Source organism: Podarcis raffonei, chromosome 2 (genome assembly GCF_027172205.1).
Source record: "Podarcis raffonei isolate rPodRaf1 chromosome 2, rPodRaf1.pri, whole genome shotgun sequence".
Classification (NCBI taxonomy): Eukaryota; Metazoa; Chordata; class Lepidosauria; order Squamata; family Lacertidae; genus Podarcis; species Podarcis raffonei.
Window position 1 is genome coordinate 62,704,773 of NC_070603.1, and position 61,134 is coordinate 62,765,906.

At 43.1% G+C, this 61,134-nt stretch overlaps 3 protein-coding genes across 6 annotated transcripts; 1 reads left to right on the plus strand and 2 right to left on the minus strand.

Moving 5' to 3' along the window:
- Positions 1 to 7,225: 7,225 nt before the first annotated feature.
- Positions 7,226 to 16,363, plus strand: SQSTM1 (sequestosome 1). Of its 2 annotated transcripts, XM_053376991.1 has the most exons (8): positions 7,226 to 7,552; positions 10,342 to 10,437; positions 12,205 to 12,440; positions 12,565 to 12,721; positions 12,985 to 13,068; positions 13,916 to 14,139; positions 15,168 to 15,375; positions 16,044 to 16,363. In XM_053376991.1, exons 1-8 carry the CDS (start codon positions 7,369 to 7,371, stop codon positions 16,202 to 16,204), a joined length of 1,350 nt encoding a protein of 449 aa, XP_053232966.1. In that variant the 5' UTR covers positions 7,226 to 7,368; the 3' UTR covers positions 16,205 to 16,363. The 2 variants fall into 2 exon arrangements, with proteins under 2 accessions (XP_053232966.1, XP_053232967.1); XM_053376992.1 differs by lacking the exon at positions 12,985 to 13,068.
- MRNIP (MRN complex interacting protein) lies at positions 7,550 to 24,268 on the minus strand. 2 transcript variants are annotated; one of them, XM_053376997.1, is made up of 8 exons: positions 24,062 to 24,267; positions 22,208 to 22,267; positions 21,399 to 21,496; positions 20,288 to 20,360; positions 19,469 to 19,602; positions 19,211 to 19,298; positions 17,866 to 18,025; positions 7,550 to 8,175 (listed from the first exon to the last, which is right to left on the minus strand). In XM_053376997.1, the coding sequence occupies exons 1-8, from the start codon at positions 24,119 to 24,121 to the stop codon at positions 8,168 to 8,170; spliced, it is 681 nt and encodes a 226-aa protein (XP_053232972.1). In that variant the 5' UTR covers positions 24,122 to 24,267; the 3' UTR covers positions 7,550 to 8,167. The 2 variants fall into 2 exon arrangements, with proteins under 2 accessions (XP_053232972.1, XP_053232971.1); XM_053376996.1 differs by lacking the exon at positions 7,550 to 8,175 and having other exon boundaries at positions 17,355 to 18,025; positions 24,062 to 24,268.
- Positions 24,269 to 25,788: 1,520 nt separating this feature from the next.
- Positions 25,789 to 60,125, minus strand: TBC1D9B (TBC1 domain family member 9B). 2 transcript variants are annotated; one of them, XM_053376964.1, is made up of 22 exons: positions 59,898 to 60,125; positions 54,328 to 54,438; positions 53,025 to 53,143; positions 51,719 to 51,947; positions 51,004 to 51,262; positions 49,695 to 49,902; positions 48,830 to 49,042; positions 44,455 to 44,616; positions 43,269 to 43,419; positions 42,581 to 42,795; positions 40,946 to 41,063; positions 39,070 to 39,355; positions 37,531 to 37,660; positions 36,675 to 36,773; positions 35,658 to 35,726; positions 34,522 to 34,759; positions 33,837 to 33,902; positions 32,781 to 32,852; positions 32,368 to 32,418; positions 29,529 to 29,582; positions 29,053 to 29,159; positions 25,789 to 28,258 (listed from the first exon to the last, which is right to left on the minus strand). In XM_053376964.1, the coding sequence occupies exons 1-22, from the start codon at positions 60,013 to 60,015 to the stop codon at positions 27,566 to 27,568; spliced, it is 3,768 nt and encodes a 1,255-aa protein (XP_053232939.1). In that variant the 5' UTR covers positions 60,016 to 60,125; the 3' UTR covers positions 25,789 to 27,565. The 2 variants fall into 2 exon arrangements, with proteins under 2 accessions (XP_053232939.1, XP_053232940.1); XM_053376965.1 differs by lacking the exon at positions 32,368 to 32,418 and having other exon boundaries at positions 59,898 to 60,124.
- Between the last annotated feature and the right edge of the window lie 1,009 nt (positions 60,126 to 61,134).

Genomic DNA, 61,134 nt, shown 5'->3' on the forward strand with positions numbered 1-61,134 from the left:
GCAGCTGAGACTTGCGCTGAGAGCCGGAGCCAGCGGCGCCCCCTTCTGCCGGGAGACCCTCGCCCGCCTGCCGGCTTCCTCTCAGAGGGTTTTGGGGAGCGCAGGGCGCGGCGAGGCCCCTCGGAGCTCTCCTCCCTCCCAGTCGGCAGAAGCAGCCGCCTGTGGCTGGGCCGAGGGGATGGCGGCGTCGGGGTGCGGAGGCTGCCCGTGCCCGGCCAGGCGTTGGTGGTGGCGTCGGCGCTGCTGCAGCAGCTGCTCCTCCTGCGAGCAGTGAGTGGAGCGCAGCCGCAGCAGCGGCGGCAGGGGGCGCGCGCGCGCTAGGGCGCAAGGCTGGCGGTGGCGGCGGGGAGCCCGGCGGAGGAAGGAACTTGTCCCTTCCCTCTGGACTCGCGCCCCCCCCCCGATGTTGCGCCCGGTGCGGCCGGCACCCCTGGCACCCCCCACGCTACGCCACTGAGTACACCACAGGATGTGATGGCATTTAGACTGCCTAGTCAAAAAGATTCCTGTTTAACTCGCTTATACCATATCCCTCATAAGAAAAAGGAACCTGGTGTACAGTCACTACAAGCCCACCTTCAGCACATTCAACTGGAACGTAGTTGCCATTTTTTCCTACTGGGCATGATCCTATGCCTTTGACAATGGTATAACATATATAAATTAACCATAACTTTCCCCCACTTAATTTATGAGGGTCAAACTACATGCAATAGGGAAGGCAAATTTGTTTATTCCTATCTCCATTCACATAAAAAGCTAGGACATGGGTAGGCAAACTAAGGCCTGGGGGCCAGATCTGGCCCAATCGCCTTCTAAATCCGGTCCGTGGACGGTCCAGGAATCAGCATGTTTTTACATGAGTAGAATGTGTCCTTTTATTTAAAATGCATCTCTGGGTTATTTGTGGAGCATAGGAATTTGTTCATTCCCCTTTCCCCAAAATATAGCCTGGCCCCCCCACAAGGTCTGAGGGACAGTGGGCTGGCTCCCTGCTGAAAAAGTTTACTTAGCCCTGAGCTAGGATTTGGGGAATGGATGAGGGCTGATTGCGTGGCGAGTTCCCGCCCCCCACCAGGATAAATAAAGACATGAGACACCATAGTTTAAGGTTAAATGGGCGAATTAGGCCACAACTTTATTGAATTGAGGAATGAGAGGCATTGGCTTAGGCATTGGTCCTAGCGACTATCCGGCTCCAGCCCATTTGCTGGAGACACGGGGAAGGGTTAACACTATATCGGGGGAGTCTCCTGCCGAGGCACGTTGACTAGGAGCCCCCCCGGGTCACCGCTCTGGGGCGTGCCTTTGGCCCACACCTCCATAGGCTTCGGACAGGGCCACGCCCCCCGGAGTCCTTTAACGGACCACCCTTCGCTCACTGGGGGGAGGTGATGGCATTCCTCCCCCCCCACATCCTCTTAACCTCTTCTTACCAATGCCTACCGCCAATGCCGAAAAGTTGTGACGAGTTGCTACGAGGTAGGCGAAAAACCAAATGGCTGAAATTGCCAATTGGGAAAAATTCCTACCATGCCCCTTGCGGCGACAGACCGAAGTCCATAGCAAAGTCAGAGACCTAACTAAAGCCTACCTAAAGGGAGGGAGGGTGGGAAAACGTGGGGGCTAGCCGGCGAAAAGAGGGTGAGCCCCCTCTGCGTCGGCCCTAAATAGGGCAGGTCACCCCCCCCAGCCAGCCGATTGGCTGGCTGGGGGGGCAGACATGGCCGGGATTCCCCTGCTCTCGCGGGGGCTGAAACCAGCTCCCGCTCACATGGGGGGGTGGGTGTGAAGCCCGCAACCCCACCTCCTGGGCAGGCCGGAAGTGGCTTTGTTACAACAAGTGGGCTAAGGGAAGAGAACCCCGCACTGCCGGTTGCTGTTGACACTTTTCATTCAGTTCAGCCCCAATAACAGAAGGACTGGGAGAAAATGTCTCAAGTAACACAGCACAGGAAGGCAAGGCAAGGCCCTACCATTACAGAGTGAGATGGTTGCCCCAGGCAGCTGATTTGGGCCAGCAAATAACTAGTTATTTATTATTATGGTATTTTTACTGCCAGTGAGAGGGAAAGGCACTTGTTGGATCTTCTGCCAAAATAATTTTACATGTGCCTTGGAGGGGGCATTATTTGCTGCTCTCTTTCAGGCAACAAAATGTCTTGGATCAGTCCTATTGCCATATTTTTTTTACTGACGCTGCTCCTATGGCCTGAACAGCAGTCCAATAAGCAGATACTGAGAGATGACACTTCTCCCAACACTGAAATAAGTGATGGAAAAATCCCAGCAGCTAAATTCCTGTGGCAGGGCACAGTTGAGGAGACGTAACAACTGTATCCACAATAACAAACAGTGCTAGAAGGAAAGGCCATATAGATTGAATGAAAGCTAAATTTTTTTTAAAGAAGAATTCATTCTGTCCCCCAGGAAGAACGCTATGTAAGATACCTAAGTAAATAGTAGACTGTACTTGAGACATTTATGCATTTTTCTGCTCTGTGATTTCCCACTGCTGCAGAGGCACAGAGAGGCAAAATGACTATGCACAACAGGTACAGGTTTCATTTTCTTACTAGGCCAGAAAGAGAGAAGTAGATGAATTAGAAAGAGAATGGTCATGGGACTCAGGTGAGTCATTAGCAGCTGAGCTAGTTTCCTTTTAGATAATAAGGGCCGCAACAGAGCTGCTGGAGTGGAATGGCAAGTGCTGATGTAATTGTTGTCTTCACTTTAGAAACCTCTAGAAAAAGCATGATGTAATGAGAAAACCAAACATGAATTCACTGATAAAAGAAGGAACTTTCACCCCCAAATCCTGCCCCTAACATAGGATTAAAAATGTTTGTGAGTGTTACCTAAGTGAGCAGTTGCTCATTTAAATGTGGATAGTAAAATTCAATACATCAGAGGGGCAGTTGCGATATCTTGAAAATCCAAAGTCCCCATCGCAACCTCGAACTAAGGCCTTACACTGTATGAAACATAGAAAGTCTTAAAAAATTCACAAGAAATCAATGGTCTGTCTGATTCTCTCCATCCCAATGGTGTATTACTCCTAAAGGGAAGGCAGATCCAGGCTACTGTCTTCCTTCCTTCATAATCTCCTGAACATACCACTCCTCTACACAGGAGGTGTTCAAGAGCAACAATGTGCCAAACAGAAATCCATCAGTACAGTGGATTGTGACCAATCTTTTCAAAGTACATAAACAGGAAACCCTGGAGGCCAGTGAAATGTGTAATACAGAGAAACCTATATCTAATACGTTACTAACTCCATTAACCGGAACTACTACTACTACTACTCCTCCTTCTCCTTCTCCTTCTTGATTATTATTATTTCTATCCTTCCTAAAGGAGCCCAGGGTGGCAAACAACCAAGCAGTAAAACAATACAATTAAAAGTATATGCATAGTTAGGTAAACATAAATTTGGTCATTTCAATTGGCTTAGAAATGGGCTGCATGTCACTCAAGGTATCACTTTACTACTCTGTAATGCTAAGAAATTTGAGTGGTGGACCCTTAAGGAGAAAGGTTATTAACACGGAAAAGGAGTCCTGTTCACAATTATCTACCATCAGCTACTTAGAAGATTCAGATGGCATTTTCTGTAAACTGCACATTATCTAACCAACTTGAAAAGCATGCCAGCCATTATCTGAACAACATATTGTGCAGCCAAAAACCTTGGGAAGTCTAAAATGTGACCTCTGATGTGAGTAATATTTGCACTGCTATCTCATTCAGGCTCCAGAACTGCACATCCAGAAGAATGCATTAGCTTTAGCTAAGAAATTGTTCCAAAAGTGTGAGGGGGGAAAAGAGGGTCAGTTACCTAAAGGGAAGGACCAGAATGCATAAATATTTTTTTCTTAGCTGTTAACTTATGTTGCTATTGTTATCATGTTGTTTTATTTCAGTAAATGGGTTTAACAGTTCTGACAAGCCCCAATATCAAAACCAACCATCAGTTATTGGATAGTACAGAAGACTGAGTAAATCACTCTCAGGTGAACAAAATTATATTTCAATACTACCACCAACTTCAACATTAAAACATCTGCATTAATCTGTTAATTTGACAGTACTGCTGTATGTGGGGTTTTTTTGTTTCCCCTCCAACATTCAGTTTAACTGTTGCATGTTCAGTCAGGCTTTAGGCCTGGTTTTGGAACGGCAACTGCTTTGGTTTCCTAGAAGCACAACCTTGGCCCAGAGAAGGCAGGTTCATGCAACCTTATTAGTTTTCTCGGACCTCCCAGGGACCTCTGAAGCTGTCTGTGTTGTGTGCTGAAGACACTGTGTTGCAATGGTTCCACTCCTACTTGGACGGTAGATTCCAAGAAATGGTGCTGGGGCATTACTGCTGTACCTCTTGGCTGTATAAAATTCCACAGGGTTCCATTTTATCCCACTTACTGTTTAATATCTGTATGAAACCACTGGGACAAGTTATCTAGAGATGTGGTCTGCTCACTAGCATAGCTGAGGGTTGAGACCAGTGGCACAGTGGGTGGATGTGAGTCCCATGCTGCCTTTTCAGGTAGCACAGTACCTGAAACTGAGGGGAAGGAGGCGGCACCCTACCCTAGCTTGCCCCACGCCAAGAGATACTGTTAGTAAATGGTTCTGACCCAACATAGTTTGGAGAGTTGCAGCCCCTTTAAAGCAGGGCCAGGGAAGCTTTTACAGGCCAACAGTTTACATTCTTAACAGGGCAGCCTTCTGGGGGTGGCTAGAAACAAAAGTGGGAAGAATAGTTTATACATTGCTTTGTATAATAGGCAATATTATAGTAAGGTTTCTACAGACAACTCTCTGTCCTCCATCCATGCAAGCAAAAAACCACTATCAAAGATAAAGGACACGGTCCAGACCAGCTAGGGAAAAGTGCTCACAGAGGCGAGAGGTGTGACCAGGAGAAAGTCACAAAGGCCAAAAACAAAAGAGTGAATAACAACATTTGGCCCCAGGGTCTAATATTCCCTGCCGCTGCCCTAAAATACCAGGTTACTGTCTGTGGAGACACAGGTGTTATACTAAATGTGACCCTATTGGGATTAAGACAGCCTTGCTAGTTATCCATGCTCCTTTTTTCAATTGCTGCAGTATTATACAGTGGCATTTGAAAATGGCCCAGAAATGTCAGCAGTTCTGAAATACAACAGTAAGATACTTAACTGGAACTGGTCAATATATTATGTCAGTATTTTGCCACTTGCTGCCAGCCTGTTTCCAACCCCAATTAAAAGTGTTGGTATTTAAACTTTAAAGCCCTCATGAGCTTTTGGGCCAGGTTACCTGAAGGGTACCCCCCGAGCAATGGGACGCGGGTGGCACTGTGGCCAAAGAGCCTAGGACTTGCCGATCAGAAGGTTGGCGGTTCAAATCCCTGCAACGGGCTGCTCTTGCCAACCTAGCAGTTCGAAAGCACGTCAAAGTGCAAGTAAATAGGTACCGCTCCGGCGGGAAGGTAAACGGCGCTTCCGTGCGCTGCTCTGGTTTGCCAGAAGTGGCTTAGTCATGCTGGCCACATGACCCGGAAGCTGTACACCGGCTCCCTCGGCCAATAAAGCAAGATGAGTGCCGCAACCCCAGAGTCAGTCACGACTGGACCTAACTGTCAGGGGTCCCTTTACCTTTACCCCCCTCCCCTGAGCAAGTAAATAAATAAAAAACTGACCAATTGTGTTGTTGCAGATAACTCGGTTCTGCCCCCCCTTATATAATGCCTGCTGCCCCCCGATAAATCCTGGCTATGCCCATGGTGGGAGGCTACTAGTGGGGCATCCTAAGTGTTGAATTCATGTCATGTCATCTAGAAATATACTGACTGGCCGCTTCTGGAAGCAGGTAGTTCGGTTGATTCCGTGGCTCCCTTCAGCAGGGACCTTCTTGCTGCTTAAATTGGCACTATGCGCGGGTTGAGGTTATGGAAGACATACCTAAATTAACATGGCACAAAAATGTAAGGAGCGTATCCGGACAGCGGGATTGAAATATACTCAAGAGTCGCAAAGTAATTTCATGCTCTTTATTCAGCTCATAGTGGTGAGGAGGAATGAATGAAAGTCCCCGCAAAGTATCTGCTTTATATACATTATTTACACAATGGGCTGCACGATTGGCTAATTCCGGAATTCTACTGTAAGCCAATCAGGTTGTGGATTCACTTCTATCTGGAGCATGATTGGGTAGTTCCTGCCAACCAATCATACTGCTGCATTGTTCTAGGACCAATCAGACTGCTGCATTCTGAATCCTATTGTTCTAGGACCAATCAAACTGCTGCAGTTTGGATCCTATTCAACTCAGTACATAACAGGGATGGTGTCTGCAGAACAGTGTTTTTGCTTTAAAGCATTCATACTGAGCCATAGCTGCGACACTAAAGAGGGATCAGTTCTTTCCTTGTGTTGCAGTGATAGAGCAATCAATAACCCTTAATTAATAAGGTTCATCGTCATTTTCACTTCGTAAAGAAACCAATTCTTGAGGGGGCTTTTTGTTAGCGACCTTGAGCAACCTCCTACCGCACTTCAGCCCTGGCTGGGCACGAGAGACGGGAAGTTGTCCGAGGCCTACCTCCTCTTGCCCAGCCTCGTATGTATTAGATCCAGCACACAGTGAGTTAGCAATCCGAAACCACACCGGGCGCAGGAACCGGAGCGGGCGAGGCAGCAGCAGGAGGTTCCACGTCTCGCGTGTTTGTTTAGCTCGCCTTTGCCACCTCCCGCTTCAAAAAACAAGCTCGCCTTGTTGCCTGCTTTCCTCCGCCCACCTCTCTTTCTGTAGGCCGCGGAGCAAGAAAGTGCTGAGTAATGCTTACACGCGGGGTTTGCAAAGCGACCTAAACGGCGTTGGGGAGATCAAACCTCCTCCTCCTCGCTCACGAGGAGGCAAACGAGACGCCACCTCCAGGGGCACAAAGGATAATTGGCTTGCCTTCCCCCTCCCCGCTTTAAAAATCATACGACTGACAATGACACTTCCCCTGTCCTTGGCGTTCTCCTTCCTGAGCTGCAACCCCGCTCCCTTTTGCCCCCCCCGCCTCCTTTCATTCTAGAAGCAGCTTTTTAGCGCAAGGGTCGCGCACGCCCCCGCTATTGTTGTTGTTGTTGCCGCTCCTCCCCTGCTCGTCTCCCTGGGTGGGGACTTTCCCAGCTCAAGCCCGCCCTCTTTGCAAAAGCGCCTATAAGAAGCCCGGGGACGAGCGGCGAAGCAGCAGGCAAAGCAGGCTCGAGGACAGAGTTAAAGGAGGCTGCCACGCGGAGCGGTGTCGTTGTGATCAGGTCCGACCTCCCTCCCGCCTTCCTGCGTGAACCAATTCTTGCTGCGCCACTAGATCCAGCTGCCGCCGCCATGGCTCCGATGACGGTGAAGGCCTACCTGCTGGGCAAGGAGGAGGTGACTCGCGAGATCCGCCGCTTCGCCCTCGACTCGCCTGCCCGCTACCTGCCGATACGGGACAAGATCGCCGATCTTTTCCAGGGGCTGCTTCGCAATTCCGCAGCCGCCACGGGCGCCTTTCAGATGTACTATAAGGGTGAGTGGGGGCAGGGGACCATTAGCAACAGGCCACCGTGGTGTTTTACTTCCAACTCCGGTTTTTTATTTGTGCGACAGGATCGCTGCAGTAGCCTTGCGCGCAGAAAGAAGATTCCGACTAAGCGTCGGGAAGACAGTACGTCTTCAGACAGTTATGTCCGTTTCTGACAGTAAGCTGCTCGATCGCGGAACGGACTCCCACGAGAGGTGGCAGAGTCTCCCTCAATGGAGGTTTTTAAGCAGAGGTTGGATGGCCACCTGTCATGGATTTGAGAATCCTGCATCGCAGGGGTTGGGCTAGATGACCCAGCTCTATAATTCTCTTCCAATTCTATGATTCCATGAAATCCGGCCTGGGAAACTTTTTTCAGTCACTTGATCTCCGGGTCTGGGAAAAGCTTAGCTGTGGTTCAAGGTACCGCAACAAGGCCAGGAAAAAAAGTGTTTACCTTTAAAAGGCACCTCTGCTTTAGTGAATTGATAGTCCTAAGGCTTTTCATGCTAGATCTGGGAGGCAAGGCTCTGTGTAGCCGTTATTGCTGCACGGGCTGAAATCAACAGGTCAAGGTTTCCCAGACTCCGTTGTGCAATGGAAAAGCAGTTGGAGGTTTTGTCAAGTGCCTGTGTGCATAAAAGGCAAAGCTAACAATATATTCTTTGCTCATTAACCTATCATAGTTGTCACGCCCTTCTGCTATACTTGCTCAAACCAGCTCTTAATCTCTAAACGAAATAAGATTTGGAATTCAGGTCTGTTAGGAAGCAACACACCCTAGTCTAGAAGCCTTACTTGTTAATGGAAGCTGTCTCTGATAATGTTTAAGAAAAGGCACTCTGTACTAGTTCAGAGGCAGTCTATTCCACTCAGTTTACTCCTCCAGTGTTGAGGCCTGAGCACTAAAACTGCTATTAGCTATGTCTCACTAAACCTCAGTGCAGGTAACAACCTCAATTCACCTGTTGAGGTTGGGTGGGGAGAGGGAAGACTCTGTAGTGTGTGGCTACTCTTTAAGTGCTCCAACTCTAAATCTGGTTTCAGTTGCTCATTTCTAGTCCCACCATGCAATTAACATAGTTCTTGTCGTCTCATACATACAAACAACCAAAAATGTGTGGGTGACCCAGTTCTTCCCAACTAATCAGTGCCTGGGAAGGGTAGATACTTGTATACATAGTGCAGTGTATTGATACTTATTGATACTCATATACATAGTGCAGTGGTGTGGAATTTTGCTCTGATATGTATCAAGAGACCCATGGCGTGAAGCTAAGTTATCTTGAATAATCTCTTCAACAATCTGGGCAAAAAGTATGGCACACAGAGGAGTGACATAAGCAGCAGAAGAAGTCCCACTGCGAAGAGGGGACTGCCACTGCAGGCGTTAATATGGTACTAGCTACTGGTGTCCAAATTTCTGTTTGGGAATTGTCAGCGTGTTTCCTGAGGGTGGTGGGATCCCCTTAGTAGTAAGGTATGACACAATAGGATATGGAGCTCACTGATACTTCTCATAAATTCATTTAAAATAAGTGCCATTGCGTAACGCTGCACAGTGACCCAACTGCAACCCAGCTGTAAATATTTGTTTAAGCATGTTTGTACACTTGGGCAGTTACATCATACTGGGATATTCCTGTAGCAACCAGATTTTCTTCTAGGGAGCTCTGTCAGTCCTGCAAGTCTTGCACACTTTTCAAAAGAAGTGTTTTTTAAACCACTCATGACTATTGGTATATAAGAGTATAAAGTGTGAGAGAGAACTGCACTGTGTATTGTAGTTTTCAGAGGCTGATGTCTGAGTACACAAGAGCGCAGAAAACTATCAGACTGTTGGTCCATCTGGCTCAGTATTTCTTAAACTTATTGGCAGAGGCTTGCCAGGATTTCAGACAGGTCTAGCCTTTACAGCAGCATTTCTGCATGCAACGCAGATGCTCTGTCATTCCATTAAGTATTACTTCCAGAAGGCAACCTAGTAATGCCTGGGCTTCCCAATTATGAGGAAAGGTAGCAAATGGCTTTTGTACCTGCATGCATGTTGTGCGCTGTTTTCAGTCCTGCCTGAAGGTCAGAACTGATTAGCAATGCCTTATTTTTTTGTACTACTGACAGTGCATGCTGCTTTTAAGGTTCTCTTGAAAGGAATGCTGATTCCCATTAAAGGAAACATAAATGAAGGCTTTTCTCATCTCAAGAATCAGGTGCTAGGAGGTTATTGTCTGTTGCTGCTTTCATTAACAATAAAACCCCCAATAAAACCTGTCCTGATCTGGCACGATGGGAATTGTAGTCCAAAAGCAGCTGGAGGCCACCAGGTCTGGGAAGGCTGCTCTTTTTAATAGCTTTGTATAAATCACTGCCTAAAGCATCGGTGCATCTTTACTAGAGATCAGCTGCTGGAACAGCAATTCAGTTGGTAGCTGAGAACTGCATAGCTTTTTCAGTGGACAGTTACATTTCTTTCATCAGAGCTAGCTTGCATTACATAGCCTGCAGTCTGAAGCTTATTTGCATTTAGATTTTAATTCAAGTAACTGAATAAAAGCTGTAAATCTGTCTTCTGAAAGCACTACTTTGCTATGCGAAATAAATGTGTAACCAAAGGATACTTTGCCACCCATGCAGATGCTGCTAGGCAACTTTCTTAACAGACTTGCATACAGCCCAACAAGAGGAAGGCAGAGTACATATTGAGCCCAACAGTGTTTTCTGCTGCCCTATTCAGAAATTTCAGGATAAGGCTGAGTATCTGCTGTCAAAGTGAGTTAACTGTTTTCTTATTTCAGATGAAGATGGTGATATGATTGCTTTTTCCAGTGATGAAGAACTGAAGCTGGCCCTGCCCTGTGTGAAAGATGGGATTTTTCGCATTTATGTTAAAGGTAATCTTAGCCAGTTTAGTATTCTCTCTTAACTGCTTTTGGCAGCTATCTTGTAATGTATTCTAGTAGTTATAATTTGTTCAAGAGGGGAAAACATCCCTGCATTTCACAGCTTTTGCACTACGCAACTTAAGACACAGCTTTTAACAAGCTAGTGTTTCATGAGAATGGCTGCTATAGGAAATATCACTTGAGAGTAAGGTGAGACTCTGTGAACCCCAGTGACTTAATGGGAATTTAAACTGCATTGGCAAAACCAGTCTTAAAAACTAAAAATTCACCCAGAGCCAGTACAAGGGTGGGTTTGTTGGCCAGTGCATTTAAATCCCTTGAAGTAGACTTCCCCCATTTCTCATTCTACCCTTATTCTTTCATTGACTATTGTTCCAAGCTATTTTTTACATGTGTAATTTTGTTTTTCAACTAATACCGATGTATAGTTGGAATGCAGCAACAGTCTGAGGTGGTAGAGCCCATAAACTAGGCCAATGGGAGATTATGCCTTTCCCATAGAAACTCTAGTTAAGGAGATTTGTTGAAGAATTGTAACAAGAAGCGTATAGCTGATCCAGAGTTTACATGACCAGGCTTCTTTGTTGTGCTGCAAGAGGCTTGAAATTCCTCCTAACAGAGCTATTGCGTACCAATGGGGCACAAGCCACACACTAAAAGAAAGCGCAGTTGGACAGAAGCTGGCAGTTTCATGCTAGATTTCTGCAAGAAATGAGGCATTGCCAGACACATGGGAAAGGCTGAGTATCCACCAGAACAGCATGCTAAGAGAGGAATGGTGATAGGCTAAGAAATCTAGAATTTGCCTTCTCTAACTTTCCCCAATATTGGAATTGGTGGTTTTAAAGGCCTAAAATAAGAATGAGCATTTATATTCATAACCTATGAGAACCCATATTTAGAACATTTTTAAATATGCAGAATGGGTATATATTGTATAACCCTCTGCTTATCATTGTTCCCTGCCCATTCCTACCTGCAGAGCAGATGTTGAAACCCCCAAAATTGGGAAGGTTAGAATAGGAAAAGTTTTTGGTAGCCCTGATGGAAAACTGAGTCTGGTTTTTTAAAAAAGTTTTAGGATATAATAGAGAAGGCATTTTGCAGACTTGGATAGCAGAGACTGCTGGTGAGCAAAATATATCAATAACAATAATCTCGGGTTACAATAAGAGCCATGCTGAGAAAAAGACTCAGTGGCTACTCTCCTTTGGAGATAGAAAAAAACGTAAGTCATATGTATCTCTGGTAATTGGAACTCATGGATATCTTGTCTGCTGGTACAAACTGTGCCATGAATAACATATTTGAAGATTTAAAAAAATCTAGAGTTGGCTACAGTAGTCTGTGGTGCAACTTGATAGGAAAACAAAGTTATGATCACTCATAACAAACAAGTCCTCGATGAGCTGGGTTGTCAACATTTCTGAAAACGATGCTTCAGTCACTTTTTGCAGAATGTGACTTTTACATCTATTGTCATCCTCTGTATGCAAATACTGATTTGACACTCGTATGTTCATGGTTATCCGCACCACAAACACACGGGAGAGAGGTAGTGGCAGACACTAAAGGCTTTTATGAGAAATTGTTTAGTTCACTTCTGGGCAAAACAAAGTTGGAGGTGCAGGGGTGAATAAAGTATGCACGCTTCCGTTTCTGTCCTTTTACAACTGTCTAGTTCTGCAGCTCGATGGGTATTGGTTCATTTATCTTGGGCATATTTCAGCAACACCCTGTGTTTGTGTCCTTCAGAGAAAAAGGAGCTGAAGCGTGACCACCTGCACCGCCAATCCTGCAGCCAGGAGCGCCCACCGAACATGGTGCATCCCAACGTGATCTGTGATGGTTGTGATGGCCCAGTTGCGGGTGCAAGATTCAAATGCACTGTTTGTCCTGACTATGACCTGTGCAGTACTTGTGAGGGAAAAGGTATCCATAAGGAACATAACATGATCATGTTTCAGAGTCCATTGCTCCATCCATTTGAGGTAAGTAACATGAGGAAAAAGCAGTTGCCCAGAGGGGGCTGTAAAGATCATCTTGCCTAAGATGAATTGCAACTATTTTCTAAAGCGACAGTTACCCCTAACAGCGTGTTCTTTTACCCTTTAGTGGCTTCCCAGAGGTCGCTGGCTTCGTAAGATGAAACATGGTGTTTCACCTTTTGCGTGGATGCAAGGCTGTGGTCACCCTTGTCCTGGCCGCAAGTGTCAAAACCCTGGCCAGGCACAAGGTAGCACCACTTCTCAGAGTGCTGCTCCTGAGCAAGGTATGCGTTTAGCTTTCTGATGACCATAATGGTGGTTGTAAATGCAAAATAAAAAGGCACACTCTGTCCCAAATGCATTGCTTTCAGGAACTTACTTTTGAATAGATGTGTTTAGGATCTCCTTTAAGAATGCTACATTGAGTTATAAATCAAATCATAATTAGGAGCTAAAAGGAACTGAGTTTGTGAATCCTTCTAACTTTACTGATCAACTTTTCTCTTACAAGTTCTGTTAGTAACTTTTTTCTCCTTATTAAAAACAGCTTCTAGCAGTCAATCTCAAGATCCCAATGTCACCTTTTTGAAGAATGTTGGAGAAAGTGTTGCTGCATTTCTGGGTCCGCTTGGTAAGCCGTTGCTTTCATCTGGCTATTATTGCCTGCTTTCATCTATGATTTGCCTTCATACTCTGCATGTGAGCTTTCAGAAATATCAAATGGTTTAAGTAGCCTTTTGTGGTTTGATCAAGTGGGTCTCTTACTAGCTGCTTTATGCCACTATCAAAAGGATACCTGTTATAGTACTGTGCCCTTAGGTCACCTATACAGGACATGTGTATAGGTGGCTATTTTGCCTTACACTTTCCTCCCAAATAGTTTTCTCAAAGTCTTCTAATACTATGGTTAAGCTTTTTTGGGGGGAGGGGAGTGGTCCTAGCAATAGTGTTTCATTTGTGTTTGTCTTCTCAAATACTGATTGCCATTACATAGGAAAAACATAAAGGCAAAAGTGGGCATCTCCTGGACCTGTGCTCTGATTTTTGAGTTTGTTGAAGGTGATTGTCCTTCAGATGTATGACTGCACTGTGCAAAGGCAGACTATAAATACTTTAAGCTGTTGTAGAGCAATGTAGTCCGAGGAGAAAGTTGGTACTGCAGGTCAGTCAGCAGTAGGTGAATGTTACAGAATAGCTGGCACATTGTCCATCTCTCATATCAACCAGCTGTCAGTCTTCACATTCTCCCCAGTGATTGCTCAGTGGGAACATGAAACTTCTGTCCACAATTCCTGGACAAGGTTATTGGAGAGCTACTTTTGTCTGACCTTCAGAATGGCAAACCGTTGCCATTCTAAGGTGGAGGGGGAATCCCTCCAAGAAGACTATATTCAAATCCCTAGAGATGTAGATGTAGACAGAAACATAAAGTGATCGCAGATTACCACCAGCTTCCAACTTTTAAATTGTTTTTCTAGGTATTGATGTTGATATTGATGTGGAACATGAGGGACAGAGGAGCAAAGTGTCCCCTAGTACAGAACCTAGTTCTGAGAAGAGAGGTTCCAGTGACCAGACTGGACCAGAAGCAAGTACCAACAGCAAACCAGCTGCAGATGCAGATACTCTTACAGACCAGCTGCAGGAAATGGCAGTACATTCTCCTGCTACACAGATGGAAGAGGAGAACCTCTTGTCAGAGGTACGAGTATGAAGATTAAACTGTCACTTCCGAAATGTGCAGTCAGTAGGGTAAAGATGTACACACTGTTCACTGTATGCTTGTCACTAAGATCAGCACTGATGCTTTTTATATTAGGAACTTAAATCAATCTTTCGTTTTCCTATGCAAGAGAGTACTAAATTTATTTAGAGATGGTCATTAGTAGTGGTAATCTTCTAGCCTCTGTACAATAACATACAACAGAAAAAATGTATTATTTCCAAAGAAACTAAAGCTGCAATCCTAACCCCGCTTAGGTGGGAGTCAGCCCAACTGAATTCTGAGTATGCATGGTTACTTGGCAGGGCATTCTTTGTTCGGTTTTCCTGGTGGACGTTAGGCTCTGAAGAGGCAACATATTGTATACTTCTAGCTTCAGGACTGGGGGGGGGGAACCTATGCTAGATATCCTGAAAATAATCAAGAGTATATAATTGAGCAAGAGATGTTTGGTAAGACAGGGTGAAATCCATTATCACATGTGGACTTCCACTTGCACAAGAGGACTTCCCACTGCAGCTCCTCACTTACACTTGTTCTGGAGGGTCTCCCAGTGTTGAGTGTGGAGGTGCTGGAGAGGCAGGAGGAAGTACTATTGTACATGTGGAAATCTATTTTTCTGGTGTATGTTTAAAGCCACAGATTAGTAACACCAGCATGTATCGAAGGGGGTAGTTTTAGATGTGAAGCTAGATCTGTAATACACACTGAAGTGGCTAAAATTTTCATGGAAGGTTGTGGTTAGCAATGTTGCATTTGATGTGTTTTCTTGGGCATCAAATGTCTGTTTAGCAGTCATGGAAAATCCTAGAGAAAGTATATCTGCAATATTCCTTAAAGTGAGGGAGACAGAGAACTTTAGTGTTGGGGAATTATAAGTTAGTTATAGCCAATGAGCAATATGTATGTGCTATTGGTAAGTAACTTCATTAGGTGCAGGTCTTTTAAGGAGTACTTGGTGTTATTCTAAAGCAGGCTCTCCACATTGTGTATTTGTGCAATCCCAGGAACCAGCTGAATCCAGCAGCAGTTCAGGGGCAGATGAGGACTGGACCCATTTGTCTCCAAAAGAAGTAGACCCTTCAACTGGTGAACTGCAGTCCTTACAAATGCCAGAGAGTGACATCCCAAGCTTTCTGAATCCAGCTGAAGCTCCCACTAACACAGGACCAACAGGACTGCGAGAGGCCGCGCTCTATCCTCACCTTCCACCAGGTAAAAAAAGGAGATTGGAAGGCTATATACAGCTCTGGCATGTTAGGAAATCAAATCCTGTTCACCTTGGGTACAGACTAATATTACATGTTACTTGCTGAAACCTGCATCCCCTTACCCAAGAGTAAGTGCCACTGAACTCAGTGAGCTTATGTCTGGAGTAGACGTGCATAGGATTGTATTTGAGTCACATCTCTTGAGTAGTATTATTTACAAGACAAATTGGTCACTTGAACTCAAGTGTGTAGAAAGTTCGTTAGCTGCATTTCGGTATAAGCTTCCATGACAACAATAAAACATAAGCCCCAAAACTAGTTTATATGAGCTGCTTAAATTCCCAAGCAAATGTCTTTGCTTGATACCAGAAAGACAAGAACGCAGCCCTGTCTGCAGGTCTTGAGCTGTTCAGGGCTTTATAACCATCACGGGTTGCCAGGATAACTAGAAAGGTTGTTACCTAATCAAGGTCAGCCTCAGCTGGTCTTCCTATTGGTAACTTTTCCTGATAAAACTTGTAAGGGTCCAGTTTTTAGAGAACACAACCTAGGCATAGTCAATTGCCCACACCATCTTAAAACAGCCAGCTGTGGATTTGCAAATTGGGGATGGGATGTAGGCAAGCTTGTAGGATAGCTGGGTCAACTAATCCTATTTCTACTTATTTACAGAAGCAGACCCCCGTCTCATTGAATCCTTGTCCCAGATGTTGTCTATGGGGTTTTCTGATGAAGGAGGCTGGCTCACTCACCTGCTGCATTCCAAGAACTACGACATTGGGGCAGCTCTGGATACCATCCAGTATGCCAAGCAAGCAAAAACTTCCAAATAGCACCTGTGTAACTCATAATTCTTAAAGCAAATTGTTAAGGCTGCTGCAACTGAGTAGCCTACCTTTTTATATCTTTTGGCCCCTGCAAGGCTCTGATTGTCTTTCCATATTCTAAGTTCATACTATCAATAAAGATTCACATTAACTTTCCCCACTTAATTCAGTAGTGTGTCTAATTTGTGGTAATACTTATATTGCAGAGGATACTTGGTAGGTGCCAGTACTCAAAACAATGGACGCTATCAGGCGCAAGTTCTGATAGCTGGTCTGGTTTCTGGTTTTTTTTACCCTTAGGTGGTGAATCAGCTGCAAGCCTTGCTTTTACGGAAAGGAACGGTTTTGGAAACTTGGCTGAAAGGTGGTTTTACATTTCACATTACATTGGTGGCACTTTCTGTAATTGGTTACTGCACTCAGGACCTTGTATTCCACAGCTGCACAAGCTAAGCAGCAGCTCTTATATCTTTAAAGAGGAAGTTCTCCTAATCATGGTGAACACGTCATGGACAAATAGCAAAAATCTGCAAGTGGGTTGGTGAGGCCTTGCACTAACTGGCTGCAGCTTGTCTGCCTGGGTCATAAGAAATGAAGGCAGCTGGCAAAAAGGGGTACTAGGGTGTGATGAAGCAGAAAAAGAGTTTTAAATACATAGGCTTACCATTATTGTGGTTTAGCCCATGACCTTGAGAATTCTGTCACATTCTATGAGACAAGATAATCAACAGTGACACTGATTCATTAACTACAGCAGGCATAGGCAAACTCTGCCCCTCCAGATTTTTGGACTACAATTCCCATCATCCCTAGCTAACAAGACCAGTGGTCAGGGATGATGGGGATTGTAGTCCCAAACATCTGGAGGGCCAGAGTTTGCCTATGCCTGAACTACAGTGTACATACAAGTTTCAGCACCACCTGAGCCACCATTCCTCCTTCTACTCCCACTACAGAACCAGATACAAGAAAATCCCCTCCTTGTATGCAAGATAAAACAAAGCTAGCCCCAATTTGGTACTTGGATGCAGAAAAATGCCTTTTTAGAAATTTCTGCCTATACATAGTATACAATGAATACTGCTTTGCTGGTTTTAAAGTCTTGTCCCGACACCACAAATGACGAACATCATAGAAGCCATAAATGCCAAAGATATTGACAGTATTTGAGTACAATCACCTTTATTATACAACATAGCTCTGTGACTTAGGTCAGGCTACAGTTTATCCTTCTAAGTCATCTCACATGGACTAATAATGATAAAAAAGTGTTGAGAAGAAAAAAGGCATTTAAATATCATCGTCAAAGTCATCTCCTGTAGAAAAGAGGTTTCTATGCAGATTCTTTGAATTTGAGACACTAATAAGAGTATTTAAAAAAGGAGCCGATTGCTGTTCAGGCAGTCTATTAAGCAGTTTTTCTTGAAGATGAACATTAGTCAAAGGAGGAAAGTGTTTCCCTCTTCCCACAGGTATGTCAGCTATGGGAACATGTTCAGTGTTGGAGAACTTTTGCACTCCAGCTAGTGGAATGGTTGCATGATGCCAATTACAGGGGCTGAAGGTTGCTGGCCTTTCAGCACTTGTCCCTGCAGCAAACGTTTGGACTAGCGTTCCCTGCCTCTCTTGCATCATGGCAGTTTCATTGCCACTATTACAACTCTTACCAGATAAAAGGAATTTCTCCCACTTTGAAAGTCCAGCAGCTCTTGACTCTGAATCTTTATTCTTCTGGCACACCAGATGCTCTTTGACAGCAGGAATCACATTTCCAGATGTATCATCTCCACAGGTTTTTTTAGCTACTATGGCTGAATCTTTTCTGTTCTATAATAAAAAGCAGGAGACTGAAATAATCAGAAATGCCAGATTGCAAATAAGTAAAGTAAAGTTACTCTTTATCTGATGCACGTGTAGCTCTTTTGCTCTGTTGCACACTTGGCTAGACTGCATGGGTTGATCTGTTCTAAGGTGGGTAAGTAGTTGCCCTATCTGCAGGGAAGTAACAGGCACCACAGGTGGTGGTTCTGTTATTAAGACAGAACATTCTCCTCAGATTCAGAAAGCAACTGCACAGCTTGCTAAGAAGCCTTGCTGAAGCAGAACCAGCATTGGCTTCTGCAAGGGCAAGTCCAGTTTTACAAACCTATAAAGAGTTATTTGAGAGTTTCACCAAGCATATAGAGGTGATCTGGTTGATATAATAATGTACTTGGGCTTTCAAAACACTTTTGACAAAGTATCTGACCAAAGACTACTGAGTAAGCTTAATGGCAAAGCGATGAGAGGCTCTCTTGTGGATCAATAATTGGCTGAGTAGCAGGAAGTAGAGAATAGGAATCAACAGACAGTTCTCTGAATGGACAGATGCAGAAAGCAGAGTCCTTCAAGGATTGGTATGTGGACCTGTGCTTTTTAACTGGTTCATAAGGGATCTAGAGTTAGGAGTGAGCAGAGAGGTGGCCAAGTTTGCTGATATTAAATTGTGAGAACAGGATGCTGGACTTAGATAGGCCACTGGCTGATCCTGCAGGCTTTTCATGCATTCTTTAAGTTGATACTCATTGACAATCCAGCTCTTCCATAGCAAGGTTAACATTGCATCCTTTATAGATGTACACTTGTTACATGGTGGAAAAATATTTAGAGTAGGGCCTCATATAATGACTGCAATAACCTCGACAGGCCCACCGCATGATAAGTAAAAAGCCAATTCACTGGCAACAAATACTGTAAAGTTGATTTGTCAGGTAAAAGAGTTGTTTAGAATATGTACGAACACCACCTTGCGCTTTCCATGAGGCTTTGATTATACTGAAAGTACTCAGTAAGCTCTACTCATTTGGTAGGCTGCTTTGAGAAGAGCCATGGTAGTTAGGCAGATTTGAGTTCTACCCATTTAAGTAACAAGGCAGGGAATACAACATGAGTGAAACTTTTATGACATTTAAAAGAGGGTCCTGTAATACTATAGAACATTAAGTATTTGCTATCTTGGAGAAAGAGCGATACCTCAAAATGTAGGACATCCTTTGCAAATCCAGAAGCTCTCCTTTTTCTAGACCCCTGGGAATCGTGTAAGCTGGTCTTCTGACACTTCCTAGCAGGTGCAACAAGATTAAAAGTGGTCCAATGAATTCACACAGCATCGCGGAGAGAAAAAGCAAGTACCTCTTAGATGAACCTTGTGATTCATTTATAGCATTATGGCATGTTCAAACTAGGCACCATTACTTACAATGTAAAAATAAGAAACTACTACATATCCACCTTAGTGTGTTCTTGGAAGAGTAGCTCTGTTTTTCTGTATGCACCATTATCTCCTCCTCATCTTCCTTCACTTGCTCTTCACATCTTCCATCAAGATATTTAGTCCAGCGGCTGACCAACTTTACCTCTTCCTCCTAGAAAAATTACAGAATGTCTTATCGAGAGTCCTAACTCACTATCCATCTCAGACTAAATGTTCTGTTGCTTTAGTGATGTTTTAATCATAGCAAGAAACCTGATAATGATTATTTTTATTAATACCACTGCTACTACTACTGTCCAGCCATCTCAAGTACCAAGAAAAGCTGAATTTGGTGAAGTATGCAAACTGAGATGCATTTATTCTGGTTTTGCTTGTCATGGGGAAGGGCAAGAGCTATGCAGGGCACTAGATGGCTTCTAATTAGTACCCCAGGCTTCTAAGATTTCAATAGGATCTGCCTGTGTTTATTCAAGCCCATCCTCATAACTATTTAAATTGAAAGCACGTATGCTCAGAGAGCTTAATTCTGTGCCCAATCCAGAAGAACTGGGTTCTGGTGAACCATGACCTTTACACAATCCTGCTAATATGCAATTTGCTTCAGTAAAAACAAAGGTTGCCCAATGTCACATGGAGAAATGGGTCCTTACTTAACTAAACAAATGGATAAATTACTGTTATAAACATTTACACAAAAATAAATCTTGAGAGTATCGGGGGAGGGGGGGAGCTAAACTGTCATCTCCTTTCCTTGATTTGTATTTTAAGGGCTTGTGACTGGTTGTCCTTCAATTTTGGCTTTGAAGATACACTTTATTTAATCCAAAGGGGTTTACCTGCCTGCCCGAATTCTCTTCCAGTTTAACTATTGTGTTCTCACCATCTCTCTTTATTGGTTCTTCTATAGATCTGAAAATAATCAATGCACTTAATGTTATATCACTATATAAATGTGTGTGTTTTAGAGTTCATATGTACTGAAATGTGAGCACAAACTGCAAAGCATCAGGTCTCTCTCTCACCCACATGATCAAGGTGTCTCCCCTGCCAGGTAAGTATAGAGGCAGAAGACATCACACACTATCTGCTGATTTTCCCCTTGTATATAATGCCCTGAGGAAAATTTGTATCTCCAATTCTTAATTGGCTTCCTGGTCAATCTGCACAGAAAGTGACAGTTGAACTCCTAGCGGATAAACATCTACAGTGGTACCTCTGGTTGCGAACGGGATCCGTTCCAGAGCCCCATTTGCAACCTGAACAGAACGCAATCTGCGTCTGCCCCGATTCACCGCTTCTGCGCATGATGTCATTTGGAGCGTCTGCGCATGTGCGAGCAGTGAAACCCGGAAGTAACCCGTTCCGTTATTTCCGGGTCGCTGCGGGATGCAACCTGAAAAGATTTAACCCGAAGCGTCTTTAACCCGAGGTATGACTGCATATACTACACAAGCGGTAACCAAATTTGCACAGTTCCAGCTATGTGAACGCACTCCAATTTTAAAATTTAATGTTGTAAATTTCTTTTTATGTTGTAAATTGCTGCAGGCTACGTTTTACAATTTTAGAGGAAAGTTTTCCTTTTATTTTCTGTCATTCGTTGTAAAGACCTTTACAATGAAAATTGACTTGACTCTCACCCACATCCACACCTTTAGAAAATGCAACTGTGGTAATTAATAATTGTTAATAATGGAACAAAGGAAATCTGATACAACATGCAATGAAAAATGTTAAGATGGTGTGCATAAATCCCGCTAGCCAAATCAGTACCAGAAGACACCCACTGAAATCAACGGACTTAAGTAACCTTAAGTCCACTAATTCCAATGGGTCTACTCCGAGTATGAATTTGCTCAATAACACCCATTATATGCAATTTAGAATGAAAATTATAATGCAAATGTATACAAACACAAGACAGCAAATATTCAATTAATACCATACCTAAGCATTTCCGTAGGTCCCTGCTCTACCTGTCCTTGTAGCAAATTGAGTTTTTGTACATGGCGCCTGCAATCAGATCCAGAACCCTGACCAAAAATCTAAAGTAACAAAAGTTTTGTTAACACTTATTTTCACAGTTCTTTAATGTTATATTGACAAGGAAATAGCATCATAGCTATATCTGAGAGGCCCTAGTTCCAGGGACATTACTTAATAATGGGCGCTTCCTGTTTGTAAATCTGACATATATATACAACCTTTTGCTTTAACAAACTTGCACTGTACATCTTATCACTCCACACTTTAGCAAAGAATGCAGTATACTCTTCTTTGTGTACTTTAACCTCCACATAGTTTATATAATCAGAATAATTACTACGACTCCCTTCTTCCAATACATGTTTTATAGTAGCTCTCCTATAGTACTATATTTGGATCACATTTTTTTATCATCAACATGATAACGTATTAAAATCTCTTCCTAGTTGAGGAGGTACCAGAAAAAATAGAAACATTCCACTGCTTAACCTATTTTTAACACCAGATTATGTGAACAGATTCCTATTGCAAGATAAGGAGATTTTTTTTTTTGAAAAGAGATTAATGTGGGTAACATAGATTTCTAATACTAATACAGCAAAATCCTATTCATGTCCATGCAGCAGTAAGCCCCACTGAATCCAATGAGACTTGTTCAAAGTTAAGTATGTGTAGGATTGCAGTTTGAGAATCTGAGGAAAAAGAATCCACCTACTAAAAAGGTAGTTCATTGATAGCAGGACTTAAATAAAGGAACTGTGGGTACTCACCTTTAGAATTGACTGCTTTTCATCACATACTTTGCAATTCCATTTTTGGCTCTTTTTCATCTAAGACAGAATTGCAGATATAATTCATTAATAACCCACACAATTCATATTACATGGGTGAAACATTCGCCTCTGTGCATGTTTCTGTAACTATTCATCGATTTTCAATAAAAGCCAAGTATGTATTTTAAGGGGCTCAAGAACAGGTCTATGATCAGAGTGTTGTGTGTACTGTGCACTTATACGTATATCAGAATTGTTTATTGTAGGTTTTCTGTTTCTTTTCCCCCTTAGTATTCTTTTGTATTACCTAATAAAAAAAAGTATATCAGAATTGTGCACCATCATTTGAACTCTTCACCCTCAATCATAATCCATAGATTTAATGGCCAAAGGAATCACAACTCTTTAAAGACGAAGTGCAACAGTGACCATTCTACAGATTGGGGCATGTGCAATGCAGGCTACAGTCTGCTATAAGCCACATCTGACTGCCTTGCATGCATTACATTTTATGCAGCCCCAAGTCCCTCCCAAAGCTGCTCCATTCTTCCATCCAATCAGCATTTGTTCCTTCCTGCTTGTTTCCTCCTTAATTTTGGCCAGAGTTAAAACTGAAGCAAGACTACCTTTATTCTGGAAAACACATCCAGAATAATACTGTCTCTTTTTGCCCAATCCACTGCTAGCATGTGGCCCCTGGCGGATTCTGCCCAAGGTAATGTGGCCTTTGACAGAAGAAAAGTTGCTCCACTCATGCTTTGACCAGGGAGCAGGAGCGCTGCAGAATGGCACAGTGGCAGAATAAAGAGCTGCAGCTGGTTCAAGTCAAAGTACATGGAATGGCAAATAATAAAAAAGGAGTTTCTAGCCCAGTGGTTGCCAAGCTTTCTTCCACGTGGACCAATTGAAAATTGTAGAAAATTGGCAGGCCAATTAATGTTTCTGCCTGTTGCAGCAATTGGTAATGTGCTGTGCTAAATGCTGTATGATTTTTAATTGTATTTTTATTGCTTCTTTTATTTCCTATTTCATGTGTTACTGTATCACCATAGAATTGAAATTATAATACAATAAAATACAATACACAGAAGCAAAATAAATACAATTAAAAAACAATGTGAGTATATAAAATGGATGTGCCATTTCTCATCTTCAAACACAAATCCAGAGACACCACAGACCACCTAAATGAAGCTCATGGACCACAGGTGGCCTGTTGACCAGTTTGGGGACACTTGCTGCAGCCAGTGAATGATGCACAATGATTTGATAGTACCCCAATAGATGCTGGGTTTTAGTACTATATTTACTTAATTCATCAATAAAGACCACTGGTCTCTAAGAAAGGGTAACACCCCCCCTCCCCCTTGGTATACATTTTGGTCCATTTCAGACATTCAGACCTGTAGCAACAACCTTTGTGTAACTGTAGTCAGTGCTTTGGGGGGGATGCAGGGGTACACATACCCCTAAACATATTGCGAATCTTTGTACTTTTGTCCATTCACTGTATTTATTTTCCCTGATTTGAACTATAAAATGGTGATTTTCTTGAGTCAAAGTGAGAGTACCCCTAAACGTGTTTGGTTTTTTTAGGGGGAAAAAAGCACTGACTGTAGTGATGGAAATGCCCAAGTTTGCCCTGAAGGCAAAGCCAGCTTGCAAGACCTCAACTTATGTCTGTTGACCACCTTTCGAATTACTTTCAGCGTCTTGTATGGGACTAGATGACTCTTGGGGGTCCCTTCCAATTCTACAACTCATCTGTTCTGTGAGCCCGAGGAGGACAGAGCTCGGGTTCAAGTAGCCCGCGCGCTCCAGCCGGCAGGTCCCGCTCCCCCGCGGCCTCACCTGCTGGACTTGGAAGACGTTGCAGAAGCAGCACCTCAGCACCTGAAACTGCTGAGCCATCAGGGATCCTGCTCTCAGTCAGCGCTGCTTCTTCACTCGCGTGGGAGAGAAAAACACCCACCTTCCATCTCTCCCAGGGGGCGAGAGGGACTGGCAAGCGCCGCCTCAGCAGCAGCGCATTTCCCACTTAGGCTCCCCTTAAGCCCAAACATTTGGCGGGAAATGGCGCGCGACGCGCAGATAGGCTCCTCCTCCCCCCATTTCCTACGGCTTTTCATTGGCCTCGTGCATGATCTAATTGGGATGGGCGGGGACGCGGTTCCTCCATTAACTAAGGGCTCCCCTCGAGAGGCAGAGTTGTTTTGGCCGCGGAGTGATTTCCTGGTTACCTTTGAACCCTCCGGCGGCGTTTGGGGGGGTGATAAAAAGCAAAACAGCTGTGTGCAGGAGGCAGCGAGAAATCCAGGATTAATTAAGTAGTAATGACGAATCATGGGACGTCATGGGTAAAACCTCAGCGCCTAGGACTTGCCGTGGTCGGCGGTTCGAATCCCCGCGGCGGTGCGCTCCCGTCGCTCGGTCCCAGCGCCTGCCAACCTAGCAGTTCGAAAGCACCCCCGGGTGCAAGTAGCTAAATAGGGACCGCTTTATAGCGGGAAGGTAAACGGCGTTCCGTGTGCTGCTCTGGTGCCAGTTCGCTGGAGCAGCTTCGTCACGCTGGCCACGTGACCCGGAAGTGTCTGCGGACAGCGCTGGCTCCCGGCCTCTAGAGTGAGATGAGCGCACAACCCTGGAGTCTGTCAAGACTAGCCCTTAAGGGCAGGTGTACCTTTACCTTACTTAATGATGAGTCAGACACGACTAATCGACTGAACAAAAATGAGTATTATTATCCCCATTTTACGGGTGGAAGGGACGAGGCTGAGAGATGGGGTGGGTCAGGAGGCTAAGAGTGGCTTATGACAATTATCCTTCCTGTAGAGTTTATACCCAGGTAGCCAGGTCCCACGTTTTCCCCATTCCCCTCCAGTTTATCAGAGCAACTGACTTCATGCATCCTTTTTACTTTGTTTATATGCCATCTAGTGGGCAGAGTGAAGATTTGACATTTCTTTACATCCCAGTTTGTGAGGCTGGCACTATTTCTGTAAGATCTCTGCTTTATAGGCTTACATACATATGTTCTTTACTGTACATTTGATGAATGGTAGCTGCATGTATCAGCTGGTTCTGCTGAAACTTTTTGCATTTGAGACAGTATCAAAATGTTATGTCTAGTGGCCCATTTCTGCAGTAAACTCATCACTTGATGCTGCAGTCATCAAGTGAAAGGATGCATGTAGTAGCCAGTTACAAGCAATTCCTAGAGTCAAGATGATTCAATGCCATTAAACATACTCAAGGTCTTCATTACAGTGCTATTTTTCTAGAAAAAGAGGTTCCAAAACTCAACATGAAAACCTCCCTCATTCTCTTATAATGGCAATGGCACCCAATTGAGAGGAGCCGGAACCGAGTTCCAGTTGAAAAAAAGCCCTGCTTCAGTAGCTTGCAAGTTTTATTTCTCCGCACACAAGAAAACTTCAAAATTGCTTGTGTCCCCTGATCCCATGGCTATTCATTTCATGTATTCTTCCCAAAGGCCATTGTTATGCATATGAAAAAAATGAGGAACTGTGGAAGAGAACAGGCATGGTCCTGAAGTTGAAATAAAGGAAAAAGAAGTCTTATGTGTGATTCTGTTCATTTATTGAATACATGATTGATCAGACAAAAACCAATGTAAAATCACATGTATTTGTTTTTTTAAAAAAATTACAATAAATTACTGAATTAATAAAAGCTCTCCAGGTGCATGGCTAAGAAGACAGTCTTAAAACAAATACTGGTTGTGAATACATACAGAGTACGCCACAAAATTGTAGTAACACTGGGTATTGCACCATGTGGTGTGTTCCTTGTATATTCCAAAGTCACTCTTGCTCTTTCTGAACTGCCAGTATGTTCCATATTCATCACTGGTCCAACAACAGTCACACACTAGCATTCACACTGTTTCAATGGTGCTCATATGACTGAGTAAAATAATTATGCAATGAGATGAGCAGGTATACAAATATAAACAAATATAATAGTGCTTCTTTAGAGTGAATGCCTTCCCATACGGAAGTTATCAATCCCAAAATGGAGCTCCAGTTTTCCTCAGGCCTACAACTGATTCTCAGAGCACAGATCTCATAACTGCACTCTATGCCGCCGGGAAAGAAAGTTGTCTAAACACCACACAACTTTATAAAGTAGGTAACAGACACTATTTGGAGGGTACAACCAGCAAGATTCCTATGGTGTGGAACTTCTGGACCAGCATGCAGCCAGTAGGTTAGTTGGTTCAGATAAACTGGACTAATCTCTGCTTTCTGCTTAGTCCTAAACTGTGTACACACTTGCATTACTTGAGCCCAGCACACACACAAAATAAATAGATCCATTTTCCACCATGGTGAGAAACAGATCAGATAAGCAGCCTGTACAGTGATGCAAGTCTTTTATGATAACTAGCTTACTGGTGTAGGGGCTTAGATCTTCCACGTTATTATTAACTTCTTTAAACCCCACATTTCTGAGCCCTTGTACCATTAAAAATTATGAAGTAAACACTCTAATGCCCCAAAGCACCAAGAATTCCGTTCTTATCAGTGTCTTGCAAGTCTCAGGATTTCTGCATTCACTTCGCCCTCTCCAGTCTCCATAGCTTTTGCAATTCTCAGTGCTGCTTTTTCCCCCCTCAGGGAAATTAAAACAACAACAACAACAAAAAATTACATGGCACTGAAGAGTTAAAACTGGGCTAAAACATATTAATATGCATCTTTCTTGGGCAGTGTTGAAAACCACATGCTACTGTGATGGTATATCATCTGGGATAGAAACCAGCTGTCCCAAGACACTGGTACATTCTAGCGGCAGGATGCCAGGCGTAACAGAGCATAACATCCTTTACCTCTGACTAGTTACTGCGTAGCTTCTAGGTTCCTAACAAGGCTCTCTCAGGCAGGCTGGGGATCTCTACAGCATTTTGATACATGGCGTTAAGGTCACAGGGAGGCAGCCAAAGATATAGAGGAAGGAATTCAAGCTAGGCTGCATTTCTTGTGAGCGACTACCAAGGAACCTAAAGCAATAGTGTGACTGAAATCAAGCTTCATTAAAGAAAGATAGGCAGAGGCACACATGCATAATTTACCATAGTAATTCTAGGCCACAGAGGCTATTAGGTTCTAATGGCTTTCATGCTTTTGAGAATGTAATGTAAGCACAGCAAGCAAGGTGTCCTCCAGGGAGGTATCTATACCAAAGAGTCATTGTGATAAGTCCCTTACTCAGCTGAAGTGACTTTAATTGTTGGGTAGCTGTAGGTGTTGGTAAAAAACAAAAAACAAGTGTCCAGCTATCTGCCAGGTTTCTAGTTCTCCTGCCTCTATTATTTACATCTATCTCTTGAGTTCAGCCTGATACTGAGGTAAGTTCATAATCACTGGACGCACTGAACTGCCTCTCCACTTTCTTTTGTTCCTTGATCTTCTGTGCAACGTCAACTTTCTTCTCAAAGTAGTTTACCAGTACTGTCTCTGTAAGCATGGAGGCCAAGATCTGTTCAAAGGAAATGGACCAGTCTGTGTCAATGGTACTGCCATATCGCGCAGCTGAACTGCCAGCCTCACAACCGACCAGCACTGTGTCGTCTGCAATATCTTCGCACTGCAGAGAGCCTGTGCTGACCATGGAGTATGAAGACATGGACATATCGTCTTTAGTTTCATCATCTGAAAACAGCTGTATTGGAGATCCTGGACCCTCACCACCTCCATCTACCAAAATCTGGTTTTCCTGTTGCTGTTTCTCAACCTGAATGTCTCCAGAAGCTTTTTCTTCTGGAGTAGCTTGGGAATACTGCTCCACAGTTGAATTCTGACTCTGGTCAGATGTTGGAGACTCTTCTTCACTTACTGGGTCCTGAACGCTGTTTGCTTTTAAGTCATCAGCTTTCTTAGAAGGCTGGTGGGAGAACTTTTTGCCTACCTCCCCAATGCGCAGGAGAAGGCTGGCAACAGTGGCAATAGCATGGTACAGCTCTTGCTCCACGGGGTCTTCACTGAACATATTGTAAAGGGTCTTGCAGAGCTCTATAAATTGCTCCTTGAAAAGAGACAGATGCACATTATAACAACTGCTTAGAGTTTAGGTACAAAATATTCAAACTGACAATGCTGCAAAACAACAACCCTACCAGTCACAAATTCAAATAAACATTTTTTTATCATCTCAAGCTAGCAATCATGCTGACAACACAGAAAATGTTCCAAAATGTAATGCATTTCCACTTGAGATGTGCACTAATGTTTCATATATGAAAACTGAATGCAAAGAACCAAAATTAGCTGTCTTTTAAATGTTACCAAGTTAACTTGGCTAAACTCCACATTTCTAAGGGTTGGGAAAATCCCATTTCCACCTGTCTGCTCATGAAGATGTGTAATGACAGTAGCAGACAATTCCTCCTTGGGTGGTGCTGAGGTAGGCAGAAAATGAAATGCAGGCCCCCAGCCACCCCACCCTCTTTCTTTCCCTAGAACGTCCCTGAGCTGCACCACCCAGAGGAATTTCTCTCAGCAAAAGAGGATGGTGATGGGGTACCAGGAGCTCCCTGTCTTGGCCAAAGCAGGCATGGTCTTCTTCTCTGTTTCTTTGCATTTTATCCTCCTCCAGCAATCAGCCACATATCCCTGGCTTGGCTAAATCAGAGAACACAACCCTTCATGAGGATGTCACCCATGCCAGTCTTAGAACAGCTCTCCTTTATTGCCTGGTAAAATATGGTACAATGATAAAACCACCAACCCTTCTGGCTCATTCAGTATCTTAAATCTAGGCAAATACTATTTCAAAAATTCATCTTAAAAAGCATAACAGATCTTAAAATAAATTCCTACCTGACTCATTTTAGGAAGATCTTTGATAGTTTCTTTTTTGGAATCTTTTTCCTTGGCCCAAATTCGCAGGTGATATCTGTAATCTTGGGGACTGGTGCCCTTTTCCTCTGAAAGGAAAACCAAATCAGCATAACCAACGCAAAACTGTATGATGATGCATTTTATTGACTTCGGTGACCTTGACATACATTTTGAGATTTATTTTATTTATTTTTAAACTTTCTGCCATAATATGCTGCTTCAAACTGGCAGCAATAAGTAAAAGTTCTGCTGAGGCCTGGAACACACACCAAACATAACAAAACTGTTGAAAGGACTATTAAGACGTTGGTTTAATCAAGGCATTTTATTCTATGTTAAAGGGAAATGTTAAAACTAGGAAATGAACTAGGTTGAGGTTCTGGGGAGAGATAATTTATGAGTCACAGTAAGGAAATGTTGGGATACGTCAGCCATTACAAATAATAATTAATTACCTTGGTCTTTGGGGTTCCCATCTCTTGGTGCTTTCTCTTCCTGCATGGCTGCTTCTAATAAAACATACAATAAAGTAGCAACTACTTTAAGAGAAGTACATAAAACAAAAGATAGTAAAATCATAGAACTGTAGAGTTGGAAGGGACCACAAAGGTGATCTAGTGCAACCCCTACAGGAATCTTTGGCCCAACATGGGGCTTGAACCCACAACCTTGAGATTAAGAGTCTCATGCACTACTGACTAAGCTATCCCAGCAGGATACCAAACACACTGAATGATATATAACAAAGCTAAGGGTGCATCCATAATTTGAGCAATGGCTCTGTTGTGTGTAGACATTGGACATTCATTGTGTTTTATATAGATGCACAGCCTTTTCTTATAGATCAACCTCAGAAGAAACCAGCAGCATGTTTATTACAGAACCAAGATGCACAAAGTGCTGATCGGCCAGAAAATTGTGAAGTCATTTTCCTTAGCCCTCAAAGCAATTTTTCAAGTTTAAAAACCAATCCTACTTTAAAAAAAAACAACAACAAAAAAAAACAAAATGAAAAGGGGAGATGAACATACATTAAATTGAATAAATGTCAAACTAGTGTTTTTTAAATTTTTTTTTAAATAAGGTAAACAGTATGACTGAGGCATTTGAATAAGCTTTCAAATTATTGACCAATATGTCTGCCAATGAATTCTAATTTACATGTACACACCCAAACACCTTTGATCCTGTACTGCTGGTGGTGGAGGGAGGAAGCAATTCATGGTAAAAACATACACTCAAACAAACAAACAAACAAACAAACAAACAAAATACTTTATTTTAAAATATTTCAGTTTAACTCATCTGCAATGGTAGAAATCTGACATAAAATGTCATAAGAATATATCAGTTATTTGGAGCTAGCAACAACATGGTTTTTTACTTTAGAAAAAAATGACTACAGTGAGACACAACAGACTACTGGATTGTAAAGTTATAAAATATGTGGAGTGAGTGTGAATTAAGAGAAATTTGTTTCTCTGTTCCTCAAACTACTGGAACTAAAGGTTAAATGAAATTGGTTGATAACTTGCTAAGGGCAAATAAAGTTAATATTTCTGCACATAAAACACAATAACATGAGATTCATGGCCATAAGACGATACTCACTGCTTAAAGTGTTAGAAAAAACAGGAAAAAGATAACCAGTGCTATAGATAAACAACTTCATTTGTGGAATGAATCTTAATTATCAGACATTGTGCCTTTTCTAGGTCAAAAATATGTGCAGTGAATGTGGTATATATGGAGTTAGAGGAACTGATCATAGATTAAGAAAATAAAGCACGCTTGTTATAGTGACAGCTAGGTAGCTTAATCTATGATAGCTATCTGTCTATCTATCTATCTATCATCTATCTATCTATCTATCTATTTGAAATTATAAACTATTAATCAAAAAATCCTTACGCAGTATACATAAAACAATCATCAATATACAAATAAAAGCAGCAAAATTTAAAAACAAGTATGCATAATGAAATATACTCAGAGTTGCAAAGTGATTTCATGCTCTTTATTCAGCTCATAGTGGTGAGGAGGAATGAATGAATGTCCCCTCAAAGTATCTGCTTTATATACATTATTTACACAATGGGCTGCACATGATTGGCTAATTCCGGAATTCTACTGTAAGCCAATCAGGTTGTGGATTCACTTCTATCTGGAGCATGATTGGGTGGTTCCTGCCAACCAATCATACCGCTGCATTGTTATAGGACCAATCAAACTGCAGCAGTCTGATTGGTCCTAGAACAATAGGATCCAAAAGGCAGCAGTCTGATTGGTCCTAGAACAATAGGATTCAGAATGCAGACAGGTCAGAGGAAGAGTGGGGCAGTGAGGCCCATAGAGCAGCAGGGGCCAGCAGGAGAGGCAGAATCAGTAAATACAAAGAGGACCCGTGAGGCCGGAAGGACACCGCAACCAGAACCACGACTGAGCGAGCCGGTTGCGCCAGACCAAACAGCCCCATTACAGCCAGCATCCTTGGAACACGAGCCAGAACCTGAACCCCGGACCAGGGAACACCCCAGGCCGCAACGCACACGTAGGCCGCCGGCGTACCTTGAGGACTATGAATGCGACCTCCCTGGCAGGACTGGAACTTAGAGGGGAGGGGTGTTATGTACTGAGCTAAATCATATGTCTGGATAGGCTTCCTAAACTATTTTTATAAGGCATCTGAAACAATATGTGGGTGCCTGCCTAATGTTAACAGGGGGTGAGTTCTATAGCACAGACCACAGCCAAGTGGTCAAACATGTAAGGAAAGGACAAGGAGATCTCCAAATAAAGGGCTGCCAAAGCTCTTAAGGCCTTTGTATGCCAATAAAATTAAGACCTTGATTTTGGTCTGGTAGCAAATTGACGGCCAGTGCTGATCTTTGAGCAGATGATCTCACTCTGTCAGCAATTATGCTGCAGTATTCTGCACTAATTGCAGCTTCTAGACCAGCTGGAAGGGGAGCCCCACACAAAGTGCACTGCAGTAATACAATCTTGAAGTTAACAATGGCTAAACAACCACTGACAAAGCTTGACTCAGAAGGACCCCCCAGACTGTTGTACCAGACTGCTCCTTCACGTGGAGTCTAACACCATGCAGCACAGGCAACTGGTTGATTTCTTGGAAACACGAATGACTCACCCATACAGTATCCACTCTGCTGCCACGCATTGAAGAGCAGCACTAGAGCAATTCCATTTTAAATGAGCTTTCACTCACATAGTAGGCAGGTCAATTTTAGTACATCAATAGTGGCCCACCTCTGCAAGGGTGGGCAGACTAACCTTGAGAATCACAATGCAGGAAGAGATCCAGTTCTGAGACAAAGGGAGATACTAGAGAAGCAAAGAGAAGAGAGAAAGAGAGAGGAAAAAAAGAGGAAGGGGGGTTGAGGTCAGGGAATAAATTCAAGACAGAACGAGAGAGAGTTAAAATACAGAGCAACAGAAACAAGTAGGGAAAACAAAAATGGAAATAAGATTTGAGCAACAGCCGGGGCAGAAAAAGCCATCTGATAAGTGGTTTTAGTCTTCCTTAGTAGCAGCCAGTCAATGCTTCATATAAAAGGAGAACATCTCTCCACAGTCCACAACAGAGGCTAAAGCATTTCTTTAACACAATCCTGCTTAGAGGAATAGCTAAGAAAGCCACCATTGAGTATTCATTCCGACAATCAGATGAGACCAATCCCTGTTACCTTCTGTAGCATTATCTTCTGTGAAGTAACGTGCGGCCTCCAAAGCAGACTCTGCTTCCTCTGGGCTCAGAGCTGTACAAAGAAAGAAAAGTATAAAGCCGTGGCCTTTTTATTTATTTTGTTTATTCCCTGCTTTATTTGAAGAATTTAAGGTAGCTTACAAACAATAAAAAGCCTAAGCTAGCCTTGGGCTTGTGTGCTTCCCCACTCCACTGGCCACAATGAGGAGACTCAAAGCTTTTACATCCATTTTTCACAAACTACAGTTAGCTGTATGTCTGAACCTAAAACTGTGGTTGTATTAACAAGCCATCTTCAAGCCATGTTTTATGAAAAAAACTTTTCCCTTAAGATTGATCACAGTCTAAGGTTTGGACTTAACAGCAAAATGTGATTTAATGCTTGAGAAGCTCATGTATGCAATGACAGACCATTGTTTATCGTTAAATTCAAATCTGACCTGTGCTATATATGGACACAAGTATTCAAGTTCTTCAATAGGCAGATTAACATGATAGCAATTTCTAAATAATATTCAGGTCACCTTTTCTGCTCTACTCATTTCAGTAAGCCCAACCCAAGTTTCTTAAAGACAGGAGATGAGATGACACATACAGGAAGGGCTGCAATCAAGAATCACAGAGAGAATCTCCCAAAGCACTGGCCCAAACTTAAAAGGCTATGCAGATGAGCCACTGAACTGGCACAGGGAGAAGGGACCTCATACAGAGGTGTACTCTGCATGACCCCCAAACTCTTGGGCCAGATATTAATTTCATTGATTAAACCACACCAGTGAAGTGAATTAAAACCTTTAGCTCTTGTAAGTTATTTTAAAATCATTTCTCAATGTAGCTGAAGGAGCTGGTCATGATAAACCAGAATTACATTTCCAATTGGTATAGACTGACACCTTAGGAAAATGAAACCTCAGTGAACACAGAATACTGAACGCTTACCAAGACATAATGTATTTGAAAAAACCTATTACCAACTTTAACAGGTTGCAGCATTCAGGTACCACCAATGTACATTTGAAAGAAATAAGTGGTTCACCTGGAGGTAGGTGTAGTTTGTAAAGAAGTTTTAGCTTCTCAGTCAGATCACCATGATACATTCCACCTATTAGGAATAGGGAGGAAGGGAAAATAAATTTAGCATTAGGAGACACTTCAAAAAATTCTGAAAAGGTTATTATGCTTGATATCTGCCTGATACACAGACATTTAGCAAGTGAAGCTTTCCCATATCCACACTGAAATTTTTGTATGCCGTCACAGAGCTTGTTTATGTTTCCCCTCCCAACAGCCTTGTGAGGTAGGTCACACTATTCTAATTTAGAGATGGAAAGCTGAAGCTCATAGCTATTGACTTGGCCAAGGTCAAACAGTGAATACATGGCAAATGTAAGATTCAAGCCAGGCTTCACAACCAAACCACACTGGTTCGAACATCTATCTATAGATCCTACACAAGCCATTAGAAGCTTTATCTGCTAATTTGGAGTAGAATGTGGCACTAGGAGAACTACCATTTATATTTCTCACCCTACATCAAAGGGTGGGGGAATGAATTAGCCTAATAATGAGAAAACATTTCAGCCACAAACATATTATGAGGAAATCATTCAAATATGCAATCGCATCATTCTCTCACAGTTGACCAGCAGATAGGAGAAGCAGGGAGGAGGCAAGAATTTATGCTTCAGCAGTACATTGAATCTTTTATATAAGCCACTCACTCATCCCTGTTGCAAACTCCTTGAAGTTAATTAGTGCATCTTTGTTCTCATCCAACAGTCGGAACATTCTTTCTGCTAGCACTGGTGTGTGGAGGCCACAAGACCAAGGAGTAAGAGATGCAAACAACTCCTTGAACTGCTCCATGTTAATGCGGTACTGCTCTAAGTAGGGCAGGCTCTGGTCTCGCTGGGCAGATACAGTGTGATTTCCCCAATAACAGCTCATTAGGTGTTTTGCCTGTGAAGGGAAGGTGGTACTATAATTATTGTGGTCAGACAATAATTACATTTTCAAAACTTCAGTCTTGAAGCCAACCCAAACCCATAGGTGATGGTGGGGAAACCTGTGAGCGGAACACCAACATCATTTTACATTTTTCAGGCTTGGAAATAACTTTTAATCAACTGCAACAGGCAGAAAAGATACTACGGTACATCTAAAGGTTAATCATAACAGTAAGATGGAGGTAGTGGTTCTCAGCAGATGTGGCTGAGCTGTAGCTCCTGTAGCTGTAGCTCCTATTGTCCCTGAGGATTGGCCATCCTGGCTGGGGCTGGTGGGAGTCCAAACACATTTGGAGGGTGCCACATTGACTGCCCCTGCAGTAAGCAACACCACCAACTTGAGATGCAGATTCAGGTAGAAATGTTAATGTGAATGAAAGGTATGGAAATAAATGGCATTTCCTTCTGCAGTTCTATAGCCCTTTAAACTTTCAATGGATGCTTGCATCAGTTGGAAGAATTCCACTTAAATCTGTTCAACAAGTAGATAAGTGAAATTAGATTCTTACTTCTCAACTGCAGTGGCAGAGGCTATGGTGGGTTCAGCCAAAGAAACTGAATGTATTCATTAAGCTTGGAACAGCAGAGTACAAGTTAACAGATAATACTGTTACTAATAATTCTGGTTCTGCTCTCATGCTGCAGTCGCAAGGATGCTCAGTAGGGAATAAATCCCACTGAAATCAGTGGGCGTTATTTATGAGAAAACATGCCAAGATTACACTGTACGTTGGTAAATAAAATACACTAAGGAGTACTATGGAGCAAGTCCCAGTGAAATTTACTTCTGAGCAAACATGCTTATGATTATGCTGTATATTGTTAAATACGCTTTTATGCAGGGTTCCTACCTTAAATACTACATAGAGGTCTTCTAATTCTTGCATAGAAAAACCAATGTCACCAGATATAGCTCGGACCTACAGAAACACAAAGAAACAGATATATTTTAATTATTTTTGCTGTGAACTTGGAAAAGTTAAATTAAAACACACCAGGAAGGTTACTTCGAACAAAGCATGACAAAATGACTTTCAAAGTCTGGGGACTTGATCGGAGAAAGGAAGGAACATGTAATGATTTTGAGCAGAATACTAAAGTCTGCATTTGGGAGCTATTGATCTGAGACAGGAAGATGCAAAAACCTCAACAACAGCTAGAGAAGAGTAGCTCTATTCCCTTGAACTCGGGGGATAAACACAGCAAAAAAGTGGTCAAAAACATTAAATGCATTTCCTGCTCTCAGTGCACTGTAATTGGAAGTGGGAACAGGAAATGTGTCAACTCCTTCATCCTTTCAGCTTTTATCTATTTGATCCACTCACTGTCAAACATCTACAAGGGCATTAGAGACATTCACTTGGAGACATCTGATCCTATCTGGAGGGAATGAACACCACAATGGCACAAACAACAGGGGGGGAAAACAGAAGCAAGAAGACGTGAAAGCTATTCTTCCCTTGAGATTCTATGGCACAGGAGTCTGAGGATTAGAAAGGTCAGTATCTCCTGTTGCCACACCCTCAGTGGAGGAAAAGAGGAGAGCTCAGTAGAAGGGTTTTTTTTAAAGCCTGCCAATTTTTTCTCACAACTTTTTCAGGCTAACCTCTCATGTCTTCAGATAAATATATGGCAATTTCTCAGATGCAGCAGATGCACCCCCAAGATCATCACTCACAATTCCTTAGTTCAAAGGTGATACAAAACAACTCTCTGTAGAATAACTTTAAGCAAAGTGTCCTTCAGTGCATGCTAATCAGTTGATTACCTGATTTACTTTTTTAAAAACTCATCCTATCCACAAAGGTAAAAATTAGAAAAGCATCAACATACCCAATACCTATAACACAAAACTGGGTGCAACATACCACACTTCTCTTAGCTGTGTCCTCTAAAGAATGGATCACTTTCAATCTCTGCTTAAAGCGCATCTGCTCAATGTCATCTGCTTTCAAATGGCCGAATTTCTGTAGTAATAAAAGTAAACAAGATTCATCTTTAGAGCCACAGAGCAATACCACATATTCAATGAAGCATTTGAAGATAATTTCCTAAGCAATGATTTCACTGGGGAGAAAGCAAATCTCTGTCTAAAGCAGGCATGGTCAAACTTGGCCCTCCAGCTGTTTTGGGACTACAATTCCCATAATCCCCGACCACTGATACTGTTAGGTAGGGATGATGGGAGTTGTAGTCCCAAACAGCTGCCTCTAGCAATGTTTGAAAGCCATGAATAGAAATACTAATGGCAGAGGAAGGGGAAGATATATTAGCAAGCAGCAACAAGTCACTGTCTAAACAGGGGAAGTAAATCACTATGGTTTTGCTTCCCTTCTATTGCATTAACCATGCATGTAACATTTCGGAAGACTAGACTCAGATTTAATAAGGTTTATATGAAAGGCGGGGTAGAGGGAGAGAAGTAACATCAAGCCCATATCCAGAAATTGTGCATGTATCACAAAGAAGTTTGACTGATTAATACAAAATTTTATATCCCACTTTCCCCCTTCAAAGGAGTCAAAGTAGCTTCCAAAATATAAAAACAAACACAAAGATAAAAATAATAGTAATCCCATCTTTTAAATAATTACCCTAAACAACCCAAGATTAAAAGCAGCATGAAGGGGGGGAAGGGGTGGGTGGGTGTGGAGTTTAACAAGGAATACAAGTCTGGTAAGGTATTTAAATAAAAAGGAGTGAAAAAATAAGACAGCACTTGACCTCATAGGCTGTTTTTATAAGTTCAAAGATATCAATTTCAACTGGTGGATCATCCCCACTTGTCAATAAGGCATGGAGGTGGGGAATACGTGGGAAAACATTTTGTCGATTAACTACGTTGTCCAGGTACCTACAGGAAAACCAAAAGTAAAAGACAGAACCTGGGATTAATGCATAACCCAAGTTTAGGGTTACCATTCTGAATAGTTTATATAGTACTACATAGCCTGCATAATTCCACTGATGATTAATTATCATTACTTCTGATTCAATCTCTGTACAAATCATTTATATGCTACAAGAAACCAAATGAACATACTATATTGGTGAAAGGTTGAATAACAGCCATTAACAGGAAAATGTATTTTGTTTATGTATGTGTCATATGTATCATATCTATCTACAGCTTTCCCTTTTCAGCAGAAAAACTCAAGGCAACATGCAAAAACTAGAATAAAATATGAATGATCAAAGCAGGAAGTCCTCACAACCTCCCCTCTTTCTTCTGGCAGTTGCAAATGGCTTCTGCTCAGCAGCAGTCTTCACTGTCTCAACCCTTTCCTCCTGTTAGCTGGGGAGTAGCTGGTCACTCATTCAAAGGAAGGGAAGGGCAGGAAGGCAGCTGACCCCTGTACAAGTAAACCCACTGACTCACTGTTTATCTTTTAACATGTGTGAGGAACCTTTGGCCCTCCAGATGTTGCTGAACTACAAATCCCTTTTGGCCTTTGGTCAAGCTTGTCATGTTTGCTGAGGCTGATGGGAATTGTACTTTAGCAGCTTCTGGAGAGCCAAAATGTTCCCCGCACCTGTCTCATAAGATGGCTGGTTGCTATTGGAATCTACTCTAAGACAGGATAGGCTGGGTAACAGCTGGTTCCAGCAGAACTGAATTGCTATCTGACGCAAACCCTTCTTGAAAGACTTCATTACGATGGTTAAAGTCAGCCCTGTGATTGTTCATTTCTGACCCCTGCTAGCCCACATGCTCCTGGCTGAAAGAGATTTCACTAGCCTCTTTCATGGAAACCAGATTTCCTAGTTACATTTCTATTAATTTATCCATAAATTACCGTATTTTTCCATGTATAAGACTAGGTTTTTTTAAACCAAAAAATTAGGTTTAAAATTGGGGCTCATCTTATACATGGATAGTGCTGAGGGGTGTTTTCTTAATTTGAAGTCCCCCAAAATAGGGGCAGTCTTATACATGGGGGCGTCTTATACACGGAAAAATACAGTACTTATAAATTTAGCCACAAATTATCTATTTTGGCTAAACGGATCTTGCAGTTACAATAAATCTTTCTGGGCTTCACTACCTACGGTGGACATATCTCACAACACACTGAAACATGGTGGCTGGCTTTGAGCAAATGGCTTTTTTTTATTATCCTTGTAATAACTGGTCCCTGCCAAGTGAAAAGCAAGAAACTTCAGTCATTAGCCAGGGATAAGAAGGAAGAAGGAAGAATTAATGGTAGCTATTACCATATCCATTACCATTCATTTCATTGTGAAACAGAAAAATGAGGCTACCTGCCCAAGACAGTCATGGCCTCGCCTTCATCACAGCAGTTTAGCAGTTTCTCCATGTTGGCATCCAGGATGGCCAGAGATACCTGCAAGATGACCTTGATGCCTTCGTAGAAGAAACAGTCAACAATGACCACAGCACTTTCAAAAGGCATGACACTGAGAAAGAGTGTGAGGAACCAAGAAAGCGATATGCTGGAAATGACTCCCAGGTCTTGCATCTTCTCAGACAGCTGGGGAAGACAGTCCCGTGTGAGCTCCTCAAAGATGCCCTGGTCTACCAAGGCACCTGAACAGGGAACATAGAGAGAAAGAGAAACAGAGAAACACACACACACACACACACACACACAGAGAGAGAGAGAGAGAGAGAGAGAGAGAGAGAGAGAGTTATCTGCAACATGGAACTGGAAGTGTAGCATAGACTCAACATTACAGACAAGGGGCTGAGGTAAACCTAGAGCAAAACAAAAGTGCAGAGAATAACTGATTTGCCTTAGGGTGAAACCACCTGTACACTCACCACTTGGCTTGCAAAGCAATATTGTGAGTGAGCATCCGTCCACTAAAAATTATTGTGCTTGAGGAAGTGATGAAATGAAATATGAAAGCCCAACAGAACGGTTCTGTAGGGTGCATGGGGCCTGAAATGGGAAGGAGAGAATGAGGAAGTTTCACTGTGCAAGCGGAATTCCACTGGATACAACCTTCTGACTGCAATATTTAGGTTACAATGGCTGTTTTACTCATGGGACATCATTACCTCATGTAGCAATCACTGAGTGTTAAGTATTAATGTGTGAAATATCCCTTATTAGCTTCTTTAAAGGATAAGCACAATACTAAATTTAAAATGAATGTTATGTGTCTTTACTGAAATGACTGACCCTTCCACGCCTTTCAGAGCAAAACAGAACCTGTTGGGAGACTCAGCAGTATGCTCATATACAATTAAACAATTCCATATATAAATTAAATATAAGGAATCTATATTTAGTTTAAATTTCTGAAGCCTTAGTAAAGGTCTCACTGCAGCCCAGTACCTATTATATTGTTCTCACTCAGTCAAATATGTATTTTAACATTTCAGAAAACCTTCAATCAATTTTCTATACTTCACCAGTCCTGCTGATATTCCCTGGCAGTACCTGCCAACCTCAATCATTTTGGGCATTTAATTATTAATAACTCTAGTTTCTGAATTATTTTGAGAAGATGATATCAATTTCAGACTTGTGAAGCAATGGTATTGCTCAGTTCAGTGGAAGAGCACATTTTGCTCAAGCAGGCAAAAGCTAAAGAAACTGGGGAGGAGCTAGAGAGGAGATGCTAATATATTGACAGTTTTAGAATATTTGAATTGATTTAAGGAAGTATATTTATTTATTCTATCTGCTAAGGATAGGATTGGCTGTAGCGGATATAAAATTACATAAAGTCAATAGCAGATTAAACTTTTTTAAAAAAAAATCCACACAAGAGAAATTAGGAATCAAACATAGTGGTTAGGAAGATACCAGAACTTCTGTCCTTGAAGATTTTTAATCAAAGACTAGACAGACAAGTGATTTGACTTTTTCAAGGTATCTTGTATTATGACAGGTGATTGAACTGACTCGTTCAGCTTTTTCTCAACTGTATGGATATTTAGTAGCAGCCATCAACAGTGAAGCCAGCTTCCTCTTGCTCTCTGCCCTCCTGTATGCTCACACAAAATCAGATATCACCCTATAATTTTAAGAATATATTCAAAACCTGGTTTTATGAGGCCAAGGCTTCCAATGCACACCTCCTGTTCTAAGGACAAAATAACTTACCTATCCAATGAATTGCTCTGTAAAAACAAATTCTAGCTTTTAAGGTTAACTGGAAGACTTACCAACCACTCTGGTGTTATAATAATCTGGCAGCATCCTCTCACACAGGGCCACAAGGAGCCAGAAAGCTTCTTCTTCATTACAGTACAGAAGCAGTACCGATGTCACAATGTTCATGGCCTGAGAGGAAGTGGGCATGCAAAAGGAGAATAATAATAATCCACACTAGGTGAGAAGCTCGTTTAGGGCAGCAATCATTTATTATATTTTAGTTTGTCAGAGCATAAGACACAAATGATAAATGAGATACCTCGAATAAAAGATTTTACAGCTCAGAACCACATCTTTGCTTCAAGTAACTAGTATTAGTGCTTTTATTAGAAATAATGACATTTAGCAGGTGGAATGGGAAGGGAGGATGCTACACCCCCCCTTCCATAAAAGCTCCTGGAAATTCTACAGAAGGAAGACAGGGGTATTCCATCAGACTGGGCAGAGCCATCAGCCCTGGTTGTGCTCAACCTAGAGTGGTGCTTAGGGCTATGCATGATAATTTTATTATTTATACCCCACCATCTGACTGGGTTTCCCCAGCAACTGTGGGCGGCTTACAGACTACATAAAACATACTAAAGCATCAAAAATTAAAAAGTTCCCGATATAGGGCTGCCTTCAGATGTCTTCTAAAAGGTATATACTTTATCTCATTGACATCTGAAGGGAGGGTGTTCCACAGGGAGGGCGCCACTACCAAGAAGGCCCTCTGCCTGGTTCCCTGTAAATTTGCTTCTCGCAGTGAGGGAACCAACAGAATACCCTCAGAGGAGGATCTCAGTGTTTGGGCTGAACGATGGGGGTGGAGACACTTCTACAAGTATACTGGACCGAGGCTGTTTAGGGCTTTAAACTTTGAATTGTGCTTGGAAATGCACTGGAGCCAATAAACATCCTTTAGGTTATATGGGCCCAGCGGCCACTCCCGGTTACCAGTCTAGCTGCCGCATTCTGGATGAGCTGTAGTTTCCAGGTCACCTTCAAAGGTAGCCTCACATAGAGCGCATTACAGTAGTCCAAGTGGGAGATAACTAGAGCGTGCACCACTCTGGCAAGACAGTCTGTGGGCAGATAGGGTCTCAGCCTGTGTACCAGATGGAGCTGGTAGACAGCTGCCCTGGACACAGAATTGACCTGCGCCTCCATGGACAGCTGTGAGTCCAAAATGATTCCCAGGATGCGCACCTGGTCCTTCAGGGACACAGTTACTCCATTCAGGACCAGGGAGTCTCTCACACTAGAATCATAGAATCATAGAGTTGGAAGAGACCACAAGGGCCATCGAGTCCAACCCCCTGCCAAGCAGGAAACACCATCAGAGCACTCCTGACATATGGTTGTCAAGCCTTTGCTTAAAGACCTCCAAAGAAGGAGACTCCACCACACTCCTTGGCAGCAAATTCCACTGTCGAACAGCTCTTACTGTCAGGAAGTTCTTCCTAATGTTTAGGTGGAATCTTCTTTCTTGTAGTTTGGATCCATTGCTCCATGTCCGCTTCTCTGGAGCAGCAGAAAACAACCTTTCTCCCTCCTTTCTGGCAGCATTAGTACCGATAGGTAGCTAGAGCTCCAATATGAAATTTAATTGGACTTGGATGTGAAGTGCCAAACTGCAAGCTAATCCTTGACCACCACTCTCTTACCTGGCAGTAGCCAATTGTGGGATTCCGAAAAGCATATGCTGTCAGTACTCTTCGAAGTGCAGCAATCCCCAGCTCATTCTGGAAGGCAGGGTGCTCTGGCATTGATCGATGTAAGTCTCGTTCTATTTCCTCTGTAGCAAGGCTATACTTTCCTAGTGACTGTTCCACCATGTCTGCATAATACCCAGGGTGAGTAGCCATCTCGTTCCAGGCTCCTGCAGTGACGCACACAAAAACTAGTCAGTTTCAATTCCTTGTGGCTGTGCTAGACCATGGACTAAATGCATGACATAATGCTGTTATATGTGTATTTAGATATAATTTTTAAACTCATGTCAGCTATCCTGCAATCCATGCATGTGATCTCTCCATTAATCTTTCAAGGGAAGAAAACTCAACATGGGCCACCACTGGTCAGGACAAAAGCAGGGATGGGGAACAGCAGGTGCTGTCAGCCTCCAGCTCCCTTCAGCTTCAGCCAACATTGTCACTGGTCAGCAATGGTGGGAATTGCAGTCCAGCAACATCAGGAGGGTGAAGTGTTCTCCATCCCTGGACCATTGGAAGGAATTATAGATGATTCTTGAGGTCACCCCTACATTGTAACAGTGGCACTAGCCCACAAACATTAACTGAAAAACTTCTATTCCCGTTAAAAGGGAAACCTGTTGAGCATATAATGTCTCACCTGAAAATAGGAGCCATAGCTCTCCACGAAGATTCTCTGGAATCCCTTTTAGCACCAGTTCACGGGTCTTGGCTGTGCGATACATACACATTCCTCTCCCATACTCAAAAAAATGAATGTTCCATGACTCCTCTTTCATCGTCTCCTTTGCCTAAAGAAACCATTACTGTGATCACAATACTGGAAACTTCAGATGACCAAACCCTGGGATTTTCTTTCCACTCTTACACAGCACACTTTGCTCTATAAATAATCTAGTAACATCGATCTCTTATAGTAACTGGCAAAGATATTGCAATAGAAATGTGAAAGATGAAACAAGATATCAAATAGCTCCCCTCTCAACGGGCAGTTTTGTTTTGTTTTAAAAACAGAATAGGCACCAAGGCAGCACATCTCACAGACTATCTGCTTTAATATACACTCAGCAAAATTAAGTTGGGACTCAATCTCTAGCATAGTTATATGGTATATTATTGCTGTGTTCAGAGAGTAGCATTTTTGGATACCTAAAGATTAGTACAGGCATGCCTGAATGGATTATTAGCATTCACAAGACAAAATAATATGATCAACCCAATTACTTTCTCACATATCTACTTTTATAATACAAGGCAATGCATCATCTCCCCAATGTAGTGCCCCAACAGACTTTTTATGGAACACAAGCACTAGGAACCAACTTTTGCCATTGGCTTCCAGGCCCAATGCAAGATGTTGGTCTTAAGTTAAAAAGTATTAAAAAACCTATCCATGTGAATCCTGAAGGTCTTGGCTGGGGAGGGCAGGGTATAAATAAAAATTATTGTTATTTTTTATTATTATTATTATTATTATTATTATTATTATTATTATTATTATTCTTTATTATTATTAAACGGTGTCTTGCTTAAGATTTCCCTCCTTGGGGGACATGCCTTAGTTTTTTTGTGCCTGGTCTTTCTTCTTTCAAATTTATTGCCAAAGGCCATAAGGTTGAGCCATCCGAAGTTGAGAAAAATACAGCTTTTGTTAAAAAATATTACCCATGTCTTTAATGCATAGATGAACATCTTTTGAATTCTTTTTTACAAATTAAATCTGACTGACCCCCCCTTCAATACATATGGTTTTATAGAGGATTTTATTGTACTAGTTTTAGAACTATTGACACCCCCCTCCCCCAATAAAAGAGTTGGTGACTTACCCCTTTTGGTCCAATGAGCTCCTCAGTGTTGTTCCCGAACAGTTTAAGCAGTCCCTGGGATGCTGTTGGTACTTCATCTGTGCAAAAATTGGCCAGCTGATTGTTGAGAGGTGAGACAGGGCTGGCTGCAAGTGGGCTGCTGGGAGACAGCTCTGAAATTTCCTTAAAAATGTACAAACTGAAAATTATAAAGGAACAAACAGGCTTCCATTGCAATTTAAATGGCATTTAGTGTGACTAAAAGGTGTTCCAAGGCTTTATAATATAGATACATTAGAGACCACTGCACCATCCTGCCTGTTAGTGCATTTCAATTCATCTTTTTTTGAGGTGGCCATCTATGATGTACAGGAAGGTCACTAACAACAAGGGACGTGGGTGGCACTGTGGGTTAAACCACAGAGCCTAGGACTTGCCGATCAGAAGGTCGGCGGTTCAAATCCCCGCGACGGGGTGAGCTCCCATTGCTCAGTCCCTGCTCATGCCAACCTAGCAGTTTGAAAGCACATCAAAGTGCAAGTAGATAAATAGGTAGCACTCCGGCGGGAAGGTAAACGGCGTTTCCGTGCGCTGCTCTGGTTCACCAGAAGCGGCTTAGTCATGCTGGCCACATGACCCAGAAGCTGTACGCCGGCTCCCTCGGCCAATAAAGCGAGATGAGCGCCGCAACCCCAGTCGGTCACGATTGGACCTAATGGTCAGGGGTCCCTTTACCTTTACCTGTTAGGAAGCTATGGCCCCTGTCTAAATCATTAGTGGGAAGTGCCCAGCTAATTTTTTAGAAACAAAAAAATTCTGTGATTTTAAAATGGATAGCGCAGTTTGTAAATTTGGATCTGTTATGGCAAATATCAGGTGAACTGAAATCAAAAGTCACGTTTTGGTCCACCATCTTGATTCAAAATGGCACCTGGCACCCAAACATCAACATAGAACCCCACCCCAAGAACCCTATTGCTGAGCTTAGTGACCGTATCTCAAGAGGCGGTTGAAACTATGTCAAAAAATGGATGAAGCCACACCAAAGTGACATTTCAGTCTGCCATCTTGTTTCAAAATGGCACCCAGTGTCCAAATGGCGATGAAGTCTGCTGTCCCACCTTTGGAACCCTTGTGCCAACTTTGTTGATGATATATTGAAAGGCAGCCAAACCTATGCCAAAAAACAAAGTCACGCTCATGTCACAATTTGGTTCACATGTTGATTTAAAATGGCAGCCCGCATACAAACACTGATGAATGGCACCCCCACCCTGGAAACCCTGGTGCCAAATTTGGTGACTTCTCAAGAGATGACCAGATGTCAAGAGAACAAATGGACAAACCACTTTCCCAAATATATAGATGTGTTTGCGAACGTTTATGTCTCAGCATACAGCACATTATTATGCATATGCCTCAAAAAGGCAGTATGTGAAGCAGCACTGAGTGGTAATGACCAGTAAGCTTACCACAACAACAACAGTCAGATGGAGCCTGATGATACTGACCAACAGGCTTATCAACGCTCGATGAGATGCCCAAATTATTGATCAGCATTATGAATATAAAGTGCTGTTCCACCGTCTCAACCAATATGAAATGTCACTGAGTAAGTCTACCAATCAGTGACGGTGGGAACAGTGACCAGGTCATTTTACATTTTCTCTAGCCTGTTGGTCCTGGATGCTTTAAAAAAAAAAGTTCAGCCAGCTTTCACCAATATGCACAGATTTGCCCCCCTCATATGTGTTCCTCTACCCACTTGCTTCTGAAGTTCATCTTTCTTTATGCCTCCCGACACCAAAGCCATCACACAACACTGTTCATTAACTGGTTCAGTACTATGAAGCGGAATGACAGTGAATTATGAGCCCATTATCCCATGTGGAAAACCATCATTGATGACGTTGCTCCTAGAGAATTTAGCCAGAGTTCTCAGCCACTTTCCCCTTTGCTCAGCATCTGAGGCAGTCAAGTGCTGCCTAATCTGCTTTCCCTTAAGACTAGCATGGTATGATGCATCATTTTTCTCTGATAAAAGCAGAACATGCTGGATAGAATCCAGGGCACTTAGGTATCTCACTCAGTGTGTAGCTCTGAGCAAACAGCACTGAACTGAGCTAAGAAGCAACCGTTAAGCATACCATCTCATGAACCAAGTATATGAGGAAGGGTGGAACCATTAAACAAAATGGAACAGAAGACCAGTAATATATATACACCTACACCACCAGACACATCCAGGATCAACAGGATGAACTGGCCACCTAACTTGTGCATTCACAGCCAAATCAACACACATGCCACACAAGCTATGGTGTACATTTTTCTCCCCTACAGGGAGATTATCTCAGGCAAGAAAATCATTAAGGGAAAACACAATAAGTCACTTTATACCAGCTCATACTATCTGTCCTTCTAGCCCGTTTTACTTTAATAATGCTAGCATCTCTTGATGATTTTGGTAGGCATCATGCTTTGGGGGAAGCTGCTTCCATTTTCCCCAGACCTACCTGATGGCCAAACAGAGGCATCTCTGTTAGTTGTGTGCAAAAGGGGTCAGATGTAGTTAAGCATCTGCTTATCTTCATTGCCTATGATAGGTAAGTATTTTGATATAAGTCTATCTCTCAACAGAAGAAAGGAGGACAGCTAGGGTATGCTACTGCTGACTCCCTCTGTTGGACTTGCACATGCCCTTACATGGCACAGTCACATGAAGAGTGAAACTTTATACGTCAAGACATGAAGGGGTATACTTAAACTAACAGTGAGGCAGGGCACCTGGGGAAAACCTTCAGCATGCAAACATCTGGTCTATCACTAAGCTATGATCTCAGCTTCCCTTAGTCAGAGTTCCCAACCACTTTCTTCTTCATTCTCACATCTGAGGCAGTCAGTGCTGCCTCATGCATTTTCCCTTAGACTAATAGTACCGTATTTTTCGCCCTATAGGACGCACTTTTTCCCCTCCAAAAATGAAGGGGAAATGTGTGTGCGTCCTATGGGGCGAATGCAGGCTTTCACTGAAGCCTGGAGAGCGAGAGGCTTCAGGAAGCTATCCGCAAGCCTTGCGAGCCCGGCAGGAGTTCCCGCCGGGCTCGCAAGGCTTGCGGGTGGCAGCCTGCAGCCCGAAGCATGGGGCACGCTCCGGAGTGCACCCAGGGCTTCGGGCAGATATTGGGCAGCCCCACAAGCTCAGGGGACAGCGGAGAGGCGGAGCGCCGCCATCCCGCTATTCCCCGACCTGGTTTGGAGCCTGGCGGTGGGGAGAAGCTTGCTTCTCTCCATTGCCAGCCCCACAAGCTCGGGGGACAGCGGGGAGGCAGAGCGCCTCCATCCCGCTGTTCCCTGACCTGGTTTGGAGCCTGGCGGTGCTTCTCCCCAGCGCCAACCCCACAAGCTCGGGGGACAGCAGGGAGGCGGAGCGCCGCCTTCCCGCTATTCCCCAACCTGGTTTGGAGACTGGTGCTGAGGAGAAGCTTGCTTCTCCCCATTGCCAGCCCCACAAGCTCGGGGGACAGCGGGGAGGCGCAGCACCACCATCCCGCTGTTCCCCAACCTGGTTTGGAGGCTGCCAGCCCCACAAGCTCGGGAGACAGATATCCACAAGCCTGGGGAGACTGGCGCGACTTCCTGTCGGGCTCCCTAGGCTTGCGGATAGCAGCCTGTTCTGGGGGCTGGGGTCGGGGGAAGCTCGGGCACCCCCCGCCCCAGCCCCGCGCCTGGGGGGGAAATAATTCCCCCCCCTTTATTTCCCCCCAAAAAAACTAGGTGCGTCCTATGGGCCGGTGCACCCTATGGGGCGAAAAATACAGTAATAACCTTGTATCATTAAGAAAATGCTTTCTCTCTAACAAGAATAAAAAAATAAAACTCTATTGCATCTCAATATTGAGAATATAGGTCATATCTTACTGAATAAGTAGGTAATTTCCCAAATCTTTTGGATAATGTTAAAAAAAAACCCAGTGTCCTTTCCATTGTGGGCCACTGGCCACAAATCTAAGCCATTTTCCCTTTCCACCAAATGGAAATGAAGCAGATGGCTTAGCCTTATGTCCAAATCAGTACTCATTGTTTTTTTGTTTTCTCCAAACAAACTACAAGTACTGGTTCAGAAGTAAGACTAAACCATCTACTTTGTGGTTTGATTCCCTGTCGATAAAGGTAGGAGTTTAGTGGAAGAGCTCAAGCTGCATGCAAAAACTAATTTGCTTAACGATGGGCTACGGTTTAGTGCTGCACCTAAACATGGCCACTGTAAGCAAATGAAGCACCAGGGTTCAAGCATCTAGCTGTAGAAAGAGGGGCTATCTGAAGAGACCACATGTCAAAATATATTTGAAATCTGCAATAATAGCAGGGGCTTTTCAATGCTCAGTTCTCATACCTCGTGTGCATTGTCACCACAGCTCTTCTTCCGTCCTCCTCCATTGTTACACGATTGCTTGGACGGAGTTTTCTGCAGGAAGTCAGAGATTCTCTGCACCAGGAAATCACGGTCTTTCAGGTTAGCAAAAAGGAAGGTCATTTTGCTTTTGGTACTGATGGACAGTGGGCTAGGCAAGACACTGGAACTGTCAGCTTTTTCAACAATTGTGACCTAGAGAATATACATGGGAATCATTTGGGTGTATCAGGCTCCTCTGTATTAACATAATTTCTAAATTTAACTTTTAATAGATTATTCACAACTATGTCAGTTATCTTATTAGCAACTCCCTAACTGATACATATGGAGGTGAATGCTGTCAAGATATTCCTGAAGACACTGAGTTTTTTCTGTACAGGTAGATGCCACAGTGCATGTGAAACATAGAAAACTGAAATGCTACAAGAAGTGTGATAAAGAAAGTCTATTCTACTTAAGTTCCACATTTCTGAAACACCTGCTTTATTTCAGACAGTTCTCATGCTAAACCAAATAATGGTTTGGTTCTTTGACTCTGGAAGATGCTCTGACAAAAGTGGAGAGGGAGCCCTTGGATAGGTTTGACTCTCTGTTGTGTATATAAAACTGCTTCTTCAAACAGTGGCCACAGTATTCCTATCAGCTCCCATCTCAAAATATAGCCGCAACTGAAAAATATAACTGGATCTTGTCGCCATCAGCCTAGAAAATTATTTAACCAATAGGCCAATCTACTAACACTCAAAAACAAACCTTCAAATATTTCCTGAAAAAACTGAGTAAGAATGCAACTGAGTAACAAGGAGATACTAAGACAATTCATCCTTAAGAAACAGTGTCTCACCTCCCTGAGTGGTATTATGAGATGGCAAGCCTCCTCTGCCTTGCTAGCAAAACAAATATAGTTGTTGGAAACAAACATCTGTCCAGGAATGTGAATTTTGTTGAATGGGGTCCACAAAGTACAATCTGTATGCCCATCAAGACGTTCATCCTTAGGAAGTCGAAATGAAGCACGGTACCATTCATTTTTGGCTCGAGCATCCAAATCTCTGAAGAAAAATGATAATACACACCAGATACTAAGTGGGAAAATAATACATTTCACTATCCAACCATTACAGGAAATGCCCCTTTTCAATGCAGCTTACTCAAGATTCTATTTCCATCAAACACAAAGTTAGGCCTCAGTATTGAGAGGCAAAAATCCCTAGTGATGATAAATACTTTTCAACCCCATAATTGTTTGGTTGCCCTTTTCTTAACCTTTTCCAGCTCTATAATATCTTTTGTGGTGCGAAGAACCAGTGCATTGCTGTACAACAACCTGACATTTTATGAGATGGTGGTATACAACTATTTCTATACATAGATTAATACATAAATTGTGAAAAAATGCAGGTGATGACAAAAATAATGCTCAAATAAAAGGAAAATACATTTTGTCAACTTCAGTGTCAAAGTTGGTGGATCTAGTCCAACAAAAAGTTCAGTACCCACAAGGGATCGCCGTAGGGTATAATAGAACCTTTTTCTCCCCTATTTCTGTGTGCATAGAGACACTCAGCACCCCAAACTGCTATAGAGGATGGGAGGTCTATTCATGCCTCTAACATCCCATCCAGCCCTCACAGCACTACCTGAACAGAGGAATGGATGGGGAGATGCACAAAAACACCCATTCTCCATAATGGCCTGGTCTACCGAGATCTTATGAAATTACATACTAGAGTGGTTGAGATGAGGAGGAAAACAGCCCTATGATGGATTAGTGCAAGCCCATAGTATACAATCAGAAAACTAATATCCTTCTATTGAAATGACACCAAGAGAACAACTTCACAAATATTAATTTTTCTACAGTCCATTTTTCATGTCCAGTACAACATCCAAGTCAAAGGTTCCTGATTCACTTAGTAGGTTCAAGAAATGTAAATAGGATCCATGGGAAGGGTCTGAGAGCTGTCCAATATAAAACCTAAATTTCTGGAAAACTTAATCCACATGGTTTATGTTTCTGTGATTTCCAGACACAATGATACAATCCAGTCCAGGAACATATTTAACTATTCTTAAAATGATTCCTTGTGCCAAGGTGTGTGTGAGTATTGCAGGAGAGGGAGGGAGATGGACAGAAAGACAGACAGACATACCTTTTGAGTGCTGAAATATTTTTGAGAGGCTTGCTGGGCTTAGGAAGCAACATGTCCTCCACATACCCTTTATTATCAAATAGTTGCCGCATGGCAATGTTAGCCAGCTGTTCCATTAACTTGAAGGTCTCGTTGATGTTGAGGAACATAGAGAAGTAGAGCTCACTGTCCCTGGTACTCACTTTGATGCATTCAGGGAATAGAAGGGTGGCATTCTTCTCCAGCTGGGTTACATCTACCCACTGGACTATTAAGGTCACTAGGGAAACATGCAAACGCAAAGCAACAATTACTATCAGATTTCTAACTGACATTTTAAACAAATTAGAACACAACAGATTTGAAGCCTATCTGTTTTTCTTTTTTTAATTATAGCTTGACTCAGTGAAGTACTTAAGCAGAAAGAAAACAGATTGGGAAGGAAGCCCTGCAAAATATTTTTTAAATGTTCAAATAATATTTGGGGGCTGCAGCATGGATGTAGGGCTGCTGATTGCTTAAATATCACTAACGACAACAACAACAACAACAACAACAACAACAACAACAACAGGAGTGCAACCTCCCCTCCCTTCTGGAGTACCAATTTCTTCCACTGCCCCAACTGGGCCTCACTATTAAGACAATATGGATGTACAACCAGATATGAAACCACCTTTAAAAAGGGCAGTTAGAAGTGCTGGACAAAAAAAACATTAAGCAGCTGACCACTTACCTTCTTTGCCTAAAAGGAAAGAATAGAAACAAAGGTGATTAACAGTCAGATACAGCCAGCCTTGCCTAGGGACACGTCCTTTCCAATAGCTGCAGGAATAGTAATTCACTAGTTTCTCTACTTCAGGCATTCCGAACTGTTTACGCATCTTCAGTTCAGCTTCTTTAAATTTACCAGGATCTTCTTCCCCCTGAGGCTGTTGATTCTTATTTTCTTCAGCAATAATGCCCTGCAGGAAGGAGTAGCAAAAGTAGCAGATGAAAATATAATGGCCTCTAAAATTATTTGTTGCATTATTTATTTGCTATGCACAGCTGACAAGTGTACCACTTGAGGTTATGCTTCTGGGTGGATATAATACAATTTCCAAACACTCAAAGTTCAATGTCTGTCGTTGGGCGGCATCTGGAGGGCCAGGGGTTCCTCGCGCCTGATCGAAAGGATGAAAATATATATATATCTGCACTGTACTCTGAAATATGTGATAGCTCATCCACAACTACTATGCTTGTTGAGTGGTTGTGCCAATGCACATGTGCATACTGAATACTGCCAGTAACATTTGTGACAAGGCCTCCAAGGTTGTGTGACCTTCCTTCAAAAGTTGTTTATGTTTATTTGTTTTACGCTGACTGCATGCAAAGTTTTAAATCAGGGCTGGCTGAAAGCATGGTGCTCTTTGAGACACTGCCTCTTTCACCAGCACGTTGAGCCCCATTGCTGCCAAAGGCTCCCCATGTGTAACCTAGCGAGTGCCTGTGCCGTCATTGTGCAAAAGCTTCTTAAGAATTTCAGTGCAGTAAAGTTTAACACTTTTAAAGTAGCACCCTCTCACTAAGAGAAAGGGCTCACCATGTCTAATGAGAGCACTGGTTTAAGCCTCAAGTGCCAAACCTACTGTAAAGAAAATCATGCAGGCAGTGAAGGCATACAACTGCAATGGAAGGCAGAAAAAATACTTCCAGATGGAAAGTAGCAACAGCGTATATATCCTTGCAGAAGCAAGGATAGATGAAAATATATGGAAGTCTGTTCAAACTGAACCTTGGCTCAAGCACAATCATAGTGTTGATCTTTAACTATATGGTAGAATGTTAAACTAGCCAGCCTATTTTATTGTTCCAGGTGAAATGAAAACACTCTAGATAGCTGGCTCTTTAGCTCTTTCATCCCTTCCTCATAGCATATGGCAAATATTTGTCCTACAGCCAGCTTTATGTAGCAATTCACAGCCTGCAGTTCTTATGGATTGCCATTCTGTTGCTAAAAAACTGGAAAAGTTCCATGACGAATAGGTGCCACTTACATGTATCTTGCCCTTGACAAAGGTAGTGATATCTTCTTCATTGTCAAAGATAGAAAGTGTCTGAAGCAGGTTATTTTCTAGCCATTCCCAGTGTTTTGTTATTTCCTTACGCGATGAACCTAAGGAGAAATTCAGTAACAATCAGATAACAGCTACTATAAGGAGCAGGTCGATAGTTTTGGGGTTCTCTCGGATCCACTACTATCACTGGGGACAGAAGTGGCTCCAGTAGCATGGAATGCCTTCTACCAGCTTTTGGCTTGGCGGTCTAGCTATGTTCCTTCCATGGAAAGGGATAATCCAGTGTCAGTAATCTGTAATCTAGAAACCTCTAGATTAGATTACGGCAATGTGATGTATGTGGGGCTGCCTCTGACGATGGCTAGGAAACTGCAGCTGGTGCATAATGCAGTAGCGAGGCTGCTGGTGGACATGTAGCTATCTGACCACACCAGTTCTGGCAAAATGACAGTGGCTATGTATATTTTCTGAAGCTCAATTCAAAGTGCTGGTTTTAACATACAAAGCCATATACAGGTCAAGAAACCAATATCTAACGGAACACATCTCCTGATTGGAACATGCATACTGCATCCGAGGTTTTTCTCCAGGTGCTCTCTATGAGAAAGGTTCAGTGAGCATTTCAGTTACGGTACCCTCCCTCCAATTTATTGAATACTCTCTTCTGCAAAGCCTGCCTGGCACCAGCATCAACATCCTTTTAGCACTAGGATCAGATGTACTCTTCTCCCAGGTTTTTTCAAGGATTATGGTAATCATGCTTCCTGCTGGTTTTCTGTCTGTATGTTTGGGGTGGGGTGGGAGGTGTTGTTCTTTTATGGTTTAACTGTAACTTCGCCACTTAAAAGCAAACTTTAACCTTCTATTCCTTATATTAAATACTTTCTACTACTGGTTAAATTAGATAGCCAGTATTTACTTAATATACCTCTGCTAGCTCCCTGCCAGCCTACCCTCTACTTCACACAAATTTGCTTGCTATCAGCCAATTGGTTTTGAACAAATCCTGGACAATCAGGTTTTTTTTCTACTCCACCTGATACAATTATAGAATATTGGATTAAAACTTTGAGTAAAATGGCCATAATCCAGATGTGCAACCATGGTCCACATGTACAATCAAATTTTTCTAAACTTTTCAGAATGTGCCTCTGAAGAGCACTTGAACTGCTCAAAAATCCTTTTGAGGATATTGTAGTTAAAGAGCATTTAAAAGCTGGCTGTGGGGGACAGCAATCATACACTGACAGAATTTATTTGTTATAGAATGGTATTTACTCACCACATGCCACTGCCCAATAGATTTGAGAATCCTGTGTCTGATGTAAAATTCTGTAAGGAGCAACCCTAGCGCTTGAGTCCAAAACCACATCCAAGGTTCCCACAAGCAGCCCTAAGAAGACCAAGATGCAGAGAGAAACATAATGAATATGATCTGAGCAAATGAGAGAGTGAAATAAATGGTGAGATGATTTAAAATAAAGTGTTTATTGATACAAAAGTTTATAAAAGGATGTGAGATCCCAAGAAGGGTCTACAGAATCAGACAAAAGGCCCATCTAGTCCAACATTCTTCTTAAGAGTGCCTAAGCAGATGCCCAAGGGAAGCCCGCAAACAGGACCTAAGCACTACAGCATTCATCCCACCTGCCATGAACGGCAACTGGTATTCAGGGCATACTGTCTCCAACAGTTTCACTGGATGTCTCTAGTTCCAGTATTATGAGGGAGGAATAAAAAAACTCTGTGTTCACCTTCTCTACACCATGCATAATTTTATACACCCCATCATGCTGCCTTTTCTCTGAACCGAAGTCCCAAATGTTGTAACCTTTCTTCTTAGGGAGTTGTTCCATCATCCCCATGGTCATCTTAGGTTGCTTAAGCCACCCCACTTTTTTAAAAAATACCACAGATAAAGCAACTGTCTGAAATGCTTGGTTCAGACACAATGCTAAACCATGCCCCTTGTGCATGGGGAAATTCCACTTTCTTTTTGGGGTTGTGACAAATCATAGTTTCCTAGTTGTCCAAACTATGGTTTGTGCTTTCCCTTCAAACAAAAACTGGGAATAACAAAGGTCAATCCATGGTTTCCAATCCTGATCTGAATGGCAAGCACAAACCACACTTTGCACATTAAGGAGAGACTGAGGTTTCACAAACATTTAAAAAGCAGAGTCACTAAAACAATGCATTCTTAACAGGGAAAGGAACACTGTGAGGCACAACAGCTGAAGGAGAACTGATGTTTATACAACATCAAAACTGGGTTTAATGCAGTATTACAATAGCATACTTGAAGCTTCTTCGGAAATGCCTTCAGAATGCTGTAAGTGGTAATGTTATTTACTATTTTACACAGTGTTAGGCCTGTTGCACATTTTCTGAGTGGAGAAAGACTAGAGAGAACTATGTGATAGTGAGTGGGTGCAGAATTATACTGACAGTATATCATTGCCAATGAAATATTGAAGGAAGTTAAGCTAATGCATTAGCTTTCCAATTGGCACTGTGTACCTGAAAAGAAGTTGTAGTCTCCAAGAGCAGCTGAGAATGTCCTCTTAAATATACTTTGTATATACCACGTCCAAACAACAGAGACGTGCATGTAGGGAGGCACTCTCAGTGATGCATCCCTTTAGAACTAGAACTCTCTTCCTTTAGGGATTTACTAATTTCATATCCTGAGTTATCTTCCATAAATGATGCAGGGCATTCCTATTTGTGTCATTTAGTTGTGGGGAGGGGCAAGACAACAAATAACTGCTTGTTTTTCCAAGATGATAAAACTAAGTTTTCACAAAGTATGCAAGATCTGTATATTTAATCTATGATTATTTGATATAATTAAGATTTGTTGAGGATCGTTAGAAGTTATTTTCAATATGGTAAATTATAAATTTATTAATTTATAAAGATGCTCAGACCACCCCAAAAGTTTAAACTTGACACAAACAATCTAAAAAATTTGAGTAGCTTACATTTCAAGGCCATTTCTCTTCCAATTTTCTCTTTCAGTCTCTCTCACACACCCTACCCAAATGATACCATGCATCTGGTTAAGTACACAAAAGCTTATGCCACAAGAAATCACATACAGATGCAACAATAGACTTTTATGTTTTTACTGGAACATGACAACCTTATACGTGTAATTCAAAATGTTCACAGTATTGCTAGACCACCCACAAAGCTGAAATCTGGTGCATGTGTAGTCCAAGATACAATTCTTCCTAGATAGCTTGTCCAAACTGGAAATGATGTTTACTTCATAATAGAGGCCATTCTCTGTGCATTCCAGCACAGAGCAAGCCAAGGTATACCTGTGGCAGAATGCTGGGCTACAGGAGTTCTGTTGTGTTGTCCAGCTTGGGGAGGGGCAACTTTCAGTAACAGCCAAGAATATGTACATAAACTTACGGAATGCAAGTTCCATTTGCTTGTAAAATAAACAAAGAATGCCAATGTATAAACCAGTGGTTTAAATTTGGCAACAAATACAAACCTGGCTGTGATAAACTCCCCTTAGGATTTCCTAAGTAGGGCCAGTCCCTGCCGCAAGCTCCAAGCACGAGCTCCGGAAGAGCAGGGTGTTGTTGTTGTTTTTAATGTGTTTGCAATTTTACAAAGAAAAAGAAAAGTCCCTTTACACTGTAGATGCTGACTGCATATGGAATACTCTCCAATTTCTTAACTATGGTTAAGAGATTCAAGGCATTCCACAAGCTTTCTTTCTTTCATTCCAGAATATATTAAAATTTTAACAAAATGACATGGACACTGGGGAGGGAAGACTTTTGTTGTTCATTATTATTATTATTATTATACCTCCCTATGTCCGTAGATCTCAGGGCAGTTCACAGCACATTATTAGGGACGCGGGTGGCACTGTGGTCTAAATCACAGAGCCTAGGGCTTGCCAATTGGAAGGTCAGCAGTTCGAATCCCCATGACGGGGTGAGCTCCCATTGTTTGGTCCCAGCTCCTGCCCACCTAGCAGTATGAAAGCATGAAGTGCAAGTAAATAAATAGGTACCGCACTGGTGGGAAGGTAAATGGCATTTCCGTACGCTGCTCTGGTTCGCCAGACGTGGCTCAGTCATGCTGGCCACATGACCTGGAAGCTGTCTGCGGACAAACACAGGCTCCCTCGGTCTATAGAACGAGATGAATGCACAACCCCGGCCCAGAGTCATCTGCAACTGGACCTAACAGTCAGGGGTACCTTTACCTTATGCCCGTAGATCTCAGGGGGGTTCACAGCACATTATCAGTGATGTCACAGACTCTGTTTAAAATGTGTTATGGACACTTCTGTAACTAACTAGTGAAATGAAACCAGAAGAGGGAGGGAAATCACATGTTCTCAGGAGCAAAACTATTTTGAGTGCTAGACAAATTGTATTTCCTGAATGGCAACTTTACTTTAATAAATCTTTTTATAACATATAATCATTATACATGCACTACTTTTCTAAATGGATAGATAGATTGTGTGGTGAGATCTTTTAAAACACTGTTTGAGAAAACAACACACACATGTATATGAACACTTTCTCCTGATAAAAGAAATGTTAGCATTTTATTGCCACATTACCAACTTAACTTTTGGCTTAATCTCTCTTTCGATATTAAGAGGCCTGTATGCATATACCGTATTTTTCGCCCTATAGGACGCACCTAGGTTTTTTTTGGTGTGGGGGGGGAATAAAGCAAAAAAAAATTAGCCCCCCCCCCAGCCGCGGGAACTCCCGCAGGGCTCCCCAGGCTGTGGATAGCTTCCCGAAGCGCGGGGCGCTCTGCTTCAGGGCGCCCCACTTTCCGGGCAAGCAGGCTGCTATCCCCAGTCTGTGGATAGCTTCCCGAAGGGCGGGGCGCTCTGCTTCAGGGTGCCCCGCACTCTGGCAAGCAATCTGCTGTCCGCAGCCTAGGGAGCCCTACGGGAACTCCCGCGGGCTCCCCAGGCTTATGGATAGCTTCCTGAAGCCTGGAGGGAGAGAGGGGTCAGTGCGCACCAACCCCTCTCGCTCTCCAAGCTTCAGCAAAAGCCTGCATTCGCCCCATAGGACGCACACACATTTCCCCTCCATTTCTGGAGGGGGAAAAGTGCGTCTTATAGGGCGAAAAATATGGTATGTGGGAATTTGCAATGCTTGAAGCACTTATGACATGAGGGAAAGAACCTGATGAAATATCCCTTCTTATGCAAAGTACTGTAAAGGAACCCAGCTTCACACTAGGGAGATAGCAGCTGAAATACCTGAAATATCACTATATATAAGCATTTTGCAGACTTTCGCAAGATTTGCAGCTGCAAAGATACAGCTACCTCTACCACAGACATATCATGTGTGTAAGATCACTAGCTTCTTCTGCCCATATCAAACAAATTACCAGATCCAAGCATATTCAACAAGCAAAATTCACAATTAGGCATGAAAATGACCAAGGCTACGGATCTAAGTTAGCTGAACTTAGGTACCACTGAAATCTGTGGGATAAATTAGTCATGACTTATTGATTCAACAACCAACACAGTGCAAACCTATGTATTACTCAGAATTGAGTCACACTGAGTTCAATGGGGCTTACTGTTAGGTAAGTGGATATAGGACTGCAGTCTTAGTCTGGACCCAATCTATTCTCTGCACTGTCCTATGGAGATTAACTTTTGTTGAGGCAAATGAAATGATAACACAAGAAAGTATACTTTTGCAGGAAGACTGTGACAGAAAACAACACCACAGCAATGCCATTCCTGTGTTTACATAGGTAACACTTACTGTCTTGGAACCAAATTTATCTATAATACAAATATATGCTAAACAGATATGCAGCAATTCACAGAGCTGCTCTGCATTGGGCCTTCAAGAATCTGCAGTGCAGATGTACTGCATATAGTGTGAATAAATTCAGCCTGTGTCTGGGAGCCAAGCGAATGAGTGAGTATGCTACTCGCATACGGGAATTTTACTTGAAATTAGCTTTTATTGTTTAAAACTACCACAAATGTTACAAGTGTAATACTAAGCTGCTGAAATAATGTGGGTTAGAGTGTCAGCCTCTAAAAAGCAAAATAATTAGCTCCCTTGTTTACACTGAAATCCTTTAAAACTGTGCACATATTCTACAAAGCTCTAAAGTAAAATGTTTCAATACCGACATATTATTTACCAAATGAAAATATGTAAGTGATGTATTCATCAAAAAAAGCCTTTCAACAATGTTTTTCGTTTGTTTCCTCCCCACGTCAGACGTTGTGAAACTCCACAGAGCCCCTCCTCTGTATTTCATTGGCACACACGGGAGGGCACATTCAAATATACATATTTACGGGGCACGCATCCCCCAAATTTCACCTGTGTTGGTGGTTGGGGCGGGGCGGGATCACAAATCAAGAAGAGCCTGCTGATTTGAAAGCCTTAGGAGAAAGGGGAAACCAGTGTCTGTGCTTTTCCGCACAGGCACCTTCAACCGGGCAGGACCAAACCCGTTCAGCACCCAGAAGCATCCTCTCTGGTCCACCTGGAGAAAGGGTGGGGAGGCAGAGACCATCACAGGCAACGGGCGATGCCACTAGACAACTACTTGGCTGGATTGGGGGGGGGGCATTGGACCTGACACCCGCAAGCCGCAGCGGCCCTGGGCAAAGAGGCCCGACTCCCTGTGCGTTTTAAAGCAGCTTGCGGCTGCGAATGCGCTTTCGGGCGCTGCCCTGACTGGGCCCATTCTCTCCCAAGAGGCCTTCCCAGCAGTTCTTCTGCTGCCCGCGAGGCCCCGGGCGGCGGCCGACGGACTCCCCTCTTCCGGCTCCTCCTCGCCCAGCTGGCGACCGGCGGCTCCACTCACCCGTCAGGCCGCCCCCCTTGCCGTGGCCCCGCCGCCGCTGCAGGAGGAAGAAGGGGTTGGCCCGCTCCGTCACCCACAGCGCGTTGGCCAGCAGCACCTCCTCCGGGCCCAGCCACATAGCGGGGCCGTTGCCGCTGCGGCGCCGTCGCCGCCACCCGGGCACACTCCGCCGTCTCCGAACCGGGGCCGGCCCGACAGTCACAGGTGGGTCACGGGGACTACGCACGTCGCGGACCGAGCCCGGAGGAGCTGTTGCCTGCCTACTGCGCCCTCTAGCGGCGTGGCTGGCGCACCGCGGCGCAGGGAAAACGGCCATTTTTGTCGTCGTCGTCGTCCCGCTCAGTGCGAGGCTGAGCCGAGTCCAGCCTCTTCCCAAGCCGCCTAAAACCACGACGGCCGTCGCCCTATGGCTACACGGTCCAACGCACACATTTGGGAAGTGGGGGTACATTGCTGCTATACCCGTTCGACCTGAGAATAACGCCCCCTTCTGAAGTCAGTGGGGCTTCTCTTGAGGAGACCTGTCTAGAGTGGCACCGTCAATCCCGTTGCACCTGGCGAGACTTGGAGTGTGTCATGCGGTGGGCAAAGCTGTTTGACCCCGCAGAGAAAGGCCCTCGCCATTCGGGTATTTCAGTTGTTGCAGCTTGGAACCTGGGACTTTAAAAAAAAATCCCGTTTTTGAGTTTGGGCTCAACCTAGTGTGGCTTTTTGGAGACCCGCCTGCCCTGTTAGCTGCTTTGGAACCAACGCCCTGCTTTTTCTAATGTCATGGACGCACCAGGGCTAAGCTCAGCTGTTTTGCTACATGAGAGAAAGGGCAAGATGGCTCCAGCCCCAGCTCCATGTCCAGGCTGAAAGAGTTCACTGTTGGTTAGAGGTGCAGTTTAATGGCCCCTAAGCAGCAGACTCAGGAGGATACAGGACAGCCTACCTGGCACATCAAGAATGCAGCCCTGCAAATACCCTGCTGTTTCTCCCTAGCCCTAGTTGGGGTCTCCGCCTCACTCTGCTAATGGCAGGACCAGCGCTGAGTATCTTACGCAACCCCAGTCATTTCTTCACATGATAATAGGAACCCACTTTTAAACCAGTCTTCTGACACCTGAGAATGTCCCATCCCCATTTCACACTGCTGAAGGTCCCACTCCAGCAGTGCATGCCAAATCCATTTGTTGTTCAGCAGGCTTGTGCTGCACTGTTTTTTAAAGGACAGGAAGATGGTGGTTCTTTGGGT

Coding starts and splice junctions, on each gene's coding strand:
- SQSTM1 (XM_053376991.1), top strand. CDS start 7,369: ATGGCTCCGATGACGGTGAAGGCCTACCTGCTGGGCAAGGAGGAGGTG. Junction 13,069..13,915: donor TGCATTTCTGGGTCCGCTTG/GTAAGCCGTTGC, acceptor TTGTTTTTCTAG/GTATTGATGTTGATATTGAT. Junction 14,140..15,167: donor AGGAGAACCTCTTGTCAGAG/GTACGAGTATGA, acceptor GTGCAATCCCAG/GAACCAGCTGAATCCAGCAG.
- MRNIP (XM_053376996.1), bottom strand. CDS start 24,121: ATGGCTCAGCAGTTTCAGGTGCTGAGGTGCTGCTTCTGCAACGTCTTC. Junction 22,268..24,061: donor ACGTCTTCCAAGTCCAGCAG/GTGAGGCCGCGG, acceptor ATTCTGTCTTAG/ATGAAAAAGAGCCAAAAATG. Junction 20,361..21,398: donor GGACCTACGGAAATGCTTAG/GTATGGTATTAA, acceptor GATTATTTTCAG/ATCTATAGAAGAACCAATAA.
- TBC1D9B (XM_053376964.1), bottom strand. CDS start 60,015: ATGTGGCTGGGCCCGGAGGAGGTGCTGCTGGCCAACGCGCTGTGGGTG. Junction 51,948..53,024: donor TTGTCAAGGGCAAGATACAT/GTAAGTGGCACC, acceptor TCCTTCCTGCAG/GGCATTATTGCTGAAGAAAA. Junction 29,160..29,528: donor TGGGAACCCCAAAGACCAAG/GTAATTAATTAT, acceptor TTTTCCTTTCAG/AGGAAAAGGGCACCAGTCCC.